General features: G+C 41.3%; 1 pseudogene; it reads left to right on the forward strand.

The window, feature by feature from the left end:
* Positions 1 to 19,558: 19,558 nt before the first annotated feature.
* Positions 19,559 to 22,867, forward strand: LOC110564007 (alpha-taxilin-like; annotated as a pseudogene).
* The last annotated feature ends 49,222 nt before the right edge of the window (positions 22,868 to 72,089 follow it).

The raw sequence follows: 72,089 nt of genomic DNA on the forward strand, positions 1-72,089 counted from the left end.
TAGCACAGACAGCAAAAACAAATAGGTCGGTCCAGCACACATTTATGGAATAGCAGTCTTTAGTGTTCAGTTAGTCAGTATATGGTTGCAATCAGGAGAAAGGAAGTAGATGATATTAGAGTTATTATCCTGAATCATAGCAGAGAGAGAGAGAGAGAGAGAGAGAGAGAGAGAGAGAGAGAGAGAGAGAAAGTAAAGAGGGCCTAGCTGTTTTGTTAATTTGGCAAACATTAGTTTCCAAATTTTAGATGAATAAGCATTCCTGGAATAATCCTCAATTGAACATCATGCTTTTACTTTCATTCTTTTTCAAATTGTGGATGTGTTGTACTTCATTACTTTCTTTTGTCCTTGATTTCATCTTTGTTGCTGTAAGAAAACAAAGAGAAAGCATTTATTTGACTTTTCCTTACACATCACAGTCCATCATTATAGAAGGTCAGGGCAGAAACCTGAGGCAGAACCTTGAGGCAGAAACTGAAGGGGAGACCAGGGAGGAATGCTGCCTACTGGCTTGCTCCCCTGCTTTGCTCAGCTGCCTTTCTTATGCAGCCCAGGTCCACCTGCCTAAAGATAATGCCACCCACAGTGGGCAGGTGGGTGAACTGCATCCATTAGCAATCAGGAAAATGGCCCACAGACATATCTATAGGCCAATCTGCTGGAAGCAGCCCTCCATTTCGATTATCTCTCCCCAGGTGACAGGAGTCTACACACCCTCAATCTACACTATTTATTTCCTTGTTGGTCTAATTCGTTGTTCTTTTTCTAGATTCTAATGGTTTGTAGTGTACACATGATTTATCAAGATGGACCTTCAGATAGTACTATATCACGCTTATAGCAGCAAAACATTACAGTAGTTATACTGAACAACAATGTGAGTGTTATAAACACATTGTTTGTTGTTGTTGTTTATTTCAAGAGACGTAAACAAAAGGAATGTACATTTATCCAAGTTGTTACTTAGAGTGGCCTTCATTTCTATACATTTATAGATCAGTGTGTCATTCTCCCCTTCTACCCATGAGTCTTCATTTTTTCATTTCTGGTTGTTTACGTTGGTCAGCAATGAGTGATTTTTCTGTTTTAAAATCTGAGTAGAGCCTCATTTCACAAAAAGTATTTTGTTGGTTATAGAATTCTTTGTATCTTCTCATTTACCAGTTTTTTTTTTCTTCTCAGCTCTGCAGAAATCTGACTTCACTGTCTTCTTGTTCATGTCATTTCAGAGAAGGATGTGTTATCATCCTAATCTTTGTTCTTTAGCACAAACAATTTTTTTTCTTGCTCTAGAGTTTTGGTGGTTTTTATTGCTATTACTTTTTATTTTTGCTTTTAGTTTTGATTGTGATGTCCTACTTTTAAGGGTTTTCAACATTTCTTACACTTGGAATTTACTAAGCATTTTTTATATCTGTGAATTTATAATTTTCTATGAAAAAGTTTGGAAAGTTACCCATGTATTAGGCTTCCCATGTCTTACACAAGGCCCATTAATTGATGTGATTTGAAATTTATTTTTTAAGTATTTTTAAAATGTGTGTCTCATTGTGTTAATATTATTCTGTTCTAACAAAAATCCAACAGCAAAATCGTTTGCTGTTGCCAAACACACAAGACAGCATTCTTTATATGAAAAAAAAAATCTGTTTTGCTTGCACATTGGAAGTCTGAAGACAGACTCAGGCAGCTCCTTCAGTTTAACATCATGCAAAAAGGCCCTTGGCTCTGTCATGTCATGAAGGTTAGTGTCGTGTATAAGCAAACATGTATGAGAAGGAGATTGTATGTCCAGTCAGCAAGCCAGACACCAAGGAAGGAACAGTCTTGGTCTTTGTAGCAAGCCTCTACTGAAGAACAACAGAGGTCCAGTGAGACTCAGTGAATGATTAATCATTAATTCTGAGATAGCATCCTTAACCACTCAGTCACCTCCGACCAGGTTCCATCTCAGCTTTTCTCTACCACCCAACATCAGCAAACTGAGAACCGAGCTTCCAGCACAAGGGCTTTGGAGGACAAGTCATACCCAAACCCATCAGGTAGTTTCCATCACTGGGTATGCAGGTCCTCTGACTTCTTTTCCTCCCTGTCTAAATTGTAATTAATCTTCTGCAATGAATTTTATGCTCCCTGTTCTAAAGTTTACAGCTATAAAAAGTTGATTGATTGGGCTTTAGAATAATCTTCCTTTTAATTACCTAAGTCATTAAACATGTGACACAGTTATTTCATGTTTCTATGTCTTTGTATGTTAATTTTGGCATGTCAGCACTGAGTCAATTTCTAGGTAACTGTTCTCCTCAGTGAAAGCCTTATTTATTTATTTTTCTTTTTGCTTCTTTTGCATTATGGAGACTTTTTATATAGAATGCCAAATACTGTAAATTTTTTTATCACTGAATGTTGAATAATTTTGTATTTTATAACTATTCTTTCTTTTGAGACCTATTAGTCAGGACCATGGCAGGACCCAAACCAGTGCTAACTCTTTTCAGTACTGAGGCACCATGCCCCAGGTGTCCCAAGGCTTCCCAGGGTCCATATGGTAATGGGCACTATCATATGGCTAGCTCTGTGTAAGCAATAGATGTAATTTTCTCTGTTTCTCTCAGGTGGTTCATTTCCTCTTTCATAGACAGGTTCTTCTGAAAACACCACAGATTTCTAGGATTTTCTTTGGGTAGCTACCCGATCTCCAGTATACTGTCTTACCAATTCTAACTATTTTAGTCTTCCAGAATCTCCAGCTTCCTCTTCAAGGAGCCTTCTGGATTTTCCTGGGTTTTCTTTACATGTTGCCACCTGGGAATTCTTTCAAGGCACTATTTATCAGAGACGATTATAGGTCTCCATTTGTTTCCCACATCTCAGGGATTATTATCCTTCATCATCAAATGCCCAGTTTCTGGCACTAGAAAAATAATGAAGAATAATGAACTCTGGGATATGGGAAACAAATTGAGACCTGAATTTGCAATCCTTCGTACCATATAAAAAAGCCCATGTGCCTACAATCCCAGAATTGAAGTGTAAAGACAGGCAGTCTCTCATGTCCACTGGCCAGACATCCTAGCTGAAACAGCAAGCCTCCCATTTAACAGGAGACCATAACTCACAGCAACAACACAAAGAGAAGCAGAAAAAGACAGAGCCTCCTGCTTTGGGCTCCACAGTTATACACACATACAGCTGTGTGCATGCCCCATTATACTCATATGAACCACACACATGGACCACACACACAGACACACACACACACACAACCACAAATATCCAGTATCTTGAAATAGTTATTCCATTTGTATTGTTAATGTTTGGGCTTATTTAGTAGGCTATGCATGCTTCCGCCATCTTGACTGGGAATGGAAAGCCTCCATTAGATTTTCTGCTCCCACAGTGCCAAATGCAATGCCTATTAAATGAAAGAATTTATGGTGAAAGTATTGTCTGTGGTTCTGGTGCTAACGCTGGAAGATGTGTTCTTAAGCGAGGACTGTGGGAGCCCCCATTAGTACTCATGAGACTTAAGGCCTGAGGTCTGCTTCCACTGGTGGGCACAATCTTCCAATCTCATTAGCCAAGAGAACACCGCAGAAACTTGCAAAGAACATTTTTGCATGCAGGAAGGAGAGAATGTCTTTGTCTCCTCGGAGAAAAGTTTTCACAAGAAAATGAGACACATTCGTCTTGCTTTTCCTCTCTGCTTCATGCTAATAGTAGTTATACATCGGGAACAAAAAAAAAAAAAAAGACACAGAGTTGAACGAATTTTCCCAGGATCTTGCATGAAAAATATCAGACACAGCAAAAGGGTAGGCTTTATTCAATTTGCGTACAACATCCTTCAGGGATGAAAAAGTCTGCCTGTTAACAGATACTAAATCTCTTTTAGTTTCTCATGTCTCTCAGGCTAGCAGCCCTCTCTAACTGTGTAAATACAATCACATCTAATGTGCTAAAACACAAAAGGCGTGCAAGCCAGATTCCCTGAATTCAAACTATGGCCTAATCCAATTTCTGGCCATCATAGTCTTAGATTAGCAAATGTATCAACTCTGACTAAACCCAACTTTACATTTCAATGGTAATAGGTACGCTGTTTATTTAGCTACACCCTGTGGGAGCTTGGGCCTCATGTTGCTAGAGTAATTACTAATGCGAATGTTGGCTATATATATATATATTTTTTTTTTTTCTGAATTGCTATGTCTGGCTTTATTCTTCCAGGAAGATATTTTATTGCCAGCCTTTGGCAGTGAGTATCTAATCAGTGAGAGCATCTCAGGGTGTGATGGGGGAAAGGGCCTGTCCACAGTGGGGAGGTACACTTACCACCTCTATTTTTAGGTTACAATTCTGTGTGCCACACAGAGCCAAAGGCTTTGGGGTTTTACCTCCCTGGGAGGCTTATGGGAGCACAGCGTGACTGTCCCAGGGGAGCAGCCAGTCCAACTGTAACTCCCTTAAATTGTCAGTTACTTTTCCAAGTTAGCTATTATAGACTCAGCTGGAAACTACTGGCTAGTCTGACTGAAACATATGACTCCAAGGGGTTCATTGGTTACATCCTCCACAGTCATTGGGGACACTTGTGTTCAGAGCAACTATCAGCAAATGAAATTCTCACGTTAACTCTGGGTCTAAAAGGAAAGCACACATGCTCACACACATGCACACATGCACACGCTCCCTGCTCACTTGAAGCGGTAATGAGGCTATTAAGGAATTAAAACAAATGGCCTCACTAGCCTCTGAGTTCATTCCTTTTCTGGGATTCCAGCTGCCACCGCAATGTCTTCCCCGTTCCCTGGAAACAGTCATTGAGTGTGTTATGCACGGCAGATCCTTGGAGGTGCTGATCATTGCAGCGGTTTTTGCCTGACCCTGACTTCATCGAGGTGGCTACCAAATAGAATTAAACAAACAAACAACAATAACAACAAAGAACTCATTCCCAGCTGTGACACGTGTTGTAAAGTTCAAATATAGGACGTTTGGACATAGGAAAAAGGAGAATTCATACAATCTGGAGAGAGTAGAGTGGATAGAGCCTTATTCTCCTTGAGACAGGGTCACCTTGGCTGAGATGGGGGAGGAGAGAGCTGGGAATCTCACTCTGCAGTCCAGACTAGCCTCTGAAGCAGTGGGATTACTGGCATGTGCCACCACAGTGAGCCTTGTTGGGATTTTATATAGTGAGCTATTAGCATGGTAAAAAAGTGAGGTCTTCCTTTCCCATCCAAGTGATACAAATATGTGCTGCTCTTAGAAAACGCCACACAGTGCCAGAGGAAGAGGACGTACAGCTATACACTGGGGAGCTGACAGCAACTGGCCCAGTCCATCAGCGGAGTACCAGTCAAGAACTGGGCTCCATGTAAATTGAGGGAAGATGGAAACAGGATACATGATTTTGTTGAATGCTTACTGTAAGGCAGAGTTTCTATGCTCTAGTTACATGCTTCCTAGTGATAACAAAACTGTAGGCAAGGTAAGGCTATATCTATTTGTTCTTTGAAGAAAGAGAAGAGAACAGAGTCCTTGTACCATGTTCATACACTAGACGAGGGCTGGTGGGAATCACATCTCATGCAGCCTCCCCAAACCACAAGGAAGCAGGGCATCACATCAGGTTCTGGATTGGCCGGTAAACTGAAACTACCTAATAGTGAATGATAGTCAAGCATTTACTTGATAATTTTGTTTCTCTCACTAGACTGAAGGTCCTATCAGGGCAGGGACTGCATCTGTAATTTTTTTTTCTTTATATTCCCTGCATAGTGTCGTGAATGCGGGAAGCAGACACTCCACCAATGCTTTCCTTGTGCCTGGATCACAGACACAACAGCTTGGAAGCAGAGAAGCACCTGTGAAAAACAAGCGGTAACATAAGGTAGACATTTATGATACCAAGGAGAGAAATCCACCTGCATCACTATAAGGTGAAATAAGGTGACATCTCTTTTGACAGAGGAATTAGTAACTTATTCTTGGGTAAGTCTCAGAAATGAGTAAATTTTGGGTGAGCACATACAGAAACGAGGGAATACACAATGCATCAGTAGCACTAGCAAGCATATAAAGACTGAAAGCATATGGCCGTACCTAAGAATGGCGAAGGACTTGTATTGACTAACATGCAGTATGATATGAAAAAAAAAAAAAACATTCTAGAAATTCAGCTTGGAAGAACTCCAAACTCTAAGGAATGTAGAGCCTAGTTAGAGAGAAAACAATGTGCCCATGAGCTAAGATAGAAGAGACAAACCAATCCTTTTTAGTCAGTTATATCTAGAAACGATCATCCATTTAGCTCACAAATGAACAATTTGGATGGAGCTCAGCAGGGGTCTCCCAGGCCATGACTGGATGGTACAAAAGTGTGAGAGAGGCTCAGTCATGCCCAGAGGCTGATGCAAGTCACAGTTAGGATCTCAGCTTCTCAACAGGGGCTCGTTTACATACTGCCTGTGGCTTCTCCAGGTTGATTAGGCTTCCTTACACCATAATAACCAGAGTTCCGTGGCAAGCATCCAAAATAGATCCGAGTAGAAGTGTTGCCATTTTATAACGTAGTCTCACAAATCATGTAACGTCATATAATGGTTACTAAAATTATTTTAGTTACAAATTCACTCAGATTGAAGGGAAGAAAACAAGAACAGGTCTCCAAATGTTAAGTGTCAGCAGTACGCTGAAAGCAGGTTATGTGGGACAGGATATGTATAGTCACATTTGGCAAATACAACCTGGATACTATCAGCTAAACAGAGTGATGAAAAGACCTTATCTCAGATGCTGCTGTAACCTGTTAGTGGTAAGGAGTGGAGCAGGTCCATCTGCTGGGAGTAAGTGAAATGTTTGGGATGTGAAATGGAGAAGGAACCCATTCTTGCTTCTATGCTGATTTGCACAAACAGGCTTGAAAACTTAAGCTGCTCAATGAAAGGCACAGAACATCTTAGATGTCTGTCAGTCACACTCTAAGAAATGTCTGGGTAAGTGTTACTTGTTATTTAGTTCTATTAATGCTACTTGACATTTAATTCTGTCGATTTGGGATAGGAAACCCAAGCTCCCAAACCCACAGAACTATGCAAAAGGGTAAAGAAAAGCCCTTCTACTAGCTACTCAGACATGGTACTCAAATAGCTGACCACAGTTGCTTTTTGTCATCTTTCCTGTAACTTCAGACCCTTTATGTTGACACAGGATTGTCTTCTGCAACAGGAAGTCTAGCACACAATTTCCCAAAAGTTCTTTCTCTCTTTGAAGTCCTTTCTCACTCATTCTAATGTAAGCTGGGCTGACAGCCAGGGTAATCAGAAGAATCCTCACCGGCCTGGTCAGAATCAAATCAGCAAAAGAAAGAAATGACTGAGTGAGCGTGCATGCCAGCTTTGGACAGAACTGGGGCAGAGGTGCTATGAAGGGGAGAGAGACTACAGGGAACGGTCTGTCAGGAGACGTCCATGGGGACCTGTGCTTGACACGAGTGGCCAGATCCCTGGCAGCCTGGCTCTCCGTGCACTGTGGCAGACTGAAAATGAGTGTATGAAAAAAAAATCTCAAGTTGAACGCCAAGGTGGGTCCCTTTCTACTCATTTCTCATTCCTAATATTCTCCCCAGATGTCACCCCACAGACACAGTCTAACACCAGCCCAGTCCCACGCTGTCCTTGCTGTGTGGCTGTATTCTTTGGGCTACACTAATTACACTTTCAGGAATGTATCTTGTGCCCTGCCTGTATTGAAGGAATCCCTGCTTCTCTTTCCTAAGCAAAGACTATCCAATAATCTCTTTCTTTGCATATGGTCCCTTCTTTATCATATACCTGGAATTCCAATTCTGTTTACAACAGTCTGTCTGAGTCACTTTTCTTTGTTATTTCTTTTTGTTACTACTACTGCTACTACTATTTAACAGTTTATTCACATTGTATCCCATTTGTAGCCCCCTCCCTCGTCTCCTCCTGGTCCTACCCATCCTCCCTTCCTTCCCCTTCCCCTCCCCTGGTGCACTGAAACGGGGAAGTTCTCCTTCCCTACTATCTGACCCTAGCCAATCAAGTCTCATCAGGACTACCTAGATCCTCTTCCTCTGTGTCCTTCCCACAAGTGGGAAGTGATCACAGAGCAGGCAACTGAGTTTATGTCACAGAGTGCCCCTGCTCCCCTTATTAGGGAATTCACTTGGAGACTGAGCTGCCTATGGGCTATATCCGTGCATGGTCCTTGGTTGGTGCATCACTCTCTCCAAAGCAGGCCCAGGTTTTTTGGCTCTGTTGGTCTCCTTGTGGAGTTTCCTGATCCTTCTGAGTTCTTCTATCTCCTTCCCCTTCTTCCATAAGACTACTTGTGTTCTGCCTAAAGTTTTCCTGTGGATCTCTGCATCTGCTTGATCCCATGCTAGGTGGAGTATTGAGATTGGTCTGATGTTTGTATATTGATGCTAGTTACTGGCCCTCAAGACCTGGTTACTGCCTGGGTAAAGCTATCCTTGTTGTGTAAACCTCCCTGATTAAATGGACTATGCCTGGGCAGGGCAGAATGGGGTAGGTGTGGCTAAGTTTCTTGGGCTTTATATGACAGGAGAATCATAGGAAACAGATAGATAGGAAGAGAGGAGGAAGGAGGATGCCATGATAGGTTAGCATGGAGAAGAAACCATGTGGGCTGGGAGGAAGGACTCCAATAATGGCATGAAAAGGCCCAGATGAAGAATATAAGTATCTTGGGATTGTGATGGTAGGTAGCCCAGATAAGAATGATTAAGGCACATGGAATTGAATGGGGTCTAGGAGATAGATGGTGATGTTATTGAGATGGTGTCGGTAGAAATATCTTCCCTGTGCAAGGTAATAAGGCAATTATAAAATCTAGCAGGTGTCTGTGTCTTATTATTTGTGATAGCAAGTTAATTAATACTGCCGTGATAATCTTAGGGCAAATAATAAATAATAAATAAATAAATAACACCCCTTTTTCTTTACTACTCCAGTGGAGTCTTTCAGAGGACATCTGTGGTAGGCTCCTGTCCTATTCCCTCTCTTCAGCCACTTCTGGTGTGTATTCCATTTGTCATTCTGAATGAGATTTAAACATCCATCCTAGGGTCCTTCCTGTAGCATCTTTAGGTCTGTAGATTTTAGTATATTTATTTTATATTATAAGGCTAATATCCGCTTATAAGTGAGTATATGCCATGTGGGTTTTTCTGTTTCTGGGTTGGTCCTGGCATAGAAACAGACTGGTGGATCAATGGAATTGAATTGAAGACCCAAAAATAAACCCACACACCTACAGACACTTGATTTTTGACAAAGGAGCCAAAACCAGACAATGGAAAACAAGATAGCATCTTCAACAAATGGTGCTGGTTTAACTGGACGTCTACATGTAGAAAAATGCAAATAGACTCATGTTTATTATCCCTCACTAAACTAAAGTCCAAGTGGATCAAAAACCTTAACATAAAACCAGACACACTAAATCTGTTAGGAGAAAAAGCGGGGAAGAGCCTTGATCTCATTAGTCACTTATCTATTTCTGTGATAAAATACCACGACCAAAGCAACTTAACAAAAGAAAGCATTTACCTTGTCGTACAGTTTCTGGGGGTTAGAGTTTGTAACGGTGGAGAGAAGAAACGGCTGAGACTTCACATGCTGATCCACAACCATGAGGCAGAAGTAGAGATGTAGAGGAATTTTAATTCAGAGCATGGAGGCTCTGGCAAGAGATCACATCCAAGGACCTTCCAGGCCTATGTGATAAGGCTGAAATATAGACATGCCTTTAATCTCAGGAGACAGAGGCAAGCAGATCTCTGAGTTCAAAGCCAGCCTGATATAGAACAGGTAAAGAAAAGAAGAGTGCAAAGAAAGTCTCTTCAGGAAAAAAAAAAAAAAGTTTAGGTCCTGGTGTGGTGGCACATACCTTTAATACCAACGCTCAAGAGACAGACTTGCAGATCTCTGGGTTCTAGTCAGTGCTGTTCAGGCAGCTCAGTTAAGTCAGGGAGTTAAGAGGCAGTGTAGTGGAATTGTGTTAGTGGCAGTTCAGTTTTGTGAAATTCAGAGGCAGTTTTACCTGGGAGAGTTTTACAGAGACAGGTTGAAGAGAGAACAAACTAGACACAGGTGAGGACAGAGGGAGCCAGAGAATGAGAAGGCGCCGGAAGATTAGAACAGGTGGCTCGAGTTTGCTTGACTCTCCCATTGCCATTTTATGGCCCTCGAAGCTAGGCACAGCATCTCCTGAGAACACAGCAGAAGGGAAAAGAAACTGCAGAGAAGAGGGGTTCCTGTCTCCAGCAGAGGCATAAATGAAGTGTTAGCAAAGGAGGTTGATGGTTTACCTCACTTCTCACTTCTGATTGTTCTTGTTCAGATCACAACCACAGGTCCTTTCGCAGTGGGGCCTTCTACATGCTCTTCCATTGGTGAGGGAGGGGATGGCATAAGAGTTTTCCCACACAGAAATGGCCTCTGGTCTCCTAGCAAGGTTCCTTATTTCTAGTCTTTCATTCTAATCCTTCTCTATACTGTTCCAGAATGCCCTTCATGGAATAAAAATTTTACTATGTTCAATGAATTCAGACATTTGAATGGATCTCTCCTGTTTTCAGAATCAATTCCCAGTCACTAACTGGGGCTACAGAGTCCTTCATAAGCTGATCTCAGGGCCCACTTCAGCCATAATGAAAGATGAACCATGCATGTGCTTGAAGATGGGAACTATAGGATGTTCTTGGTCTCCGGTGTACTCCGCATTCAGGGCAGCACTTGGCACATAGGACCTTCTCAACACTGAACTGTTGAATGGATGGCTGATTTAAACACTGTGCAGCCAAACATCTCACAGTTGTCTTGAGATGAAATAACTTTTCCACGAGGCCTTTCATTAAGGACGATCTCAGTATAAGACTAGCATGAAATAGCCTTGGAATGGTACTCCAACTAAAGCACCTGACACCTGTTCATTTTGATCACATGGAAATACATCATTCACACCAGAGATTTTCTCTGTCCAGTATCGTGGTCGCTTACAGTGGGAATGATGACTAACCATAGCTGTAATTTCAAAGAACTCCAGGCATCCAGCCATTTCAGATTTTGGTGTGCATTCTCAGGCCAGTTCTGTGACTTTTCTGAGCCCCGGAATTCTTCTCTAAACATAGAGTTGATGAGGGTGTTAGTCTCGTGTGGTTCTGGGGATTATTATGTAGCAGGTGCATGGCAATGACTCTATCACTAGTGGTATAATTTCCCTTCCTCTCTGTGTCTGTGTTTCATTTTTTGTTTATTTTTGAAAATTGATTTAATTAGATTTCTCACTTCTCTTTTCTACCTTCACACTCTCTCATTCACTCATCCCTTCTGTTTCAAGTTATGGCCTCTTCTTATACTAATTGTTATTGCATGCATAGATATAATTGCGTATGTGTTTATATTCCTAAGTATAACATCTTTAGTCACCATACTGTAACTTGTAAGTATGGTTTCAGAGCTGAGTACGAGGCACTGGACAACCACTTTGTGGGGAAGACAACTTCTCCTTCTCCCAGCTTCCCTCAGTTGCTTATAGTTCTCTGTGTAGGACTGGGCCTGTGTACAATGTTCCCATCCAACTTGGGGTCATCCTTGTTCAGCTCACATTTGAGCAGTAATGCTGTTGGGACTTTATGGCTATAGCTTCTGCTGTTACTGGGAGACATAATCTCATATCAAAATTTTTGAATCTCTGGCTCTTCCTTTTTTTTGCCCCCTCTTTTTCTACAGTCTTTCCTAAGCCTTCATTGTGGGAGTATTTGTAGATGTAACCATTGAATTGGGTTCCTCAACTGCGCGATTTGATTGGTGCGGTTTTCTGAAGTTTGTTTTAAGCAGGGTGAAGACTACACTTATCTGTGGGTATCACAGTTATTGGTCATTGAAGGGGTATCTACAACCATTTTCCTTCCTCTTTGGAGCAAAGCCCACATCCAGCCTCTGTATCACTCGATCCCAGTCACTCAGGCAGGCAGTAGCGCTGTGCAGAGAGGATGCCCTTTGAAGAGCTACACAGCATCTCAGACTCCTGTGTCTTCCTTTGCTGGAACCCCATTCTCAGTGCATGCAAGTCATCACAGTGGGGAAAGAGAACAGGGATGTCCACGTGAGCAGTTGACCATGACAGCCGTGGAAACCAGAAAAACTATACTATTTTCTCTTGTAAAATTATTTTAATGTGTGTTTATTCAGTAACAATGATACACTTAAGAATTATAAGAAGCAAGTTTGTTAGTATTTTCATAAATTTTGTATACCACTCTTCTGAGGTTCAGGAATAAAAATAAAATCAGGAATTCTCAGAAATTTCAAAATTATGGTTATAATTTAAATGTGTTTTAACTGAAATAGAATAACATCACTTTCCCTTCTCTCTTTCCTCTTTCCAGCCCCTCCTCGCTATTCTTCTTTGAGCTCTTCCCATGTCCTCTCATTCTCAAGCTAGCCTCTTTTTTTATTATTATTGTTACACATATGTTTTGCGCGCACACACACACACACACACATATGTAATACATAAATGTATGTAAATATAACCCCCGAGTCTGATTTTGTGGGTGGTCTGTATATAGTTTTAGGGCTAACCACCTTGCATTGGACAACCAATAAGGTGTCTCATCCTTGAGAAAAGCTATTTCTCTTTCTCCCAGCACTCATCAGTCACCTATTTTGTTGTCAATATATATACTCCTAAAAATGCTCACACGCTGTCAAATTCATATTTAAAGAATAAAGTCCACTAAGCTTAGTGGTACTTATAAAGAAGTCTAGTCTAAGGAATATTCAAACAATGAAAAACAAAATTCACATATCCTAGTTATTTTTCAAAAAGAAATATCGTACATAGAATGGAGAGAGAGCTCAATATGACAGGATCATATGCATTATAGACACACCAAAGGGCTCTGTGTGAGCTTCTCCTGACCTCATCACACATCATGTATTTCTTCAACAGTGCTCTGTGCCCAGGCTCAAGAGGATGAGAAGAAAGCCCACCTCATGGGGGAAAAGACAGTGGATTCTACAAACAGAAAGCACTCTCTGACCTCAGAGTTGCTTGGAAAGCTCCGGAAGCATTTATGACAGCAGAGAGTAAAGGGAGCAGGCCAGTAGCAGGATAAATCCCAATGATGAGCAGATTTAGAACAACTGTAAATCCTTCTAATAATATGAAGCAAAACTTCCTGAGGATGTTCTACTAAACCGAAAAAAAAGATAAAATATGTTGACAAGAATAGTTTAGTATGCTCATAGCCCTCAAAACTCCTTTGTGGCCCTACTAAATACTATAGGGACTGAATCATGATTAAGAACAGGAATAGAGGCTACAGTTTCAATATACCCTGACACCTGCTGCCCAGAGCCAGACGACCTACATCCTAGTTATTCTGATTTCCTGAAAATGCTAGAGGTCTAATTATAAACTAACCCCAAACACCTTGCCAACATAATTCAGTGAAATTAAACCAATCAGCTCCAGACGAATCAACTTAAATAACTCTATGTACCTGAAAGGGAATGTTAATGTACAGCAGCCAAACCAGAAGCGAGGTCACACTACTTCCTCCTTCAGCTCTTAGACCATGCAGGGCTCTTGGCACTCTGGGCTTGCCTTCTTCAATTCCTCTAATTATTTGGTATGTACACTAAGCTTTAAAATTTCCTAATTGGATCTAGTTTTACATTTGGCAAGCCTGATCTTGGTCAAATTTACATTAAGGAGCCGAAGCAATTACAGCGTCTGTTAAAAGGCAGAAGCCCCTGCCCTAAGAGCTATTAATTCATTAGGCTGTAGAAACATATTTAGATAAATTGACTCCTTGGAAGCTTTACTAGACCAGAGGCCAGAAGGAAACAGATAGGAACAGATGAGTGCTATGATAGCTACTGGTTGTCAATGCCAAGCTCTCTAGGGTCACCGAAGAACAAGTCCCTGGGAATGCCTGTGATGGCTGTTATCTAGGTTAGGTTACATGTGGCGAGGAGGCTAACTGCGAGCAGCAGTATTCCATGGGCTGGAGTCCTTGCCTAAACACAAAGGACACAAATATTCTCCATTCTCTGTTCCTAGACTGTGAATAAAACATGATAGCCTGTCTCAAGCTCTTGACTCCGTGACTCTCAGCTATGACTGTCCATCCCCCTTAACTGTATGACAAAAAAAGCCTCCCCACCACCACAAGTCGCCTTTATCAGAGTATTTTATCACTGCAACAACAACAATAACAAAATTAATTAGTATGAAATGAACGGTTGAAATTGGAGGAAAGCAAAGACCTGGAGGAAGGGTCTGTGAAGAGAAGACAGACAGAGCCACATGTAGAATCTAAATTCTGGCTCCTGCTTAAGGCACTAGAACTTTTCCCTTTAACAGGAGAGATTAGGAGAGTAGGAGTTAAACGAAGAGCTGGCCAGGTACATGGGCCATGGGAAAATCAGGCCTACCTCTAAACACACCATCCTTAGTCACTTCAGTTTGATATCCAAGGCACGTGGAGATAGACCAGGGAGTGTGAGAAGAGCAATGGACCAGGGATGACCAGTGTGAATTCTCATCTCTGCACCTCCAGTTACCAGCTGAGGGGACAATCCAACTGAGCCTCAGTTTCCTCATTATACTCTTGTATTCTTGGGAAGATTACAGGACATTAGTTACAGCAGGCATCGAAGCTTTTTGTAAACTTAAAAATGCTATTTAAAGAAAAAATATGTATTAATGCGAATGACGCTTTACACTAGTGCTACTGAAAAACAAAATAAAACAAACAACAAACAAACACTTCAAATGCAGCACTAAATATAAAAGCAAAACCCAATACTTAGTTTCGTACACATTTTCCTTTCCTTGATAAAATGTAAAGAGGGATAATATGGGGTTGGGGGTTCTCTTGAAGGATCTCCTTTCAGTCGTAACTAATTTTGAACCCAGCTTTGCAGGCGGTGGGTTGTTTTATTTAACCAGCGATAGGGCAGATCCTGTAAAAGGCAGTTCCCTGAAGGGAGAGCTGCTCAAACACTGTTTCCATGGCTGCCTGCTCTAACACTATTTTTTACTGAACTAAGCATTGCTAATTTTAGCCATGGATTATCTGAAAAGCCAAGGAGGAAATAGATGAAAGGCAATTTTTACCTGAGCCACACTGAGCCCCTGAGGACTTTGAATAAAAGCAAGTCACTGCTAGAAAAGGCAGATGTGTAAGTCCAGAGTGGTGGGGACATTCATCAACTACACTCCACCCGTCCTGGCAGGATATAGAAAGCAGGTACTGATTCTCTGATGCGGGGAGAAATTGAAACTCAGAAGTAAAATGATTTGATTCAAATCATTACAGCCTATGTATGGAATCTAGTTATCAGCCTAAATTCCCACTCTAGCCTGTTGTCAGAGGCTTTACCATTATTAGAACAACGTTTGCTTTGAGAGTTATGCTATTACAGTTAGTGGTTTCTGGAAGCTACCTCAGTTCAGGGAAAGGACTGGAAATAAAGATCTGCATGGAGACAGAAAGAATTGCTACAACAAGGTTACTTTGACTTTGAACGTGACATTAAGGTAAAAAATAGCAATGGACTATATTCCATTCATAGCAATAGAAAGGTTAAATAGACATGGTAGAGAGCATAAATAACTGAATTTAACTCTAAAAAAAGAGTCATGAATGAGACAGACATGTTCTTGAGGGTCTTAGACACAGACACGCTACTTTTCACAAGCAATGGTCTTCCATAAAGACTTGGATTAGTCACTTTGCAGAGGAAAGCCTTATTCTGAGGGAAGAGACAGAGGGGCCTTGTGAAAAAGTCCTGCCACTTAACCAAGCCAGTACTCTCTGGATATTGTTTATTTTCTCTGTTCAGCAGTAAAAGCAAAAGTATAGTGGTTTCCTCCCTATCCTAGAAATCCTGATGGTTGTTCAGGGTCAGAGACACCTAGGCTCCCCTTCAACTTGAAGGAGACGAGTTGTAAGGCCGAGATTGGCGTGTTGTGCTCTTGTGCCCTCTCAACCCTTCTCCTGGGTCTTCTTTCTTTACTAACATGTAGAAAACTAAAAAAGACTGTTGCCCTACAGGGAATTCTAAAGCAGAAACCAAAGAGAATTGTTGGTAATCACAGCAGTGGGGAAAGAAATCTTTTTAAAAAGTCTTCTGAGGTCCCTGGACTGGCTTCTGGACCAGGGAACTTCATGGAGCAAAGGGGAAGATGGATGAGGAAAGAAAAGCTCCCCTCAGGGATCATTCTTGACCCAGAGAAAATCTGGTCTGATTCCTCTGAGACTCCACAAGCTCACCCAAGAGTGGAGGTGGCCCCTAAAGGGAGAGCTGGGAAAGCTAGAATATTGAGGCCTGCTTTGCCCTGCATAGATTCATTCCAAACACCTGGTGGCTACTCAAGCTTCCTCCCTATTCCAAGGGTGCCATGGGACCAGAGTTCACAGTGTAGTGGGACTTACTTCCCAGTGACTCTCAGGCATAGTTCTGAGGTGAGAGAAATTAACATAGGTTAACCTGGAAGAGAAGAAAGAGGAGGATTCCAGTGCATGAGAACTCTAAAAGCTCCATCTGAAAAATAGGTTGGTGTGAAATAGCTTAGGTTTCCAGCTATCAATGGAGGTGGGTCACTTCAGGTCTTATGTGTCCCCGGGAAGAACTTGGATAACTGTAACAGTTAGTCCAGTCACTAAAGATAGAACTTTTCCATATTTGAGGCAACCCTGGTTGTGGTGCCCAGGGTGGGTATGGGAGCAAAATCAGAAACAAGTTATTATCATTTACAGTTTCTTCTCTCACTGGGTCCTTTTTTATCTCTACAGACTCACTACTGTCATAGTAACACGGAGGTTTTAAATGACATTGGAAATGATTACAGTGCATCACTAAGTGAAAAAAGAAACAGGGGAATAAAAAACTCTAAATACAGTTTGACAGCCACATCCAACTTTTTTTTTTTTCTGGAAGGAAACATCAAGTTTTAATCAGGGAGTAAAGCTTTCTTAAATCTCTTTAAGAAATTTGTAACTTTTCTTAAGAATGTTTTCATTTGTTTGTTTGGTTGGTTGTTTTTTTTCAAGACAGGGTGTTTCTGTGTAGCAACAGCCCTGGCTGTCTTAGAAGTTGCTTTGTAGAGCAGGTAGGCCTTGAACTCACAGAGATCCTCCAGCCTCTGCCTCCTGAGAGCTGGGATTAAAGGCGTATGCCACCATACCCAGCCAAGAATGTATCCTAAAATAGAGATGGAGTCAGAGGTGGAGAACACCTCCAAGGAAATGGTATTTTCCAGACACAACAGGACTGATGGACCTATGAACTCACAAAGATTATGGCAACATGCCCAAGAGCTGTAAAAGTTCAAACCAGACAAAAACCCCAGCATGGAAAGGGGATGTGGACAGGAGGTCCCACTCTCAAAAGTTACTTGCAATTGATAGCTTCTGGGAAAGGAAAATCAGTTTTATTCAAAGGAGTATATCAACCACCCAGGGCAGGCTGCATACTCAGGGTAGTTGAACAACACAAAATGGAGTCCATAGTGTTTTTTCTTTCTTCCTTTTTTCCTTCCTTTCATCCTTCTTTCCTTCCTTCCTTCCTTCCTTTTTCTTTCTTTCTTTCTTATTTTCTTTTGTGTGTGTACATGCACATGCAGGAATATGATGTTGGGTGGTTAGGAAAGGTACATCTGGGAGGAGCTGGGGGAGGGGAAGAGTGTAACCAAAACATATCTTATGATAAAAGTTAAAATTTTATTTAAAAAACTATAAACCAAAAATAAAAATAGTTGTATGGGTGGGATATATTGAAAACGTTTTCACTTTCATTTTCTTTCTAAATAAAAACAGAAGCTAAAATGTTCATTAATAATGGAAGGTGGAGGAAATTTTGGTAAATTTAAGATAACGTCTTTTGAGTATTAATAATATAGAAATAGAAGCGTTGAAAAGCTGTCCAAAGAATTGCGCAGAGTATTTATATGGAAATGTGTACATATGCATTTACATACCATTGTACGGATAAGACCATAAGCTCAGGGTTTGATAGACAACTCAGTAGTTAAGAACACTTGCTTCTCCCACAAAGCTGGGACTCAGGTTTGACTCCCAGCACCCACATGGTCTCTAGTAGTTCCAGGGGATCTTATGCTCTTTTCTGGCCTCTGCGTCCACTGAAACTTACATACCTGCAGACAAAATACACAAGTACATAAAATAAAAGGTAAATATAAAATAATTTGAGGCCATAAGCTCAAAATTTGTATGCTATAGTTATGTAACACCATGGTAAGTTTATTAACCTTGCTATGCATCAGTTTGTACATTAATGACATAACAATAATAATTATGTCAACAAGGACAAAGCACTTAGACCAGTGCTTGGCACATTGATCACACTGGCAATTATTATTACTACTGCTACAGCATCAACAATATTATAATTGCCCACTGAGCCATTTCCAAAATTCAGTGTCCAGTCTGTTGGTTTTGTGTGCTCTATATTGTATTATATACCATTTTAATCTTGTTTATAAACTATCAATGGCATCTGTTGATTTAATCATGGGGTGCTGTTCTTACTAAAAAATAAAATCAAGAAGTCTGAAGAGGCAAATGCTCCAGACCCTCAGGGTCAGACGATCTGATAAAAAGGCATTTGGACTTTTAACTGCTTTGTAGTGTATAGAGCTTTAGATGCTCTGAGAAGTAGTCCAGTTCTGCACAGCTATAAAGTCTATGAACCACAACAATGACCAGCATGGCAAGAAGAACCAAGCATGCAACAGTTGCACTTCTGTCTTGGAGTGGGGTGATAATAGCCACCAACTAGATGCACTCAAGAGGAGGGAATTCATTGCTGGTACTGTAAATCTAGGCAGTTACCTGTAGCTGCTGAGGTCATAGATTCTAGAGGGAAACCTACTACTACTTCCATTTTCCTAAACCAGGACAATTCCGAACTGCATTCTAGGTACCCCTCCTTCTACCTAGACAAGTGTGGCTCTCATCCTTCATCAGTGAGGATTCTTTCAAACAGACAGAGACCACCACAGAAATCCACAACTGGTCAAAATGCAACTAACTGTGCAGTCCTCAACCCCAACTGAAATGTCTACAGAACAATCTCTGCCCCTAAGGCTCATGGAACATCACAGAAGAGAGGGCAGAAAGATCCTAAGAGCTAGAGGACTGGGACACTTGCAATGCGATAGTGTTTTCTCTACATAACAAGAAGTTGCACCCATGAAATCATAACAACATGGCTACCTAAACATGACCTGTACAAAGACACCACTTGACTTGCCAATATAGATGGGAGAAATCTCACCCCGACCCCTAGATGAAGATCTACAGGCAATTAATGGTTGCTAAAAAGGAAGACCAGTCTTCTCCAGAATGAACCCATGACAGGTTATCTAATCTCAAGGGGTCAGCCTTAAGAACATAATAGACTGGGTTTCCAGTGCTCAGCCAAAACAGGGAACGCCGTCGGACATTCGTGGTGAGATTACAATGAAGAACCAAGACAAAAAGAATGGGCTTGCTAAACACGCCAACCCTAAGAGCAGCCAAAGGTAACCGGAAGCAGGACCAGAGAGAGTCCAGGGAAGGCCCAGACAGACAGCTCCTGCGGCGGAAGCTGAAGGTTCCACAAGCCAGGCTCCTGGGAAGACCGAGTAGGTCTAAAGCAGCTAAAGCAGGTCAGTCTGGGCTGTCTGTAACGTCTCTGAGGAGCTGAGCCGGCAGCTGGAAGACATTCTGAGTCCACACTGTGTGGATAACACCCAGGGAGGCCCAAGTGAAGAGGAGCACAGGGTGAGTCCACTGAGCCGGAAGATGCCAGGAAGTCCTGAACCTACGAAGCAAGGAATGGGGAGCCCAAGCCAGGCACTGCAGTAGGCAATGGCGAGAAGGAGCCCTACAATGGGGAGCCCGGCACAAAAGAGATCCGAGCAAGTGATGAGGTCGGAGACCGAGACCACCAAAAGCCACAAGAAAAGAAGGAAGCCAAGGGTCTGGGACAGGAGATCACTTTGCTGATGCAGACACTGAACACGCTGAGTACCCCAGAGGTAGGAAGTATGCTGAGCTGCTGGAAGAGCACCGAAACTCACAGAAGCAGATGAAGCTCCTGCAGAAGAAGCAGAGCCAGCTCACGCAGGCGAAGGACCATCTGCGTGGTGAGCATAGCAAGGCTGTGCTGGCCCGAAGCAAGCTCGAGAGCCTGTGCCAGGAGCTGCAGTGCCACAACCGGTCCCTGAAGGAGGAAGGTGTGCAGCGAGCCGGTGAGGAGGAGGAGAAGCACAATGAGGTGACGTCCCACTTCCAGGTGACACTGAATGACATTCAGCTGCAGATGGGACAGCATAAGGAGCGAAACTCGAAGCTGCGCCAAGAGAATATGGAACTGGCCGACAGACTCAAAGAAGCTGACTGAGCAACACGAGCTTCGTGAAGAGCATATCGACAGTCTTCCAACATAAGGACCTGCAGCAGCAGCTCGTGGATGCCAAGCTCCAGCAGGCCTAGGAGATGCTGAAGGAGGCTGGGTAGCGGCACCAGCAGGAGGAGGAGTTTCTCCTGTAAGAAGCAGTGGAGTCCCAGAGGATGTGCGAGCTGATGAAGCAGCAGGAAAGTCACTGGAAGCAGCAGCTTGCCCTGTACACAGAGAAGTTTGGGGAGCTCCAGAATACACTTTCCAAAAGCAGCAAAGTATTCACCACATTCTAACAGGAAATGGAAAAGATGACAAAGAAGATCAAGAAGCTGGAGAAGGAAACCATCGTGGGATCCCGGTGGGAGAGCGGCAATAAAGCTTTGCTGGAGACGGCTGCAGAGAAAACTCTTGGGATAAAGAGCTGGAAGGCCTGCAGGTGAAAATCCAGCAGCTGGAGAAGCTGTGCCGAGCACAGCAGACAGGGTGCCATGATCTGAACAAGAGGGAACAGGACCTGACTGCTGCTGGCCAGGCCTCCCTCACTGACGTTGGCACTGAGCAGAGGCCAGAGGTTGCCACTGCCTCCGGGGAACAGGGTGTTGAGAGTCTGGAGCTCAAGCATCCAGCTCTCCAAGGGCCGCAGAAGCTCCTGGCTGCCCTGGAGCACCAAGCACAGAAATTGCAGGCCAAACAGGGCCCCCGGAGCCTACCTCTGCCACAGCCTAGAGATCCTGGTGCTTGCGCATGCTTGGAAGGGAGCAGCAGCCCCCTCAGACCTGATCCTTTCAAGGCTCCCACGCTAAGCAGCCCAGCGCTGAGGCCAGGGTGCTCTGACCTGGAGGGCTTTGGACACTTTGCAATTTTGAATTTTGTGGGTTAGTCTTACATGGATGGGGCAGGTGTGCAAGACCCCATGTAGTTACATAGCTGACACCTGTAGGTGTTCTGTGGACTTTGGTCAAGGGTGAGGTGTACAGATGAGGTTGGTGACTTCTCTGCCAACTGAAGAGTCTTACGAGATGTCGTCTGTAGCTGCCATCACAGTAAGCCGGCAGGTCAGATGACTTGAACATTTTCCTGCCTGGTTGGAGGTTCAGACCCCTCATGGCCCTTTTCAGAGTTCCTGACAAGTGAAAACACCCAGGCCTGGACTTGTCTCTTATAAGCAGAACTCGGGCAGTTTGGGCTCTTGTCACTGCCCTGGAGGTTCCATTGCTTCTCTAAGCCTGGGAATCGTGTCCCTGGCGGAGCCTTTGTAGGAAACAGGTAGGAGTTGAACTTCCTCCCTGGCCAAGACAAGGAAGCTGGAGGGTGTGCCTGAGAGAAAAGGAGCCCCCTCGGGCACCGCCTCCCCCCTGCAGTGCCAGGCCCAGGCCACTGCTGCTTCTCAGTTCTCAGTGGCCTTATCATTCACAGGTGCCTCTAGTCTGCACAATGATTGACAAAAGATCACCCAAAGGACTTTTTGGAGGGTTTTGGTTTTGTTTTTGTTTTGCATAAGAGTTTGTATTAAAGATCTCTGAAGGAAGAAAAAAAAAAAACACGTAATATACAGATAAACAACACTAAATCGACTCAGTAGGGTGTGGTATGGTGGTGGTGGTGGTGGTGGTGGTGGTGGTGGTGGTGGTGTGTGTGTGTAAAACAATAACAATTAAAGAAGGGGTGACAGTCTTGAGGTGGAGTGGGGGAGACATGGGGAAACTTGGGGGAAAGCACGGGACTGAAATGATGTAAATACAGTATGCATGTATGAAATTATCAAAATGTGAATAATTGATTTTCTCTGTGTGTGCACACTGTGGTTTATGTGTTTTTAGGCATATGAACCTGTGTCTGTGTCCATGTGTGCACACAGAGAGAGCAGAGATCAAACAGCATCCTCTTTTGTTGCTCATCACCTTACTTTTGAAGTAGGACCTCTCTCACTGAACCGTGTACTCATGGGTTGTCTAGACTGGTTGGCCAGAAAACTAAGAGATACATTTGTCTCTGCCACCAATCTCCTATGTGCTGGGTCATAGCACATGTCACCATAGCATGCTTTTTATGTGGGTACCAGAAAATCAAACTTATGTGTTCATGCTTACCCAGCATGCACTTAACACCCTGCACAGTCTCTCCAGCCTCTAAAGAGACTTCTGAACTAGGAGTGTGGGTCCGGGTTTGAAGCCCCACTCTCAAGACTCGGGAATTTGATGTGTGAGTGTTGGCTACCTAGAGAACAACCATGGACTTGAGATTGCACATCCATTGATTGTGAGCCATCGCGCCTTTTCTAATTATCTAGCAGTGTTGCAAGCTGATGAGATAATAAATATGAGAATTCACTCTGAGCTATAAATTTCCATACCCAAGCAAAACTTTCTCAAATAAATTAATTCCCTCGCTGACTCTATATGTCTCATTTCTCTGCTTGAAAATTGCAAATCTGCTCAAGGGAGGGCATTGTGCTTATTGATCAGGTAATTACTGTGGCGTCTGCAGGATGCGGGGAGCAAGAGGCTCTCTAGGATGTGCTATGCTTTTACAAATCAGCAGTTCCTGGTTACTCAGAGAATGGCCATGTTGTTTGGGGTTATCTGTGCCATTTGCTTTCCTGCTTCTCCTTCTTGTCTGCTTTTTCTCATTTCATAATTTAGTAGCAACTGTGCTATAAAGCAGACTGAAACACAGGCAGAAAATACTGTAAAGTTTTAGAGAAAATGGCATAGGTAAGATAGATGCTGAAAGTTACTGTTAACCTACAACTTCTTTGATACAGTATGTAGCAAAATACATGCTTTCCACACTCTCAGACAGGAAGGCCTGAGACTTAGAACTAACAAAAGTCATTAGCGTTCGGAATGGAGCTTCCATTGCCAAATTTCATTGCTATGTTTTGAGTTGAGAACACCTACTCACAGAAAACTGAGCATATTTACAATATGTGTCTCTCTATGTGAAATCTTTCTATATGAAGTCACCTTCCAAGCTTAGTGAAAACCCTCAGTTAACTCTCCACTATAGAAAGCTCTTTTCCATATCTCCTTTCCTGCCTCTGAGAATAGATTGACATTTCCAGTATCAAGCTGGAACAAAGACTATTCCTTCTCTGTCACTATTCCTTAAAGGCATCATAGGGCATAAGAAATTGCTCAAGGCCATCTCAAGCTTGTGAAAACTTGGGAGTATTATATCTGAATCTAGTGAACGACCTTCAGAGAAACACACTTTGTGTTCAGGAACAAGCATTAGAGGTTATTTATTTGGTTGTTGTTTCTGTACCTTGATTGTCAGATTGAGTAATTATAAAAATTGAAGGTTTGTTTAGCTTATGATTAGGAGGCTGGAAGAATCAAGGTTAAATGTTACATCCGGAAATGATTTGTTGCTAGTGATGAGTCCCTGAAGACTGTCAGACACTACAAGGCATCAAATGTCAAAAGGATACATACAAGAGATAGATTCAAGTCAGATAAATAATAGCTTCACAAACCCACTAATTTTTCACAACACCATGAATGTGCTGATCGGTTGGTTCACAAAGGAAGAACCCTCAAGACCCAACCACCTCTAAAAGGTTCATTTGACCTCATTGCTTAATGCATTCCTACAGACATTGAATTTCAACAAGAATCTTATTAAGGTCATTCAAACAGGACCAATGAGAATGTGACAACACAGTGCCATGACATGGCAGTCAGTCAGACTTTGTTACTCAAGTCTCTGGTTTTGGATAAAGCGAAGCCGATGCTAAAGAAAATACGGTGTCACTAGAGGAATGATGAGAGATACGGGGAACTGTGCTGGCTAGTTTTATGTGAATTTGACACAGGCAAGAGTCATTTTGGAAGAGGGAACGTCAGCTGGAGAAAAGCCCTTACTAGACTGGCCTGTAGGTAAAACTGGGGGGCATTTTCTTAATGATTGATATGGGAAGGCCCATCTCACTGTTGGCAGTGCCCTGGGCTGGTGGTCCTGGGTGCTACAAGAAAGCAGGATGAGCAAGCCATGGGGAGAAAGCCAGTAAGCAGAACTCCTCCCTGGCTTCTGCTCCAGTTCCCACATCTAGATTCCTGCCCCGAGTTCCTCCCCCAGCTTCAGTGATGGTTATAAAAACAACCTTAGTTTCTCCCCAGATTCCTCATGGCCATGGTGTTTTATAACAGAAACAGAAACCCTAACTAAGAAAAAAAAATGGTACCAAGTCATGAAGTACTGTGTGGTAGACCTGACCACGATGTTTTGGGGAGGATTGTGGAAGGTCCTTGAACTTTGAATTGGAAAAGCCCTTGACTGTTTAGAACTTAGTGAGCAAAGGTAGGCATTTAAAAGATAATGCTGAGAGCAATGAAGATGATGGAGGCCTGGCCTATGAATTTTCAGAAGGAAAAAAAGAAAGATTCTCTCAGGGCCATTTATGTAATATTTTGAATTAAGAAGCACTAACATGAAACCTTTCTTTTGCTGAAACAACCATTGCTGCTAGAGATGAGAAATTAGTGGCTATTAAGAAGAGACCAGCATCACCAAAGTAAACTATGCCTGGACGTGTTTTCTCAGGGTCAATATATAGGTGGCCCAGAGATAGGTAAGGCTGCATTTCATACTGGCGATGCATGAGAGTCAGCCACATGCTTTTGAAGGCATGAAGGGATCATAGAAATTAGCCGAGGCTTGGCACTGTGGGAGGTCACATGAAGCTGTTGGTAAATGTGCAGCTTCAACTGAAGTAGAAACCCCAGAATTGAAGGGGTCTTGGAGAGAAATTAAGACTCAGCACTATGTGGCAAGGTTAGAGTCCCCAAAGAGAGTCTCAGAGATGTTGTTGGTGGCACAGCCCAGTTGTAGAGACCCCAACATTTTGGAGATGCCATACCATGGGGTTACAATCAATGACAGCAGTAGCCATGGAAACAGAGCCAGCCTGAGCCTAGAAAAGCTATGTTTACTGTGAACAGCAAAATCAGAAATTGCAACCGCCCAAGCCCTTGGGAATCCAGGAGATTGTGAATGGGTCCAAGACATTGGACACTGAGTTATTTACACTGTTGGGGTTTGGTTTTGCTTAGTTCAGATTTTGATTGCTATTATTCTTTCTTCCTGAGGTGAAAAATATTCAGCTTACTCTTTGCTTTACAGGAGACTTTGGATATTTTAGAGAGATTTTTTGATATTTTAAATAGACAGTTATTAGAATTTAATTTTTTAAAAGACCATGGGACTTTCATTGTTTGGAATGTGTTTTAAATTGTGATTTTGCTATTACTGACAGCTTTGGGACAAGAAAGATAAAGTTATGGTTTAATAATGATGTATTTGTGTGTCGAGTTGACAAGGGATCAATTGTGTTGGCTAATGTTATGTCAACTTGACACAACCAAAGTCATTTGGGAACCTCAATTAAAAAAATGCTAAGACTCACAGCCAAACTTTGGGCAGAGCACAGGGAGGCATAGAAATGTGTAGGGAAATCGAATGACCTGGAGGGGACAGGAACACCATAAGAAGTCCAACAGATCCAATAAATCTGGCCCCAGGGGGACCTGCAGAGGCTGATGCACCAAATAAGGACCAGGCATAGAGAGGACCTAGACCCCTACTCAGTAGCCATAGGCAGCTCAGTCTCCATGTGGATTTTCTAGTAAGGGGAACAGGAGCTGTATCTGACTTGGACTCTGTCCCTTGCTCTTTGATCAGGTCCCCCTAATGGAGGAGCCTTGCCATGTCATAGAGGAAGAAGATGCAGGCAGTCCTGATGAGACTTGATAGGCTGGGATCGGATGGTAGTGGAGGATGGCTCTCCCTTTCTGAATAGGGAAGGGGGATGGGAGGAAGAGAGAGGGAGGGTGGGACCAGGAAAATGAGGGAGGGGGCTACAATCAGGCTGTAAAGTGACTAAATTATTAAAAAAATAATTTTAAATTATTATAAAAAAAGAAAAAAAATGGTCCCCACTAGACTGACTTTTAAGCAAGCCTGTACAGTTCCTTGACTGATGGTTGATGTGGGAAGGCACAGTTCACTGTGGGCGGTGCCACCTCTGGGCTAGCGGTTCTGGGTGCTATAAGAAAGCAGGCTGAGCAAGCCTTGAGGAGCAAGCCAGTAAGCAGCGCGCCTCCATGGCCACTGCATCAGCTCCTGCCTTGAGCTCCTGCCCTGACTTTCCTGGATGACCGAATAAGGTGAAATAAACCTTTTCCTCCACTATGTGGTTTTAAGACACTATGTGTCTTATCACGGCAACAGAAGCCCTAACTTAGGCCTGAACTCAGGCTCAGAGAGATGATTCAGAAGTTAAGGGTGCTGGAGGCTCTTATAAAAGACCTGGGAGTAACCACATGCTGCCTCCGGCACCCACGTGGTGGCTCACAACTGCCTGTCGCTCCAGTGCCAGGACCTTCAATGCTCTCTTCTGGCCTCTGTAGGCACTGCACTCACATGGCACACGTACATGCTCCCAGTCATGCATGTATTCATATCAAATTTTTAAAAAAAGTAAATAAATAAATTTTTAAAAATATTAGATAGGAGGAATTCTATGGGCTTGTGTGCCAGAGATATCTTCTCTTGCACACCTCTGTGGATTCTATTCTCGTAGACCTGTTGTGCCCACAAGTTAGATCCATGGTGGCGAGCTTCATAATCACAGAACAGAAGCTCTGCCTCTCTGAAGCGGCAATTCATTTTTGGAGACACATCTGTAAGCCAGGGTAGCAGTTGTCTCCAAAGCACTATGACTTACTTTCACAGGAGTCCGCGGTGTATATGTCAGACAGCGGTGTGATACCTGTAAGTAGGTGAATATAAAGATTGGTTTACAAAAATATGAATAAGGTTCCCATCATGAGACAAGGCTTTGGCCTCAGTTGTCAGGGAAGACCTGTCAAGAAAGACACATAGAATCTCAGTCCTCTAGAGATGGAAGAATGGCCAGGAAACCCAGAGTCCTGAAGTCACACCTGCTGTGTTTTAAATGTATCCATTGAATTTTCAATTAACTGTTTAGGAAACAATTACTGCACAACATCAGACCAGTACTTCTTAAACCAGTTTCGAGTTTGAATTAGAAAAGCAAAACTGGGAAAATTTCTTAGGGAAAAGTGCTGATGACGTAAGATAATCTAATATTTACATTTTGTACTTACAATGCATAATTTGAATAATACCTAGAGCCATGTACCATGGAAGTCTTATGTGTGTTTGGGGGTATGGGAGCAAAATGTGTTAGAACTTCAAAGTGTAGACCCAATTTCTACTTCCTCTTCACAGAATTGGTTTGTCTGGTTATAACATGTGCAACTAAAAATACATTGCCTGGTGTCTGGAGCATACAAAATGTTTCCACATCTGGGAAAGCATTTTCTCCACTGCTTCCTTCCTCCCCAGTTTCTGTCATGGAGATGTAATGTCTAGAATGCCAGCAACTAACCTAGATCAATGAGTTAACAGTGAAGAATGGAAGAGGATTCTAAAGAGTGGGGTGCAATTACCATATTCATCCTGGACTACTACCTCCATGCTCCTCCCCATTTTTATTTAGATTTGAGTAAGGTACACTTTTTACATAAACATTTTAACACTTCAGACTTTCTCTTTAGACACCAATTAGACACCACACTTTGTGCAATTAGATATGCCTGGTGCATTTTAAAGGGCTGCATACAGATGAGGAAGGCCACACATGCAGAAAGCCTCATGTGCTACATTCTTTGAGATTCTATGATGCTCCTTTCGAACCTGAAGGATAACCTCTATCTCACAGGATGTAGAGGCACAGAAGGTCAGAAACCGCATGCAGCCATCCTTGGCCCCTGCTTCCTTGTACACCAAGATTTTCCACCAACTTCGTCTTTGAACTAGAGAACTGTTTGTGGTGCCTCCTAGCCATACTGCTGGCTCAGAAATCACAGAAGGAATAAAAACAGCACATGCTGTAGCCATGTTCACATCTATCCACACTTTCATTCTTCCATTCACAAGCTGTATTGCTTTGGGGCATTGTTCATATCTTAACAGGGAGATAATAAAGCCTTTTTGCGGGTAGGAGGTAGTTTGAAGGGACTAAACATCCTTGTGTAACAAGGTAAACCCTGTGTGTTAGATAAATTTTAGCATCATTGGGATCACATTGCAGCTTATTGGGAGGAGGATCGATATTGGCTCATGATCCAGAGGGTTTACCTATCCTGTTCAGGGGGTATGGGAAAGTAGAACAGTTAACAGCATAGCTGTGAGTAAGCAAAGATAGGGGTATTTTCACTATTTGGCCTTCCCTCCCCCTCCTCTTTCTCTGTCAGGGTTCCCAGACCATGGATGGTGTCAATCCATTTAGAGTGAATCCCCCTCACTTCACTTCATCCTCTGGAAATGGCCCTACAGACATATCCAGAATTGTATGTCACTAATCTTATAAGTGATTCTAATTCAATCAAGTCAAACAAGGGTTGTCCTTCGTACCATGTCTACCTACGGAACACACAAAAAAAGCAAAAGCAAAAGAGAGGTCAAGAGCCTAGAATTCTGAGGTCACTTTCTTGAATAACTGTAAGCAAACAAATCCACACAACTGAGTTTGGGGAAACTGAACCAGTGTGTAGATGTCAGGGTCTCATCACAGCACAACTAATAAAAAGTGTTTCCGCTCACTGGGCAATCACTAAGAGGCAGAAGGACAGACCTAGAATGTCTACAGTACTGAAAATTCTAAGAGGTCAAGCTTTTGTACCTGTGAGATGGGGAACAAAAAAAGAAAGCAAGATATAGAGAGACACGTCCCATCGGGCTTTTGAGGTTACAGTGAAGACCAGAGGATATGAACAAGCCCTATCCACATATACATGTAAGAAATACAGATGCACTAAAATCGATTTAACTGAAGCAAATAAAGACTGGAAGACCATTGCTGACTCTGCTTTCACTTGAACGGAGGCTACCCAAGCTCTGTACACTCTTCTCATCTCCTCATCTCACCTTGGCACTGAGTTGGAGTGAGGGAAATAAAAGAATGCAAAGGCTGAGTGCTGGCTGCTTGCCATTACAGAGCAGCCAGGGTGAAAGAGGGAGGGTTTTTTTTTTTTTTTTTACTAATTTTTTTTCTTAATCAGGACAGTTTTACAGAGACAGGCTGCAGAGAGAACAAGACAGGTGAAGACAGAATGAACCAGAGAATGAGAGGAAGCCAGAAGATTAAACTATATTGCCAGGGTAAGTTTAAGGCCAGGCAGAGCACTTCAGCCAGAAGCCTAGAGAAGTCATTTTGAATCAGTCAGCTTGGAGAGGAGTTTGAGCTGGAACAGCTGAGTTGAACCAGCCAGTGAGCATTCAGAAAGAGCTAGAAAGGCTTGGGAATGGTTCTCATCTCATCCCCCACCTAAGAAAATAAAAACAATATTTATAGCCCTGGCTTTCCTCAACAATGGCCTGTGACCTGGAAATGGAAAATGAAATAAAACCTTTCCTCCCCTGAGCTGCTACTGGGAAGATTATTTAATCATAGCAACAACAACAAAACTAGAATAGCGGTTATATGATATAACCTATAACTGTAGTGATGCCCTTGAACCCTGTGGATAGGATGGTCAGAAGCCTTCAGGATATTGTCTGACTGTAACTTTCTGAATTTCTTCTGTGCTGTAAGCTTGTCTCTGCAGGTCACCATTATTTTCTTCCTGCCAGGCTTTTTCTTTCCTCAAATGTTTTTCTGTCTACTACATTCTTACAACACATACATATACTTATTATTTATGTTTCTATAAGCGCAATCATTTCCCCTTCTCTTCAACTTTCTATTATATACAGTTGAAATGTTTTACACTTCTTGAACAGTCATGCTTTTTCAATATAGTATTTTGTGTTTCTTAAAGCCTAATTTTAAAAAACTGAAGATTCAAAGTGTCCAGATTTCTTTATAGCTAAAAAACAAGGAGTAGAAGCTGTCATTTGTGCAGCATCTAATTGTTTGCTTAGTTGTGTATATATTCATGTGTATGATGTGTCTGTATGTATGTGTGTGTGTGTCCCTGTGACATGCATGAACAAACAGGTATAACTCATCACAGAAACTTGATTGGGGTTGCAAGTAGACTATCCCAAACCAAGAGTCTAATTCTAGGGGACCACACCCTATGGAATACAACTTCTCCAAAGCATTCTGATAACTCCTTTTTTATTATTTGCCCTTTGAAAACTTTTTTTTACATTTATTTGTTTCTTGTGTATGTGTATCACAGGTGCATAAAACTGCCATAACACACAAATAAGGGAAGAGGACAACCTGTGATTTCACCTGTGCATAGCTAAAACCTCTCACCCGCAGCGCCTGGAACAGACCAACCAGCTTCTCCACCACCACTCAGTTTCTTTATCAACCAGCTTCTCCTGTCACCACTCAGTTTCTCTAGCATCTTCTCTTAAGTATTGAGTGTGTCATGCCTCTTTTCTTCACCTCCTGGTGTTCAGCTACGGCAGGGGTAAGCAGAGTCTTCTACCTTCCCCTCTCCTTATCCTTTTCTCACCTGTGAATAGCCCCAGCACCCCTACACTCCACCCTTCCAGGCATCTACACTCTCCAGCACCCTGTCCTTCAAGGCACACTTCCACGCACACGCCTGCACTTTCGCACATGCGCCTGTGACCTTCCTCCCTTAGCTCCAGCTGACACACCAACACCCTCTCAAACCAGTGGACCTCTCTCATCTTCCTGAAGAATGCTCCAGACACCAGAGGCAGATAGACCCAGTCTGAAGTACAGACTCCAGGAACAAACAGCAAAGATTACAGATGAGCAGATGGCTAGGGGTCAGTGTAAGAACACATCCAGCAAAAGTCAAGACATGATGGTTTCACCAGCAAACCCAAAAATCAATGGATATGCTAATTCATTGGAAACACAGGAAATTTTTCTCAAATCTGTGTTTATACAGTTATTAAAGGCACATAAAGTGGAAACAAACAAAATCTCAAAGAAATACTGGCAAATAGAACAAAAAAAAAATAGAGATGCATGTAGAGGCACAAGTAGAGGCATATAGAGAGGAAACAAAAAAATAGAGGCCATCATGGAAAGACAGGAATCCACATTCAAACAGATGAAGGAAATGGTGCAACAGAAAACAGAACTAGAACCAATAAAGAAAACGCAAACAGAGAAAACTTCAGAGTGGAGAACTTAGAGAAAAGATCAGGAACCATAAAGGTAAGTGTCACCAACAGAATATAAGAAATGGAAAAGAATCTCAGGTGCTGAAGATAGAATTGCAGAAATTGATACATTTCTCAAAGAAAAAGTAAAATTGGAAATGTTCCAAACACAAAACATCCAACAAATCAAGGACACCATGAAAAGGTGAAATCTAAGAATGAAAGTAATAGATGAAAAAAAAAAAAAAAGATTACAGGCTCCAAGGTCCAGAAAATAATTTCAAGGTCATAGAAGAAAATTTTCCCAACTTAAAGAAAGAGATGTCCATAAACATACAAGAGGCCTACAGAACAGCAAATAGACTAGACCAGAAAAGAAACTACTCATGTCACATAATAGTCAAAACACTTCTAAATCTACAGAACAAAGAAAAAAATATTAAAAGCAGCAAGGGAAAAAGGCCAGGTAACATGTAAAGGTAGACCTATCAGAATCACACCAGACTTCTCAATAGAAACTATGAAAGCCAGAAGGGCCTGGGCAGATGTCATGCAGACTCTTAGAGACCACAGATGCCAACCCAGACTACTATACCCAGCTATACCCAGCAAAGTTTTCAATTAACATAGAAGGAGAAAACAAAATATTCCATGACAAAAATTAAGCAATATCTGCACAGCAACCCAGCCCTACAGAAGGTACTAGAAGAAAACTCCAATAAAACGAAATCAACTACACCCAAGAAAACACAGGATATAGATAACTTCACAACAAAAAAATTAAAAGAAAATAAGCATAGAAATACAGTAACACCACCACCTCCACAATAAAAGGAACTAACATTCATTGGTTATTATTATCTATCAACATCAATGGACTCAACTCTCCAGTAAAAAGACACAGACTAACAGAAAGGTTGTGGAAACAGAATCCAACATTCTGCTGCATCCAAGAAACACACTTCTGCAACTAAGATAAACACTACCTCAGAGAAAAGGGCTGAAAAATGTTTTTCAAGCAAACAGACCCCCAAACAAGCTGGGCGTAGTTATGCTAATATCTAATAAAATAGACTTTCGACCAAAATTAGTCAAAAAAGATGAGGACGGGCACTTCCTTCCCATCAAAGGAAAAATCTACCAGGAGGACATCACAATCCTGAACATCTATGCCCCAAAAACAAGAGCATCTGCATTTGTAAATGAAACATTATTAAAACTTAAATCACACATTAATCCCAACACCTTAATAGTGGGAGACTTCAACACTCCAGTCTTACCAAGGGACAGATCATTTAGACAGACACTAAATAGGGAAATAATGACACTTACAGAGGTCCTAAATTAAATGGACCTAATAGATGTCTACAGAACTTTTCACCCAAACTCGAAAGAGTATACCTTCTTTTTAGCATCTCACAGAATCTTCTCAAAAAACTGACCATATAGTCAAGCACAAAACAAGCCTCAAGAGATACTAGAAGATCAAAATAATCCCTTGTAAAAAATAATAATAATCTCTTGTATCATATCAGACCACCATGGCCTAAAACTAGACCCCAACAACAGCAGAATAAAAAAAGCCTACATACACCTGGAAACTAAACTCTCTACTCCATTACAACTTGGTCAGAGAAGAAATTAGAGACTTCCTAAAATTCAATGAAAATGAAGGCACAGTTTAATCTAACATATGGGACACAATGAAAGCACTGCTAAGAGGAAAGTTCATACCATTAAGGGTCTTCAGAAAGAAGTTGGAGACATCTCATACAAGCAACTTAATGGCACACCTTAAAACCCTAGGGAAAAAAAGAAGAAGCAGATACACCCAAGAGGAGTAGACCATTGGAAATAATCAAACTCAGGGCTGAAATCAATGAATTAGAAACAAAGAAAACAACTCAAAGAATCAATGAGACTAAGAGCAGGTTCTTTGAGAAAATCAACAAGATAGACAAAGCTTTAGCCAAACTAACTAAAAGGCAGAGAGAAGCTATCCAAATCCGCAAAATCTGAAATGAAAAAGGTGGACATAACAACAGAGACTGAGGAAATCCAAACAATCATTAGTTCTTACTACAACAGCTTTTATGCCACAAAGTTTGAATATCAAAATGAAATGGACAATTTCTTGATAAATTCGATTTATAAAAATTAAATCAAGATCAAGTAAATAGATTAAATAGTCCCATATCCCCTAAGAAAATAGAAGCAGTCATCAAAAGTCTCCCCTCTAACCCTGGGCCAGATTGTTTCAGCACAGAAGTCTATCAGACCCTCAAAGAAGAGCTAACTCCAATTCTCTTCAAACTATTCCACAAAATAGAAACAGAAGGAACATTACCAAACTCATTCTACGAAGCCACATCACCTTGATACCTAAACCACACAAAGACTCAACAAAAAAGGGAACTCTCCTATGAACATTGATGCAAAAGTACTCAATTAAAAAAACTCACAAACCAAATCCAAGAACACATAAAAGATACCATCCACCATGACCAAGTAGGCTTCATCCCAGGCATGCAAGGATGGTTCAATATACAGAAATCCATCAATGTAATCCACCATATAAACAAACTGAAGGAGAAAAACCACATGATCATCTCCTTGGATGCTAAAAAAGCATTTGAAAAAATCCAACATCCATTCATGTTTAAAGGCTTGGAGAGATCAGGGATACAAGGCACATACTTAAACATGGTAAAGACAATATACAGCAAGCCTATAACCAACATCAAACTAAACAGAGAGAAACTTAAATCAATCCCACTGAAATCAGGGATAAGGCAAGGCTGCCCACTCTCTCCATATCTCTTTAACATGGTACTTGAAGTCCTGGCTAGAGCAATAAGACAACTAAAGGAGATCAAGGGGATACAAAGGAAAGGAACAAGTCCAAGTATCATTATTAGCAGATGATACGATAGTACACGTGAGCGACCCCAAAAACTCTATCAGGGAATGTCTACAGCTGACAAACACCTTCAGCAAAGTGGCTGGATACAAAATTAACTTAAAAAAATCAGTAGCTCTTCTATATACGAAAGACGAAAGGGCTGAGAAAGAAATTAGGGAAACTACACCCTTCACAATAGCCACTAATAACATAAAGTACCTTGGTGTGACTCTAACCAAACAAGTAAAAAACTACAAGTCTCTGAAGAAAGAAATTGAAGAAGATATCACAAGATGGAAAGATCTCCTGTGCTCATGGATTGTTAGGATTAACATAGTAAAAATGACCATCCTGCCAAAAGCAATCTACAGATTCAATGCAATTCTCATAAAAAAGCAATACAATTGTTTACAGACCTTGAAAGAACAATTCTCAATTTCATATGAAAAAAAAACCCAGAATTGCTAACATAGTACTGTACAACAACAGATTGTCTAGAGGCATCTCCATCCCTGATCTCAAGCTGTACTATAAAGCAATAGTGTAAAAAAAAAAAAAAAAAAAAAAAAAAAAGCATGATACTGCCATAGACCAGAAATAAACCCACACATCATGGATACTTGATTTTTGACAAAGAAGCCAAAACCATACAATGGAAAAAGATAGCGTCTCAACAAATGGGGCTGGTCTAACTGGATGTCTACATGTAGAAAAATGCAAATAGATCCATATTTATCTCCCTGCACAAAACTAAAGTCCAGGTGGATCAAAGACCTCAATATAAAACTAGACACACTAAAACGGTTAGAAAAAAAAAGTGGGGAAGAGCCTAGAACTCATAGGTACAGGAGACAACTTCCTGAACAGAACATCAACAGCACAGGTTCTAAGATCAACAATCAATAAATGGAACCTCATGACACTGGAAAGCTTCTGTAAAGCAAAGGACACCGTTGTCAGAATAAAATGACAGTGTATAGACTGGAGAAGGCTCTTCACTAACCCTGTATCTGACAGAATATATATATATATATATATATATATATATATATATATATTCAGAATATATAAAGAACTTAAGAAGTTAAAAAGCAATAAATTGAGTAATCCAATTAAAAATGAGGTACAGAGCTAAACAGAAAATTATCTGCAAAGGAATATTGAATGGCAGAGAAACACTTTAAGAAATGTTCAATGTTCTTAGTCATCAGGGAAATGCAAATCAAAATGACCCTGAGTGTTCACCTTACAACCCATCAGAATGGCTAAGTTCAAACACTCAAGTGACAATACATCCTAGAGAGGATGTGGAGAAAGGGGAACCCTCCTCCATTGCTGGTGGGAATATAAACTTGTACATCCACTTTGGAAATCAATCTGGCGCTTTCTCAGACAAATAAGAAGATCCACGATCCAGATATCACACTTCTAGCATATATCCAAAATATGTTCAAGCATACAATAAGGACATTTGCTCAACCATGTTCATAGCAGCTTTATTATTAATAGCCAGAATCTGGAAACAACCCAGATGTCCCTCAATGGAGAAATGGATACAGAAATTGTGGTATACTTACACAATGGAATACTACTCAGCAATTAAAAACAAAGAAATCATGAAATTTGCAGACCAATGGTAGGAACTAGAAAAGATCATCCTGAGTGAAGTATCCCAGAAGCAGAAAGATACACAGAGTATATACTCATTTATAAGTGGATATTAAACAAAGTATAGGACAATCATACTAAAATGTGTACACCTTAAGGAAGCTTAGCAAGAAGAAGGACCCTGGGTATGATGATGAATCCTCACTCAGAAAGGCAAATGGGACGGACATTGAAAGAGGGAGAAAATAGGGAACAAAACAAGAGCCTACCACAGAGGGCCTCTGAAAGACTACCCAGCAGAGTATGAAAGCAGAGAGTGAGACTCATGGCCAAACTTTGGATAGGGTGCAGGGAATCTTATGAATAAAGGAGGAGACAGAAAGACCTGGAGGGGACAGGAGCTACATAAGGAGAGCAACAGAACCAAAAAATCTTGGCACAGAGGTCTTTTCTGATATTGATACTCCAACCAAGGACCATTCATAGAGATAGAACCCCTAGAACCCCTGCACAGATGTAGCCCATGGCAACTCAGTATCCAAGTGGGTTTCCTAGTAATGGGAACAGAGACTGTCTCTGACATGAACTCAGTGGCTGGCTCTTTGATCACCTCCCCCTGAGGGTGGAGCAGTCTTACCAGTCCACAAAGGAAGTCAATGCAGTCAGTCCTGTTGAGACCTGATAGGCTAGGGTCAAAGGGAAGGGAAGGAGGGCCTCCCCTATTAGTGGACTTGGGAAGGGGCATGGGAGGAGATGATGGAGGGTAGGATTGGGAAGGAATGAGGGAGGGAGCTACAGCTGGGATACAATATAAATCAAATATAATTAATAAAAAAATAAAAATTGAAGAAAACAGATAGGTATACTGTTACAGGAGGGTGACAGGGATTCTGGCTCAAAAGTTACTATACATGAGATAGATGTGTTGTTAATGCCAGGTAGTGCAGATGGATGTCCCCAAGACAGGCAGAACCTATTTCAAAGCACTGGCACTGGACTTCCTGCAGCTACTATGTGATTTTTATCTGCCTTTGAGTCCTCATCTGTAGAAAGATAGTACAATACAGGGGCTAAGTTTAGTCCTCAAAGAACTTCTTGGATAAAAATTTAATGTAGAAAGCCAATTTCTGGAATCAGTGACTAAGTGTTTGAGCCTCAAAGACACAGTGAGAACTCTTTTGTTAGTTTAAGTTTGGGGATCCGACAAGAGTAGTATCAGAGTATCAGTGATACAGACCCAAGAAAGCCTCAGATTTCCTTCAGAGTTAGAAAAGTGTATCCATCATGGAATATCTCTGAGTGTGGGGAGGGAGATTAGAAGGTTCTGATGATGACCTTTGAAGTGGTATGAGAGCCAAGGAGGTCATTATCCCATCAGACAACTATGAAGAAGGCCAGGCTGATTTGACTATTCTGCATGTTTCCACAGGTTAATTTGTATCGTCTATACATATGGACAATTTACGTGAGGCCGGCATATTCCCAATCTAGTGTGTGCATTTACAGTTCCCTAGGAGATGCCCTGCTTCCCCTGAGTCAGAGTTACTTGTAAAATACCTAACTCCAGAGCTTGAGCATTGGTCCCCTTGATTTATAAGGTTGTCTAAGATAGGCTGCATAGGTGATTTAGCCTGTAGCCCCTACTCTATTGGAGTACGCAATGTAGCCTCAGAATCTCAGTGAGGTAATGCTTATTTATGGTTCTTTACTAGATACCATCATGGTGGCATCTATCATGTCTGCCAGAGGTACAGGTCATAGTTTCCACGAGAAACCCTCTTGGATAAGGTGAAAGGGAATCATTTTGCAAAATAATTATATAATTTCCCAGCCCAACTAGAAAAGATCTCTGCTTTCAATTCAATCAGACCACGCAAACAAAACAATAGTGAAAGCCATAATAAGATTAGGAAATTCATCATGGCAACCTGATGGGAAATTCATCAAGTGACCTCATAGAGATTTGTGTCCAGAAACCATTGATTTAAGTCCTGGCATCCATTCAGACATCACTCAATTTTCCCTTATACTGACCTATTTTTCTTTCAACAGAGAAATGGAGGAGGGGCCCAGTGACAGTTTGAGAGATTAGGAAAGCAGAATCTGTACTTAACAGATAAATTCCTAAAGGAATTTCTGCGAGATGTTCAATATTTTGAATCTAAGCCACAGTTTTGGCTTTGAACCAGCAGCTGTGAGGAGAGGCAGGTGTGTTTTAGAAAGGAGTCAGGAAAAGGCTATTTAGAGAAAGAGGTCAGTTGTTTTTTCTTCTCCTGCTAGTAGCTTTCATCACTCTGCAGCCATCTATTAAAATAGTTCCCTATCTTATTAAACCATAAGCTTTCTCTCAGTAGGATCTGCACCTCACTCACCTACCTATCTCAAGCTATTGTAGCACTATTTTTCAAAACTCTACTTTATTTGGAGTGTTTAGGCCTCAACCTCCCTTCCAAGAGGTTAGTGAGGAGAGAAGTCCCCTTTGCTTCTCCTGGCTTTTTAGGGACAACGGGCTCTTTTAGGGCTCTCTACCAATTTCCATCAACAGCCGATACAGCCAGCAGTCTCTTTCAAGGAGCTGTGCCCTGAAGCGTTTCTCTCCATCTCTCTGCTCCAAACTGCCACACTGTCTGTCTCTCTGCTCTCCCCAAACTGCTACTCACACATGCCAACAGCACATGCCATGCCACGCCATGCCATGCCACAGCTTCTCTTTCTCAGCTCAGATTCCTAGACCATCTTCTTCTCCCTGCTGCCTGTGGAAGACAGTTACCAGCGGGCAATAGCCATGACCCGCCTGAGACAATTACAGGTCTGAACAAGCTATAGCCCAACTAAAATCCCACACTTGAGATTAAAACAAAAACATATTTACACAACATAACAGTTTACAAAGAAAGCAAAACTTTCATTCCATGCTATATTAAAGAGCAGGCAGCCAATAAATATTTGTTAAAGAACTGAGTAAATGATGAATTGGTGTATACATGCCAATTCCCTTAAAAGTAATGTGTCAGAAAACCATTTACCCACTCCTCAATGCAGACAAAAATATAGAGCAGCCTAGATTTACCTCCAGCAGATGAAATGCAGGTGTACTGAGAAAGAGCGATCCCAAGAGGTTATTGGAGCAGAAGAATATTTCCCATGAAATGTACGCATATGTGTCGGATCTTCTTTTAACTGGACAAGACCCCACTGAGCTCTCACAGCCTTCCCAGATTTGACCAATTAGACATTTTGGGCTAATGAAAACCAGAACAGAAAGCTATAACAGCCTGTAGACAGAATATGTACCCAGTACTTAACATAGTACTTCATGAGCATCATCTCTGTTTGGGTTTGGGTCCTCTCAAGGCTTTTGAACAGGATATGATACTAAGACTCGGGGCCTTTAAGAAGTGACTCAACCCCGAGAACTTCTTCATGAATAGACGATGCTTTATAAAAGGGTTTGACTGAGAGCGTGTGCCTTTGTGTCCTTGTATTTTCCTCCAGGTGAGGACAGCTTCTCTCCTCTCTGAAAGATTCAGCATTCAAGGGACTACACTGAAAGCTGGGACTGAACATTGTCCAGACACTGAACTTGTTGGTACCTGGCTCTGGGACTTACAGAGCCCACCATTAAAATACAATTTGTCTGACCTATTTCATAGCAGCCAACAGGCTTCAGCAACTTCACTAGTCCTCAACCAGTCCAAGAAATGGGAACTAGTGTCATTAGACTGGACACCAAGAAGGAACGTTCTACTGCTATACACAGCTCATCAGTGGGGATTCGGACTCCAGAGTCCCATCTTTAGCCAAACTTAATTCTTTCGGTTTTTCCTTATCTCAACACAGACATTAACACAACACTTTGTTGCCAGACAAAAATCAAAAGTATCTTTGTGACCGAACGGCACTTTAAGCAAGCAAACTCCAATTGTCCCATCGACTCCTCTGGTTATCTTGAAAACATATAATGTCACATGTGTGGGGCAGAGGTTGGACAACGAGAGCTAAGTGGTGACTGCAAATCATTTTCAAATCAGGCAGAGATGAGTTGACAGGGCATGTGGAAGCATGGGAAATCCAATCACAAGGAAGTCGACGACACACCTGCTGGGGAAGAAGGCCTCCATTCCTCACCTTCCCCACTCTTCACCGTCAGAGGCCTCCTACAGACAGCCATTTTTAACTGGTGCCCTCCCACACGTCATCAGGCCTCTATCTGCCTGACCATAATGAGCCATTTGCTCTAATCCATGAATAGAAATTGGAATTTAATTCCAATTGTGGCATTTTGAGAAGGGTGATGTTTAAACAAGCTACTTGGTGTCCTCTGCTTCACTATTGAAGGTTAATCACTATCCAAAATGCGTACTTTAGCTCCAAACTAGGTTCTTGAGAAAATGGAATAATTAAACCACAAGTGGCAATTATTTGTATTTTAGTAGGCTTCTTGCTGGTGAAACATGATTAAGTAATATCTTTTCTAAGTTGCCATCCGGCTCTCCAATTTCTCTTTTCAAATGAGTGTGCCATCTATAAACTTCTGTTAATTCTGTTCAGTATTGATAGCCAGAAAGAAGTCATTACTACAGTGAAGGACTTGGGGTTGGTATTTCATAATGCACGATACAGGTTAGTCTAGCTATAATCCTCTTTGCTTCTGAAATTTGTCTCCACTTAGATATATTCTAAACATAGAAATATTGCTTTATTAGAAATAACTCTGACTTTTTATATATAAACATATCTCTGAACTATCCAAATAAAGTTAATTCCTCATATTCACTTAAAATTCTCTTTTCAAAAAATTTATTGATATGGGAAGATGTTTTTAATATAATGTGGATGGAAAAATGTGTTCAGCCTAACAGAGTAGGCATCTCAGTTGTACGTTTACCAATAGATACGTAAGAAAAGTAATTGCAAAGAAACATACCAAGTATCTGTGGGTAGTGACTTTAGAAAGATTTTAATTGGTATTTATCTTTTTTCTACCTTCTTAATTTTTGTAATAATTACATACTAATTTCAAACGTATATTGCTGTCTCATGAATAGCAATATTTTCTGTGAGAAAAGGCTCTTATTTAAAATGCAAGCACTATAAGTGGAAATGAATACCCCTTACATATCCTACTATTTTGCAACCCTCACCAGTATGGGCTCTAATTTTGGTGTGTAGCCAGTTTTCTCAGCAAGAACACTATGGGCAATTAAGGCAGGTTAGCTGTTTAGAGTGGTGGTGATGTTTTCACACATTGTGGGATGTTCTATAGTGTCCTGTGTATTCCTGATGCCAATAGCATCCATCTCTTTATTGTGACTTCCCAAAACATGTCCAGTTATCTTTAAATGTCCTTGTGCAAGACAATTCATCTCCTACTGAGAATCACTAGTGTTCAGTTTTCTGCTCCTTTTTCTCTGGTTCAGTACACAAGCAGAATTGTAAGACATATATGATAAAAATAAATGGTGTAATTATGGATACTTCTACAATGTGGTTTTTTTTCTTTGATGTCATGTCATATTATCTTCTATAAGTCAATGCATATAGATCCCATATGCTATACTAACAATCAAAAACAAAAGAAATTTAACAAAAGCTTACAAAGAAGAAATGTATTTGACTGTAACCCAAAGACCATGAGGAAACCATTCACATGGAACATATGAGGCTAATCTCGGCATGTCCTACCCTTTGATAAAAGACAAAACATCTTGAAAGACGCTGGAACTGAAAGCCAGATTAGAAGAAAAGAATAAAATAGTTAGGAGGTAACTCATGCAGGAAATGGGGGAGAAATAAAGAGAGAGATTCTCACATTCTACAGCACAAGGCACAAGGGCCAGCATGAAACTAGTCCATGATTCTTAAGTATTAATGTTTTCTCAGCAATGGCTGAGATTTGACACCAGTTTTTTTATTCACCTTTCTTCATTCGAACGCACCACTATAAACCTCTCTTTTTTATGCATATAGAGATTCTGAATTACGATAAAGCCTGTTTTTAACCTCTGAATTCAAAATCTACATCTAGAGCTAGGAATGTAGCAAGGGTGATAATTTTCCTAACATGTATGAAGCCTTGGGTTCCATTCCCAGACTCACAAATAACCAAAGGGGGCAAACCCAAGAATCATAGTTTAAGGACAGAACTAAGTTAATTCCTCTGTACCAAAATGTAACAGTCACCTTCACCCAACAGTACAGGTAATGCTCCAATAAGCTCCCCATTCTGACTTAACTAACCCTCTTACCCCACCTACACTCTCCTTTCAGAGGTCACAGATTCCCTGGGGGTTTGGTTAACCCTCTTGTTTGATTTCCTTTACTAGCTGTGATTTGTACATGCATCCCTAAGCAGTATGTCGCCTTGCCAATTGTGACTTGATGAAAACAGATGACATTTAGTGTTCCTGCTTATCTTGCTTCTTTCTTTCCCATATGATATGTGTGAGAAATGTCTACAGTATTGACTATAGTTATGATATGGTCATGTTCATTATTGTAGATAAAATATTTAGCTGTTCTTCCTTGCCAAGTCTTGGGTGTCTCAGTTTTTAAATGTGACAAGAAATTTTGCAATACATATTTGCATTGATAGATTTGAGGACAAAATGTGCATAAAATTCACTCAGACATCCGAATCAGCCATACAGACATGGCATGGATTAGCCATGTTTGCATAAGATCTGTATATGTTCAAGGCCACATGACCATGCTAATGCTATGTAATGTCACATTACATTTTAACACAATGTAATGATATGGAAACACCCTTAATTTATACAATGGCCTAAGAATCTGCAGGTGATGTCATCCAAATGAACATCTCCTCGCTTCTAGGAGGGAAATGCTAAACTTCATCCTTAACCATACAGAAACTAAAGAGAAAGAGGATTTGGGTAACTAAGCTATACTAGCACTGGGGTGCAGGCCAGAGGATACTTGAAATGCCTCATTATTATACCCATGTATCTGGGCCACTCTCTGAACAATTGCATAGAACAATTGTCAAATACAGCTGATTAAAACAAATAGAAAACAAGAGCCAGTGATGTTTCCACACTGAGTAAAATGGAACTCACTTAGCTTCCTGCCTGCTCTCTGACCCTTCACTGTAGACACCACATCCACAATGTTGTCACCACGCACCTGCAGTCTACGTTAGAAAGAATATTGTTTTCTCCTTCTTCCAATGCCCATCCCATTTGTCTTTCTAAGTGAGGGTTGGTCATCTTACCCCAGTCCTCTTTCTTGTTTAGCTTCGTTAGGTGTATAGATTTTAGTATGTTTATCCTATCTTATAGGTCTAGTACCCACTTATAAGTGAGTATATACCATGTGTGTCTTTCTGCTTCTGGGATACCTCACTCAGGATAATCTTTTCTAGATACTACCATTTGCCTGCAAATTTCATGATTTCCTTGTTTTTTAATTGCTGAGTAGTATTCCATTGTGTAAAAGTACCACAATTTCTGTATCCATTCCTCCACTGATGGACATCTGGGTTGTTTCCAGGGTCTGGCTATTATGAATAAAGTTGCTATAAACATGGTAGATAACAGGACAGGAGCCTACCACAGAGGGCCTCTGAAAAACTTTGTCTAGCAGTGTATCAAAGCAGATGCTGAGACTCATAACCAAACCTTTGGCAGAATACAGGGAATCATATGAAAGATGGCATGCCCCTCCCCAAGTCCACTGATAGGGGAGGTTCTCCTCTCCTTTCTGATCTTAGTCTATCAGTTCTCATCAAAAGGGGCTGCACCATCCTCCTCTGTGGCCTGGTAAGGCTGCTCCCCCTCAGGGGGAGGTGATCAAAGAGCAGGCCAATCAGATTATGTCAGAGGCAGTCCTTCTTCCCATTACTATGGAACCCACTTGGTCACTAAACTGCCATGGGCTACATCTGTGCAAGGGTTCTGGGTTATCTCTATGAATAGTCCTTGGTTGCAGTATGAATCTCTGGGAAGTTCCCAGTGTTCAGATTTTCTTGTTCTGTTGCTCTCCTTGTGGAGACCCTGTCCTCTCCAGCTCTTACTATTTCCCACTTCTTACATAAAATTCCATTCACTCTGCCCGACAGTTGGCCATCAGGCTCAGCATCTGCTTTGATAGTCTGCAGGGCAGAGGCTTTCAGAGGCCCTCTGTGGTAGGTTCCTAGTTTGTTTCCTGTTTTCTTCTTCTGGCTTTCAGAAGCACTCTGTAGCAGGATCCTAGGTTGATTCCTGTTTTCTTCTTCTTCTGATGTCCATCCTCTTTGCCTTTCTGGATGGGGATTGAGCGTTTTAGTTAGGGTCCTCTCTCATGCTTAGTTTCTTTAGATGCACAGATTTTAGTGGGTTTGTCCTATGTTGTATGTCTAGATGAGTGAGCATAAACCGTGTGTGTCTTTTTGCTTCTGGGACAACTCACTCAGGATGATCCTTTCCAGGTCCCACCATTTACCTGCAAATTTCATGATTTCCTTATTTTTCATTGCTGAGTAATATTCCATTGTATAGATGTACCAAAATGGCTGCATCCATTCTTCAGTTGAGGGGCATCTGGGTTGTTTCCAGCTTCTGGCTATTACAAATAAAGCTGCTACAAACATGGTTGAGCAAATGTCCTTTTTGTGTACTTGAGCCTCTTTTGGATATATGCCTAGGAGTGGTATGGCTGGATCTCGAGGAAGCGCTATTCGTAGTTGTCTGAGAAAGCGCCAGATTGATTTCCAGAGTGGTTGTATAAGTTTACATTTCCACCAGCAGTGGAGGAGGGTTCCCCTTTCTCCACAACCTCTCCAGCATGTGTTGTCACTTGAGTTTTTGATCTTGGCCATTCTCATGGGCATAAGGTGAAATCTCAGGGTTGTTTTGATTTGCATTTCCCTAATGGCTAATGAGGTTGAGCATTTCGTTAAGTGCTTCTCTGCCATTCGATATTCCACTCCAGAGAGTTCTCTGTTTAGCTCTGTTCCCCATTTTTTAAGTGGATTACTTGGTTTGATGCTTTTCAGCTTCTTTAGTTCTTTATATATACTGGATATGAGTCCTCTGTCAGATAAAGGGTTGGTGAAGATTCTTTCCCAATCTGTAGGCAGTCGCTTTGTTTTAATGATGGTGTCCTTTGCTTTACAGAAGCTTTTCAGTTTCATGAGGTCCCATTTATTGATTGTTGCTTTTAGAGCCTGTGCTGTTGGTGTTCTGTTCAGGAAGTTTTCTCCTGTAACAATGAGTTCTAGGGTATTCCCCACTTTTTTTTCTAGCCAATTTAGTATGTCTGGTTTTATGTTGAGGTCTTTGATCCACTTGGACTTCAATTTTGTGCAGGGTGATAAATATGGATCTATTTTCATTTTTCTACATGTACACATCCAGTTGGACCAGCACCATTTGTTGAAGATGCTATCTTTTTTCCATTGTATGGTTTTGGCGTCTTTGCCAAAGATCAGGTGTCCATAAGTGTGTGGGTTTATTTCTGGGTCCTCTGTTTGGTTCCATTGATCCACCATTCTGTTTCTATGCCAGTACCATGCAGTTTTTAAAACTGTTGCTCTATAGTACAGCTTGAGATCAGGGATGGAGATACCTCCAGAAGATTTTTTATTGTAGAGGATTGTTTTAGCAATTCTGGGTTTCTTGTTATTCCATATGAGGTTGAGAATTTTTCTTTCCAGGTCTGTAAAGAATTGTGTTGGTAATTTGATGGGAATTGCATTGAATCTGTAGATTGCTTTTGGTAAGATGGCCATTTTTACTATGTTAATCCTGCCATGCCGTGAACATGGGAGATCTTTCCATCTTCTGATATCTTCTTCTAATTCTTTCTTCAGAGACTTGAATTTTTTTTTTCATACAAGTCTTTGACTTCCTTGGTTAGGGTTACTCCAAAATACCTTATGTCATTTGTGGCTATTGTGAAGGGTGTTGTTTCCCTAATTTCTTTCTCAGCCCTATTGTCTTTTGTATACAGGAGGGCTACTGATTTTTTTGAGTTAATTTTGTATCCAGCCACTTTGCTGAAGGTGTTTATCAGCTGTAGGAGTTCCCTGGTAGAGTTTTTGGGGTCACTCACGTATACTATCATATCATCTGCAAATAGTGATACTGTGAATTCTTCCTTTCCAATTTGTATCCCCTTGATCTCCTTCAACTGTCTTATTGCTCTAGCAAGGACTTCCACAACTATGTTGAAGAGATATGGAGAGAGTGGGCAGCCTTGTCTTGTCCCTGATTTCAGTGGGATTGATTTAAGTTTCTCTCCGTTCAGTTTGATGTTGGCTATTGGCTTGCTGTATATCGCCTTTACTATGTTTAAATATGTACCTTGTATCCCTAATTTCTCCAATAGTTTAAACATGAATGGGTGTTCGATTTTGTCAAATGCTTTTTCAGCATCTATGGAGATTATCATGTGGTTTTTTTTCTTTCAGTTTATTAATATGGTGGATCACATTGATGGATTTCCGTATATTGAACCACCCCTTCATACCTGGGATGAAGCCTACTTGGTCATGGTGGATGATATCTTTGATGTGTTCTTGTATTCGGTTTGCAAGTATTTTGTTGAGTATTTTTGCATCAATATTCATAAGGGAGATTGGCCTGAAGTTCTCTTTTTTTGTTGGGTCTTTGTGAGGTTTAGGTACCAAGGTGACTGTGGCTTCATAGAATGAGTTTGGTAATGTTCCTTCTGTTTCTATTTTGTGGAATAGTTTGAAGAGAACTGGAGTTAGCTCTTTTTTGAATGTCTGGTAGAATTCTGCACCGAAACCATCAGGTCCTGGGCTTTTTTTGGATGGGAGACTTTCGATGACTGCTTAGAATCTCAGGTGTGGGACATACAATGGAAGAAATAGATGTATCTGTCAAAGAAAATGTTAAATCTAAAAAATTCCTGACACAGGCCGTCCAAGAAATTCAAGACAACATAAAAAGACAAAACCTAAGAATAATAGGAATAGAGGAAAAAGAAGATTCCCTTCTCCAAGGCCCAGAAAATATTTTCAACAAAATCATTGAAGAAAATTTCCCTAACTTAAAGGAGAGGCCAATAAGAATACAAGAGGCCTACAGAACACCCAATAAATTAGACCAGAAAAGAAAATCCTCCCACCACATAATAATCAAAACCGTAAGTATACAGAACAAAAAAAAAAAAAAAAAAACTAAAAGCTGCAAGAGAAAAAGGCCAAGTAACATATAATGGCAAACCCATTAGAATCACACCTGACTTTTCAACAGAGACTATGAAAGCCAGAAGTGCCTGAACGGATATCATGCAGACCCTAAGAGAACACAGATGTCAGCCCAGGCTACTATACCCTGCAAATCTCTCAGTCCTCATAGACGGAGAAAACAATTTTTATTTTTTTATTTTATCACAATTTGTTCACTTTGTATCCCAGCTGCAGTCTCCTCCTTCATCCCCTCCCAGTCCCGCCCTCCTTTTCGGTTCTCCTCCTGTACCCCTTCCCCAGTCCACTGATAGGGGAGGTCCTCCTCTCCTTCCCTCTGACCCTAGCCTATCCGGTCTCATTAGGATTGACTGCATTGTCTTCCTCTCTGTTCTGCTCCCCATCCTTAGGGGGAGGTGATCAAAGAGCCAGCCACTGAGTTCATGTCAGAGACAGTCCCTGTTCCCATTACTAGGGACCGACTTGGATACTGAGCTGCCAGGGGCTGCATCTGGGCAGACATTCTAGGTTATCTCCATGCATGGTCCTTGGCTGGAATATCAGTCTCAGAAAAGACCACTGGGCCCAGCATTTTTGGTTCCTTCTTTATCACACAACTTACTTTCAGAATGTACGTTTTGTAAGGCACATACCTTGTTTGCAAATTAAGAAACAAAACAACCAAAACAATTTTGGCTGTTAAAATTACTGTGGAAAACCTGAGCTTGTAGTTCACAAGAGATATGCCGGGCCTGTGATTGTGTGTCTGGTTTTCCTGGCAGCAGACTAAAGGCTTCTGGCTAGTTCTGAATTGGTTCAGGATAGTTCCATAACCATTATCACTGCAGGGTAGCCTTTTGGAGCATTGTTTAACGTGAGGGATAAAATAGCCACTGAAAACAGCTATCAGGAAAGACGAGAATGGATGCGGATCCAGTTAGCAGTTTTGCCACATTTCTTCCTTCTGTGTCTCTATCTCTGCCTCTGTCCCTCTCTCGCGCTCACAATCATCTTTCTTTCTTTGTGACATTCTCTTTTGATGAGTACTAAAAAGGCAAATTAGGAAGCATTTGCTTTGGTAGCACATAAGGCAGAGGCTCAGTAGCACCCTTTCTCCTCCCTACCTCTCCAGATCTTCCTATCCTTCCCTTCCCTTTTTCATCTTTTTAGGGGTTAGTTTTAATACTATGAAATGAAATGGTACATCTTGAAACCATTATAACCTTTTTACAAAAGAGAATCATTTGTGCTTCTATGTGTTCCGTCGGACCTGAAGCCATTGCTTTCTTCCTTGGGGTCACTGACCTTCTAAACAAACAGAGATGGACTAGCAACCAGAGACCATCCTAATGAACATACTCAGGACTCCTTTCCTTGGCCTCTGTTCCCATGAGCCTCCCTTCCCTGCTTTCCCTTCTATTTCCACTGCTTCCATCCCTTTACCTGCATTTCTCCTCTGGAACTCACAGTTATTGTCACCTACAGGGCTTTTGATGAAGATGAAAATTTCTAAGAGCTCTTTAAGATTAGTTTGTATAAAGAGAAAAGAAAATAAATGTCTTAGGGAACAGTTTAAACTACACAGTCAAAGTGCTATTCAGATATACCAGCTGGGAGCATTTAAAAGAACAGGGAATGCTTTCCATCATTAGGAGGAAGAAAAGACGCTTATACTGCTTTCTCACTTTACCCAGCCTGCTAGCTCAATACATACTACACATTAAATGAAAGTGCATTCCATAGAGTTGGCACCATTCAAGTACCACTTCCTTGTGGAGCTACAATACTGTAACATATCCCCTTTTGTACAAATATCAAAGGTTGCCTGTGTATTTTCAAGCATATTCAGCATAGGAACCAAAATGTGTATTGGCCTCAAGTCTGTGAGCAAAAGAATTTTAGTGTATGAATTTTGAACTCCGTCTCCACAACACTGTTTTCCTCTGAACCCCTCAGGCACAGTTTCTTAATGATCTAGACAAAACAGAGATTAGTCTAAAAAAAAAGAAAAAAAACAAGGAAGCAATTGTTACTGTCCACAATCTTCTTCTCTCCAGGTTTATGTCTAAATCCTCTTAAAGAGTTCATCCTAACAGCAGAAACTATCACATCCAAATATATGAACTTTTCAAAATATGGTGCATTTTTCCAAATGAAGAATTAATAATTAAATGAAACAGAGTCAAGTCACACCAGGCCAACCATGCCTGCATTGTAAAGAATGTCCAAAACTTAGTGAATTTAAACAAAGCAATGCTATAGCTTCTTATACATCCATAATGAATGAATAGCCACATTTACTGGGAGGTTATTCAGTGTCAAGTCCCATGCTGAAGGGCCTTGACATATCAGCTAATATTGAACTAGATTTCTATGCAAAGTTCTGTTGGCATCCCGCTTGACAAATAAAGATGGCGAAAAAAAAACAAACAAACAAGGAAATCATGAAATTTGCAGGTAAATGGTGGGATCTGGAAAAGATCATCCTGAGTGAGCTATCCCAGAAGCAGAAAAATGCACACAGTATATACTCACTCATATAGACATATAATATAGAATAAACCTACTAAAATCTGCACACCTAAAGAAACTAATCAAGAGGGAAGACTCTTGCTAAAATGCTCAATTTCTATCCAAAAAGGCAAAAAGGATGGACATCAGAAGAAGGAGAAAAGAGGGAACAAGTCAGGAGCCTGACACAGAGGACCTCTGAAAGGCTCTGCCCTGCAGACTATCAATGCAGATGCTGAGACTTATGGGCAACCTTTGGGCAGAGTGCAGGGAATCTCAGGAAAGAAGTGGGAAACAGTAAGATCTGGAGAGGACAGAAACTCCACAAGAAGAGCAACAGAACCAAAAAATCTGAGCACAGGGATCTTTCCTGAGACTGATACTTCAACCAAGGACTACACATGGAGATCACCTAAGACCTCTGCACAGATGTAGCCCATGGCAGTTCAGTATCCAAGTGGGTTCTATTGTAATAGGAACAGGGACTGTCTCTGACATGAACTGATTGGTCTACTCTTTAATTACCTCCCCCGAGGGGGAAGCAGCCTTACCAGGCCACAGAAGAAGACAGTGCAGCCACTCCTGATGAGACCTAATTGACTAGGATCAGAAGGAAGGAAAAGAAGACCTCCCCTATCAGTGGACTTGGGGAGGGGCATGCATACAGAGGGTGGAGGAAGGAAGGGATTGGGATAGGAGAAGGGAGGGAACCACAGGGGGGATACCAAGTGAATAAAGTGTAATTAATAAAGAATTTAAAAAAATACTACTGGTCCAAAAAAAAAAAAAAAGATGGTTCACAAAGCTTTAGCAGCATATGGAGGGACAATGCTTACTTAACTGAAGTTTAACTGATCTACGTCTACTCTCAAAAATGAGATAGAATATGTTACCTGAAGAAAATCTATACTTAGAAAACTCTGAATAAATGCTTCCTACTGTCTTATTTTATTGTCCTCGCTTTCATCACTGCCCACCAATGGAGAGGGGAACCTGATGTTATCAATTACTGCAGGAGGAAGGGAAGGAAGCTGATACAAACTTCTATTTCAGAATGAGCTTATTTGGGAGGGGGATACAATGGAGAAAGAGCCTTCAGAGAAATCTCTACAAAGGGCTAATTTTCTGGCTTTTGATGGGTTTGGGAATGAGGGCAAGAAGTTGATCACCATGTGATTTGCTCTAGCATAGACTATATGCCGAGAAGCCAGGTACTGGGTAGGGTCATATTTTATCTTGCAGATGTGACAGGAAGGGGCTGAATTTGCTTTCTCTCCGCACTCTCTATTCTAACCTTCACAGCAGGGCCTGTCAGCTGCGAGGGGCAACAGCCTGATGTCTAAGAGAGAATGGCAGTAAAGGGGTCTGTCATCTAATATCTAACAGGTTTTTTTTTTTATTTATGTTTAACTTCTCTTTCTCAGTAGATCAAAATAATGGCAATTTTAAACCCCAGCTGAAGGACAAGGATTAAGTAATAGACTCAGATAAATTACTTGCAGGTTTTCCTCAAAATGCTGTTTGAAATTCAACCTTCCCTACAATGAAGAGAACAACTGGCAAAGTTAACCTCACCTCAGCCGACCAGTTGGCAATCACTGCCTTCCTGCTGTTCTCTGAAGGGGTCACCTGGTCATGTCAGCAAGCCAGGAGATTGGTCCTTCTGGTGTGGAGGGCTTTAGGTGTTGTCAGGGCTTTGAAGAGGGATGCACAGGAGAGAGACTGAGAAGGGCTAGGGGAAGGGGAGTAGATGAAGAACTAAAGCTGGCTAGGAAACTGTCTCACTTGATTCTAATGATACCTACTTCTTTCCCTTCCTCCCACCCTCCCTCCTTCTGCCCCACTACTCCCTTTCCCTCTGCTGTTTCTTTCTCTTTCTCTCTTTCCCTCCTTCCCCCCTTTATATTACTTGAGTTTCTGCTTTTATTTAATCTCTATGCTGCTATGAGAAAATCAAGTTTGTTTTTTGTTTTTTTTTTTCAATGCAGTTTATTCAGGAACCTTGTACAATCCTCGGACCAAGGGGAAAGCCAGCCCACAGCTTAAATAGCCTCTGGGTAGCCAACCCAGGCGTGCCACGTGGGCAATGCAGATAGGTCCACATACATGGAAGCAAGCCAGATCCTCGGCCTTAGCCAAATGTGGAATTGTTCGTGACAGAGAGCACTCACCATCGGGAAGGTGGAAGGCAGAAACCAGCTCCATCTTTAAAGCATAGCATTCCACAGCTCTCTACAGTTCCCCCTTTTTGTTTTAGATGCATCAGGCAAGAGTAGAGGTCTGATCTCTGATATTAGAAATAAATTGGGACTTTGTACCGATGTTCATTTAGGTGTCATCCACCCAAAGAACATCAGACCCGTCCTATACCTTTTTCTCAGAGGCGGGACCTGGGGCATCAACCCGCATGCAACCAGACATGCTCTTCTCTGGGTCCAAAGCGGCTGACCCTGAGTGCAGTGCTTAGCCTCGCATCCTGAGCGTAACATTTTAGCTTTTTATGGTATCCAACCATGCTTGGGGAGAATGTCCTGCTTCAATGGCTGTAAAGGCCTGAATGATCATGGCTGCATCACGCTGTTGTGAGACTCTAATCTTGCATATATACCACAGGCAAACCAAGGAGACCAACACCAGAAGGCCTGCTAATGCTCCCATGCCCGCCCATTCCTTCAGATGATTCATGGCTGCAGCAATCCATGATGATAATCCTGTGGCTAGTCCTGTGTCCACTCTGGTAGAATTTACTGTGACAATGGCCACTCTCAGCTGCTCCATCGTAGTATCGAATTCTCCAGTCCAATTACCTAAAATATAGCTAGACAATTGTTTAGACAGATTTGCAGCACAGGAAAAATTCTCATGTTATATGCTAGTGACTCAACGTCCAGCATATTTTCATTGACAGCCAAGTTGAGCGATTTACCATAGGGTATCAATTTGCTCCCAGAACCCCTGCACAGATGTAGCCCAGGGCAGTTCAGAGTCCAATTGGGTTACATAGTAATGTGAAGAGGGACTGCCTCTGACATAATCTGATTGGCCTGCTCTTTGATCACCTCCCTCTGGGGGGGAGCAGCCTTACCAGGCCATAGTAGAGGACAATGCAGCCACTTTTGATGTGAACTGACAGACTAAGATCAGAAAGGAGAGGAGAACCTCCCCTATTAGTGGACTTGGGGAGTGGCATGCAAGCAGAGGGAGTAGGGAGGGTGGGATTGGGAGGGGAGGAGGGAGGGGCTTATGGGGAGATGCAGAATGAATAAAGTGTAATTGATGAAAAATTTTAAAAAAAGGGAAAAAATAATTTAAGAACCTTAAATGACTTTGAAAAGTGGAGGAAAACATGGAGTTAGTCAATTGGCATGGAGCACATCTCGCCCCTGGGGGCAATGGTCTCCTGAACCTACTCAGAGCTCGGACACCACCACTGCTAGTTCTAGAACTGATGCAGGAAAATCAAGTTTTTAAAGGTCAATAATTTTACCTAGGTCATATGGCATGCCTATGGTGGTATTTTATCATGATGATATGTATATGTGTGTGTTTAAGGAATAAAATGTGATACTTGGATGTTCATATACATGCTGAAATGCTTACTACAGAGAGCAAATGAACATTCATCTTTTCACATGATCTGTCCCCTAACCTCTTGTTTTGTGGCAAGAATACCCCAAAATCTTAAAAATCTTAAATGCAATATTGTTGTCTGTGGTCCTTATATTTGTATGAGAGGTTTACAAAGAATATTTTTTCATTCATAAACTGTTGCTTTGTCATCTATATTCTTCTCCTTCGAGGAGGATAAAGGTCTACAGCAGGACAGGAGGAGGTGTCTACCCGGGACACAGACTACAGCAGGACAGGAGGAGGTGTCTACCCGGAACACAGACTAGGAGAAGATATGCTTCATGAATCATCCAAGGTTGCCAGCCATAGTCCTCTGGGCCACACTTTCACTTGCCTGCTCTGAAGCTTATGACATTTTTTACTTCCACTGCAAGAGAAACACCCCATTGACTATCAAAAGGGCTGCTCTCCATTGCCCCTTCCAGCTACCTGTCCTGTGTTTCCCAAAGCTCTGACATTTGAGTTTTCCAACAGTAATACACCTCTATGCCTTGAGCACTGGGATTTTCCCCCTTGTTGCTAAACTCTACAGCCTGCTTCTCTTTGCTGGGTTTGCAAATTGTAAAGATAGGAATGACCTCCTTTGAGACTGATTATATTTCTCAAAAATCTGCATTTTCCTTAGTATTTAACTTTCAAGGAGTAATTTTTTTTTCCTCCAACTAAATACTGTTCTAAGCTTTGTAGGTCAAATTGCATAGAATAATAAAATTCTTCAGAAATTTTGGTCAAGAAGGAATATAAATATTAATTAAAACAAGTGTGTCTTCTGTGAGAGAGCTTTCCTAATGTCTTGTACTGACCCCAAGATAAATATGCATATCATTTTGCTTAAAAGCACCAAATTTACTTGTTAAATGCCAATGAGATACCATATCTCAATGCTTGTTTCTTAACCATTAATAGATGCAATCTTTATATATATATATATATATATATATATATATATATATATATGTAGTGCTTGTATAATTTGAGATGCAAAATAGTTTTATAATCTGATAAAAATGTTAGCAAATATCTTATGTATGTATCTATGAGGAGACTGAGTGGGGGTAATTTAATTAATGAGGATCAATACATGGTCTCTGCACAAAGTAAGACTTGAAACAGGTTTATCAGATGAAAACTTAGAGGCAGTGCTAGAACTGGAGACATGGAGTGCTAAATTCTCCTGTGCTGTCCAAAGGTTTTAGCAACCCTTCTGAACACCCAAAGAGGAAGCATATTTTAGTTATGGCCCCCCAGAAAAGGGACATTCAGGAATCAATTTCTCCTATCAATAATTCAAAGCAGAGAGGTATTTCTGATTTAAATTTAAAAAAATCTAATCAATTTGTCAGCACAATGCTGGAAAGAACAAAGTTTCTCATTTGATTTCATTGACTTAATACATCCTGGGAATAACAAGTACCCTGCTAGTCCCCAAACACAGAGAAGGGAGATGCATACAGAAGAGCTGCTTAATAGAGGAACTGTCATTTGTTAAAAGAAATGTCTGCTTACATTTCCTTGGGCTCTTTAGGAGTAGGACCAAGCCAAGCATAACACCATTTGTTTCTGTAAGCACAGTTATGGTGTTGTAAGCAACCAGGAAATAAATACATTTCTGCTTTTCAGCAAAGATGCATTTCTGTTCACTAATACAGTCTCCTCGGTTTTCTCTAGCTTAAGGTTGTCTTTACCCCAATCAGGAAGGAAAAGACCATGCATGGTTCCCGTGAGTCAAGCACTGACCTTGCCTGACAAATGGCTGACTGTTTGACTTAATTCATTCTGAGTGATCATGAATATTCATCTCATCTATTTTTTTTTCCTTAGGGTCTGAGTACGTGCTTCATTTACTGAGCTACTTATGATACCTTGTAGGACCCTGCAGAGACCAGTAAAAAAAGACAAGTTCAAGTGTAAAATGAGAGTGAAAGAGATGTAGAGAGGGAGGTTATTTTTTTTTTTTGGTGAGAATTAAGTCTCTTTATTCTTTTTTTTTTTTTTTTTCAATGCAGTTTATTCAGGAACATTGAACAATCCTCGGACCCCGGGGAAAGCCTGTGGTATATATGCAAGATTAGAGTCTCACAACAGTGTGATGCAGCCATGATCATTCAGGCCTTTACAGCCATTGAAGCAAGACATTCTCCCCAAGCATGGTTGGATACCATAAAAAGCTAAAATGATACGCTCAGGATGCGAGGCTAAGCACTGCACTCAGGGTCAGCCGCTTTGGACCCAGAGAAGAGCATGTCTGATTGCATGCGGGTTGATGCCCCAGGTCCCGCCTCTGAGAAAGAGGGAGGTTATTTTTAAAGGTTAACACTTCTCAGCCTTGGAAGCGACTTAGAAGATTCTTACCAGAGTTTGGGGCGTATGGGGTTATGGTATGTTCTTCTGCAACCCTCAAGTGAAATGAAGATATTGCTAAGTTGACTGGTCTACATGACTTTATGTGTGATATGCAATAAATGGTTTTGTAGGTAAAGGTGACTGAAGAACAAGTTCACTAGGGAAGAAGTATAGACCATCAATAACTCAAAATACGTTTAAACCTCAACAGTAGCCGATGGTGTGCAAAGGGGAACAGTAGCAATGTGATACCACCATTGTCTGCCGTGTTGCGAAGTGTTGAAAGTAGCAGGATTCAGCAGGTTAGGAAGGGTGAAGCCTGTGGTTGGTTTGCCAACAATGACTGTAAACCTTTGTTGGAAAAGACAGCTTGACTATGTGGGCTTGATGCTTTGTTTCTGGTTACTGAAGCTGCGGATTCCCACCAAGGCTAAGGTCTTCATCCCACTGTCTAGTGAGCCCAACCTGATGGGAAAACTAGTACAGGAAGAGGAAGAGACTGCCATCACAGGAGCAATCAACCTCTTTCTGGTTACACCAGCTTGAGTCATGGCTTCCTCATTATTACCATAACTGAAAGGATGATAACTACCTCATCTAGTAAATCTGTGACACCCATTTGTACTGACAAACTGTCTTTTGGCAATGAAAACCAGAAATAAGCTTTCCAGAAAGCAATTAGTAGCATAGTTCAGAAACATATTTTTTTTTTAAGTCATACATTTCTTTTACCTTGTAATCCCACTTTGAGAAGTTTATTCTGAGGGCTAGGGTATCAAAGATGTTTGTAAATGAATATCCATAGCAGTTATTCTTAATAGCTATAAATTAGAAATAACCAAAATGATCAACTTACTGGTCTTATATAACTGAGACTGGCTTGTCTGAAGCAGTCATTAAAATTGTGCCTTTAATAATATTTAGCAATTGCCATAAGCGAGACAAAGGAATAAAACCCAATATAAAATAATTATTATGGCTAGTGGAATTATAGGCAGCTTTTATTTCCCTCCATGGACTTGTGTCTTCCAAATTCTCTATAATGAGCATGCATTAGTTTCGCAATGAAGTCATTCTTAGCATTCCTAGTCGTTCCTTGCGTTATCTGTACTGTACCTTCATTGTCCCAGTCCTATTGTTATCTTTCCAGGGGGCAACCTTCATCAAGAAGCACTCCTCCAAGGCTCAGGGAAGCAATGAAAGGAACTAGTAATGTCACAAAGCATTGCCCTTGCCAAGATTTCCACCCTTCTCCATTTAAGCCATATGGACCCTGTTCTCAGCAGCCCACTTTTATTCAATGTGGAAATCAAGATGGAAGGAGAAAGGATAAGTGGAGCTTGGGGAGGCCTCTGCTCTACTGACCACTGATGGCATCTCCAAATCACAGATGTTTATAGAGTGGAGGGAAATAAGAGAAGCCTTAGGTTCAGTAAGTGAAATGAAGCATTCTTTGGTTTGGAGACAAAGGATTTGCTAATCTGAGGCCTGAACTTCCAGTTGGGGTTAGGCAAGCAACTCTCCTTAAGGCTGAAATCTTCCTTGGTGACCTGAGTGTCAGAGAAATTGCTGTTGAATACAGCTGTGAAGGGAAGGCAAATGAGTAGCTCAAGGTAGAATAGGGACCAAACAGTGGCTCTTGTGGAAACAATATCAACACAGAGTAGATGAGCTAGCATGCATGTGCTGTGCTTCCTTTCATTGGTGCTCTATAACTCCAGTGTGAATGGAAATGACCTGGGAGAGAAGAGGTGGGGAGATGGCTCAGGAGTTAAGAGTACTTTCAGTTCAGACTATCAAAGCAGATGCTGAGCCTGATGGGCAACTGTTGGGCAGAGTGAATGGAATTTTAGGTAAGAACTGGGAAATAGTAAGAGCTGGAGAGGACAGGGTCTCCACAAGGAGAGCAACAGAACAAGAAAATTTGAACACAGGGAACTTCCCAGAGACTCATACTCCAACCAAGGACTATTCATAGAGATAACCCAGAACCCCTGCACAGATGTAGCCCAGGGCAGTTCAGAGTCCAATTGGGTTACATAGTAATGTGAAGAGGGACTGCCTCTGACATAATCTGATTGGCCTGCTCTTTGATCACCTCCCTCTGGGGGGGAGCAGCCTTACCAAGCCATAGTAGAGGACAATGCAGCCACTTTTGATGTGAACTGATAGACTAAGATCAGAAAGGAGAGGAGAACCTCCCCTATCAGTGGACTTGGGGAGTGGCATGCAAGCAGAGGGAGGAGGGTGGGTGGAATTGGGAGAGGAGGAGGGAGGGGCTTAAGGGGGGATGCAGAATGAATAAAGTGTAATTGATGAAAAATTTTAAAAAAAGGGAAAAAAATAATTTAAGAACCTTAAATGACTTTCAAAAGTGGAGGAAAACATGGAGTTAGTCAATTTACATGGAGCATGTCTCGCCCCTGGGGGCAATGGTCTCCTGAACCTACTCAGACCTCGGACACCACCACTGCTAGTTCTAGAACTGATGCAGGATGTTCCAACGAGGGGGTTAAGGCTTCCCATAATATTTCCTATAAGCCCACACCTGTTTGTTAATATCCCCCATTTTTATTCATTATTAGCCAGATAGAGCCAAGTAATTGTGGTAATGATACTTGCTTTTTTGCCCAATGCTGGAATGCTAGTAAATTTAGGTATGCCCTAGTTACTCTCATGCCTCGCTGGGTGCCTGTGCCCATTGATGCCCCTCACGCTATGACTCTCTTCAGACAGAAAAGGGATCTTGGAACTACAGCCACCATTGTTACTGCCATCTCATTGGCGGCTGTTGGAGCTACCACCGGGGCATTAGCCATGAGTCATACTGGGCAGACTGCTCAGACCCTGAATAATCATTTAGCCAATGTAGCTCATGCCTTAGTTGTACAAAAAGGAATTAATGCTCAACCAAAAGGAAGCTTGATGGTGTTCAATCAGAGGATTGACCTCGTGCAGGAGCAAATTGATACCCTATGGCAAATCGCTCAACTTGGCTGTCAATGAAAATATGCTGGACTTTGAGTCACTAGCATATAACATGAGAATTTTTCCTGTGCTGCAAATCTATCTAAACAATTGTCTAGCTATATTTTAGGTAATTGGACTGGAGAATTCGATACTACGATGGAGCAGCTGAGAGTGGCCATTGTCACAGTAAATTCTACCAGAGTGGACACAGGACTAGCCACAGGATTATCATCATGGATTGCTGCAGCCATGAATCATCTGAAAGAATGGGTGGGCAGGGGAGCGTTAGCAGGCCTTCTGGTGTTGGTCTCCTTGGTTTGCCTGTGGTATATATGCAAGATTAGAGTCTCACAGCGTAATGCAGCCATGACCATTCAGGCCTTTACAGCCATTGAAGCAGGACATTCTCCCCAAGCATGGTTGGATACCATAAAAAGCTAAAATGTTACGCTCAGGATGCGAGGCTAAGCACTGCACTCAGGGTCAGCCGCTTTGGACCCAGAGAAGAGCATGTCTGATTGCATGCGGGTTGATGCCCCAGGTCCCGCCTCTGAGAAAAAGGTATCGGACGGGTCTGATGCTCTTTGGGTGGATGACACCTAAATGAACATCGGTACAAAGTCCCAATTTATTTCTAATATCAGAGATCAGACCTCTACTCTTGCCTGATGCGTCTAAAACAAAAAGGGGGAACTGTAGAGAGTTGTGGAATGCTATGCCTTAAAGATGGAGCTGGTTTCCGCCTTCCACCTTCCCGATGGTGAGTGCTCTCTGTCACGAACAATTCCACATTTGGCTAAGGCTGAGGATCTGGCTTGCTTCCATGTATGTGGACCTATCTGCATTGCCCACGTGGCACGCTGGAGTTGGCTACCCAGAGGCTATTTAAGCTGTGGGCTGGCTTTCCCCAGGGTCAGATGATTGTTCAAGGTTCCTGAATAAACTGCATTGAAAAAAAAAAAAAAAGGTACTTTCAGAGGACCTGGGTTTCATTCCCATCATCAACATGGTGGTTCACACTGACTGTAACTCCAGTTCTGGGGGGGGAGCTTATGCCCCTTCTAGCCTTCATGGGTTTCTGAATATATGCAGTGTATATAAATACATGCAGATATACACATAAATCAAATAAAGATTTTATTTGTAAATCACCTGAAGAGGTTTTTAAAGAGCTAGTTAAGAAAGAACATTTATCCTCCAGAAGCAAAGCACCTAGCAGCCACATATTTTGCTTCTCTGTTCCAAGACTTCCTGAAAAAGTAGTTTTTGTTGGCTCTGCATTTACTAGATCATATCATTGACAAGAGAGCTGAATGAAGGATCTCAGCTACTGAGACACAAATGAGAAAGAAGCAGTTAAAGGTAACAGGGAGAGATGATGGGCATCTGTATCAGTTACATTTCCTATCAACATGACTAAACACCTGATAAAAGGCAGATTGATGAGGAAGGATTTACTTTGTATTGAAGTTCAGAGGACCGGAATCTCGTCACAGCAGAAAAGGTTTGGCTGCAGGACCAGCTTGGACCCTGGAACTGACCAAGAAGTAATAGAATGCCTAATGCTCAGTTTTTTCTCCTTTTCATACAGTCCAGGACCCCAGCCCATGAGATGGTACCCCTCACATTTTGCTTGGGCCTCCCCTGTTTTCTCTCTGGAAACCCCCTCACAGATATACCCAAAGGCATGCCCCATTAAAGCCCTATGTTTTTCTTATTCCAAGCAAATTGACATAAACAGTCACAGGATAGAGGAAGAAGCTGCACTAGCCTCATATCACAGAACCCCTCAATGGGAAAGTGGTAGCTACCCTGTCACTAAGGAGGAAAATAGGAATATCTATAGTCCTAATTTTCTCAGGACTTCTCTTAAACAAGCTATTCTGATACTTTGGGACCCATCCCTAGAGTGACTCTGGCCTTGGAATTCTAGAACTTATTCACAGTTCTAGTCATCCCGAGTCTGGAATAATATCATTAACTCAAAGGAAGTCAAGTAGGACCCGACATGTGGAAACTGGTAATATTAATGAGAGTCTAAGACAATCTCCATCATCTTTAATTGGGGTGGCTATGTTGAACCCACATAGAAACAGCAAAAAAAAAAAAAAATAGCAGAGAGAGAGACAGAGAGAAAGAGATAGGCAGACAGACACAGACAGAAACAATGATTGAGAAATGCAAAAATTAGAGAATTTATGAATAATCCAGGCAGTAGTATATTCCTGTAACCCCAGCAGGAAGTGAGAAGACTAAAAATTTGAAGCCAACTTCAGCTATATAGTAGGTTGAAGGCCAAGATGTGCTATGTGAAACTTTTTTTTTAAGTGAGCTTGGAGGTGAGGTTGGGGAACACATAAACCCAAAGATTGGATGTAGTGACAAGCTGACAGTCAAATGGGCTGCCTTTGCCCCCACCTACCTCTACTGTCCACTTGCTAATGCCACACCCATTTAAGACTAACAGGTTATATCCCCTGCTTTGAACACCATCCTTTGTATTAGCGTTTTGTACCCGTTGATGTTTAAGTAATTATAAGTGGCTTTAAATAAGCAGTTCCACAACAGTCCCCCTCAGCCAACTTTAGACCATGTACCTGTCTTTCTGCTTCCTGATTTTGTAGTTTCACAGGGGAGAAAAATCTTCTTGTTCAAAACCACCCACAGGATTCTAGCCAGCCATTGTTCACCTGAAGAAGTTTCCAGCATATGTGTGTTTCATCAGAACGTCCCATTGTTCCAAAAGGCAGTCACACTTAGCTGGCCAATTTTAATCAACTCCTTCGCCCAGAAAGTAGCGAAGGTGCAGACCCATCATTGTCCTGTAACGTTGCTCTCAGCTAATGAAAGGCATTTTATTTCAACTTTTCACCTGTCTACTTAATGCAAATCTATGTCAATTACAAGAAGAATTTGTAAGGAGACACTGTAAGGAGAAAGCCAACCATCGAAGCCCTCTGTAGTAACTTCAACCCATTAAATCGGAACAATTTACTTGTCCTTCATGGTAAGTGGGAAACAGTAAGGGACAATAGTTTAAGAGAGAAAATCAAGGTAGAATTCTAATTAAATCTTCTCGGATACCTAGTATAATAATTTACTTTTGGCATTATGCAGGGGATATTTTAAATGACATTCTGTGCAAGATAATCAAATGATTTAAGACTCTGCAACGTCTCAGTAGATTAAGGACAGCCATTCTGATCACTTCCTTCTTCTTGCTTCCACAGAGCAGCTGTTGCTCAGCTGGCACACTAGCCATTCTAGGGGACCATTGCTATCATCAAGTATAATTATCAACACATGGACAGTGATCAGAAGCATATCTTCATTAAGAATGTGCCCATCGGTTCCATGTCACTGCAGATTTGATGCTCAGTTGTAACAACTTTGGAAAGTGTACATAATCCAGCACTCATTAAGTCTCTTGGTAACAGTACCTACAAACTAGGTGTTTACCTACGGATTTCCAAGATCGACAGTTTCTCCAAGGCAGAGAGCTAGCAGTTCATGTAGCCTAAGGAGTATAACTGAGTCTTACCGCTTCTAGATCACCAGTAATAAATCTAGACTCTCAAAGACAAGGAAAATGACTAAACACTCCTGCTTAATCCAAGTCAGTACCTTCCCATGCACTCAGAAATGTAAGGGTGCACAAAAGAGTGATGATCACTAAGGTTTGTATGGTACTCAAGACCTTTCCCATGTATGAGAATCCCGCACTTGACATTATAGGGAGAGGGCTAGGCCCTGGTTTCTTACTGGGTGTTCATGCAAAGAACGTAGTCTTACATTCAGCAAGCTCTAACTTCTAACATTCAGCAAGCTCTATCTTCTAACATTCAGCAAGCTCTATCTTCTAACATTCAGCAAGCTCTAACTTCTAACATTCAGCAAGCTCTAACTTCTAACATTCAGCAAGCTCTAACTTCTAACATTCAGCAAGCTCTAACTTCTAACATTCAGCAAGCTCTAACTTCTAACATTCAGCAAGCTCTAACTTCTAACATTCAGCAAGCTCTAACTTCTAACATTCAGCAAGCTCTAACTTCTAACATTCAGCAAGCTCTATCTTCTAACAGACAAAGCTTGATCTGACCTCAGAATTTGTATTTGCTGCAGTATCTTAGTGTCCTGCAAGGAGCTCAAGTTAAAGCAAAACTCTCTCTGTGTGTGTCCGTTTTTCTCTTTCTCTCCTTTTTCCTCTGCCTCCCCCCTCTCTTCCTCCATATTTCATCTATCAGCAAATCTGGCTTACTTCATCTTCCCATTATAACCAGATTCTGATCTTATTGCTACCTACTATTGCTATATTCTAGGCGAGAGCACTTCTTTTCCCTCCGGATTAGTGGAAAACATGCCAGCACTGCCATTCCTGAGTCCATGCTTGCTTCTCCAGAGACCACACTTCACATAGCTGTCTCACTGACACATGAGACAGATCATGCTTTCAAGTGTTAGTGTTTCCCCATCTGAATGAGTCTAATATAACATGCTTACAAACCTGTGCGTGCTCAGCCCAGTCTGTTCTCTAGCTTCTCTACAGACCTCACATTTTATCACTAGCTTATTCCATTCTAGTCATATTGGCCTCCATGTTGTCCCTTACCAGGAAGGTAACTTCCAGCTCAGGACATTTGCACGTGCTTTCTCCTCAGCCTGGAATTCTCTCCCCCTAGATGGTTTTATTGCCTAAGCATCTTTCTCTCTCACATGTTGAACTGACTTAATTTTTCTAAAGGATGCCTTCTGTAACCAGCCTACTTGAAAATGCAAGCTGCTTACATATTAACCTGTATCCCCTGCTTACTCTGTATTTGTTTATTTTTTCATAGCACCCCACTTACTAATGTACTATGGGATTCCTGGCTGTTAATATCTTCCTCCTGGAAGGTAAACTTGAGGAGGCTTTTGTATAAATGTCCATTGTTCGAGCTTTCAGAACCTGCAGCAGGACTTGCTCAGAGTAGGTGCTCAGCAAATATATGTTGAACAAAATATCGATTCCAGAGATTGTGTGTAGAAACGCACCAGGTGCCTTCTCCATCCACCATGACTCCAAATGTCTCTATTTCCAGCATGGGCTCCTTTGAACCTGGCACACTGGCAGAGATGACGCTCCAGTTTTGAGAAAACAGGCCACAGTGATATGAAGAAAATTCCAGGTCATTTCACTGCAACTTCTCCAAATAGTAGGTCATTTGTTTCTTTAAATTAGATCATGCCATTACCTCCTCCTCTGATCACTGAAGGTCAAAGTCTCCAGATTTGTTTTAGCCCAGGGCATTTCAACTAGTGGTTCTGTCAGACCTTGGGACATTTCACTTTCAACAGTAACAAAGGCAGAATAAGCTTGTTCCACTAATCTTCCTCTTTGAAACTTTGCTTGAAGCCATCTCTTATTCCATAGATATATGAAAGTCTTTCCCTCATTTTTTATATTCCTAACTTGAAACATCTGAAATATTTTATTGAACATACTTGTTTTTTAAGTCCATTTTCTTCCACTAGAATTTAAGTGCTGGAGTGTAGGTCATCTTTTCCTTCATAATCCTACTGTCTATAGAGGTCATCGAGTGTTAGAAAATACCAAAGGCCTGCAAGTGAATAGATGGAAGGCAGTGACTAGCTGATCAAGTCTTGCTTTCTTGCATCACAGCCACGAAGAAAGCAGCAGTCACATCATAGTGCAATTACTATTGCCAGCATCAAATAACTATGCACCTCTTTGAAGCAGGTATTTGAGGCAATTGGAAAACAGTGAAACTGAAGAGAGAGGCATAACTATATGACAACAGCAATAAAAATATCACAACATAAATTTATATTAGTAAAAGAGAAAACTATAGCCAGAAAACTGAATTAGCACAGTCCATGCCTCTAGGGAATGTATGAGCATGGAATTAGGTTTGAAAGGATGAAATAACTGAGTTGTAATACAAAGAAGGGAGTGAGTCATAGGCACATTTAACCAGAGCAAATTCTGAGAAACCACACATGTCCACTCTACAGAAAGGCATAAAATAAAGTCACTAAAAAGGAGAAAACTATTGTTAGACTCCAATTGTAGAAGGACATAAATTCTTGATTTAGACAAACAAGTGGGATGAGATAAAAAGATGCAGAATAAAAACTAGGCTTATCTTCTTAGATGTAGATAATGCATTATAACAAGACAGATGTTACAGCATTTAAAACAGCACATGCCAAACTTGGTCCTCTGTGAAAATGTGTGTGTGTGTATGAAACAAGGACACAGTGTGTTACAAGTCATTTTAACAAGTGTAGGGAGGAAAGAACCATTAGTAGTAAAAGGAAGGGTCAGATTTTAGCAACATAAGTACTCAATTAGCTGTCAGTCTAAGGAAAAGACAGAAGTGAATATGACTCAGATGTGTGATTTGAATAACAAATAATACTATTTTAGAAAATAAGAGGATATTGGAATAAGAGATAGGGGTTTGGATAAAGACTTTAATTTGTTGTATGTTAAGAAGAATAAAGGGTATTGTTAATAAATTAAATCATGGCACATTAAGCTGTGCCATATATGGACATTAAATTCAAAAGCAGTTAAAACTAAAAAGTCTCTTAATAATATCAGCCAGATTCCTTGTCTTCAGTAGCCACATGTGGCAAGTGGCTACTTTATTACACAATGCAGAAAAAATATTTCCAACTTAGCAAAAGGTTCTTTTCAACATCATTGAGCAAGAGTTCCCATATTCTCAAATTCCCACATTTGAGCATTGCTTGGGCATTTAGAAAATGATGAATTTATAAACGAGTATGAGGAGTTTTAGGAAGAACTTGTGAATGAGAGAACAAAGGAAAGTGCAGAATAGAAATGGAGAACTAGGAAGCCACAAGGGAGAAGTCAGCAATCAGAGTACGAAGGACTGAGGTCACCTGGTCCTGAGGAACATGCCAGGAAAGGAACCAAGGGCTTATGAGTTCAAGAAGGAGAGAGCTAAGAAGGGGCAGGCGAACTTGATGAGGTGGAGATTATCTCCACTTTCTCAGAGTGTTTTCCACACCAAAGTGAGGCATGAGTCACACTTCAGTGACTAAAAAACATTCAAGTGTTGCATTTTCTTTAGAACATTTTGTAATACAGAAGATTGGGGCTGGGGTTGGACACTTCGTATGGGCACTTGGGAGGCTGAGACTGTAAAAGCTCCACACATCCCAGAACAGCCAAGGCAATATAGTGATCTTCAGGCTACCTGGGGCTACATACCAAAACATAAAAACAAACAAAAAAAGGCAGCAAAAATTGCAAAATCAAGTGAAAAAAAGTTCTTATGAGGAAAGAGACCTCAATGCATTTGTAAGTTGGAGAGAAGAAGTTGCTGTAGAGGCAATAAAGTTTTTAAAATCAGATACAGAAAGATGTAGAGATGAAAGGAGCTGGGTCATAGGCAAGGCTGGAGAGGCCACCTTGAGAAGGAAATTGAGCAGTATGATTGAGGCTGAATGTCAGATGGGAGGAAGCTCATGATTGAGACTGTTTTAATGGCTGCTCTGTTTACTGAACATCCATGCCTGAAGAAAAAAAAATTTATTCAGGGCAGAAAAAAAAAAAACAAACACCTCTCACTATCCATTTTAGCAAAGTCTGACAGGACAGTAGGGAGCCATCAGTGACCTAATGTTGGAGCCATCAGTGGTCTAACGAATTTTGAGGCTGTCTCATTAACACCCAAATCCCATTGATTTCTAAACCATTTAGCAAGGTTTGGCCACATTAATATTCCAAGGATCTGTTTTCAAGGGTTCCTGAAACACTGATCAGGGCAAAAGTTTTGTTTCCATTTCCCCAAAAAAGAATGGGGAAAAATGTGTAGCAGAAAACACTCAATAAAAGAAGCTGTGAGCATGTGGGTTGTGGCCTTGACGAGAGCCGCCAGATGCAGCAGCTGCTTGATTACAAATGATGAGCAGAACTAGGTCTCCTTAATTCATAGAGAAGTTAAATCAGGAAGCCGAATCACAAAATTGCCCATGAAAAATTAGTTAGGCAGGAAGTGCTAACCTCCTTAGCCCAAAATGCTAAGCCCGTTCTGCAAATCCACATCATTATCTTCTTCGCTGTCTGAAGTTTAGTTTCCACTCTTGTCATTCAACTGACACTGCAGTTCCAAAGGTCACCAGTGACTTCCTAATGGTCACATTCAGCACGCTTCTCTTCTTTCTTTCTTTTTTTTTTTTTTCTGTCTCAATTCCTTTGAAACTCTAAACACCACTAAGTGATCACAGTTTCTGGAGATGTATATACTGGTTTGTGTTAGGCTATTATTATATTCTAGTTTTTGACAATGCTGCCTTTCAACCTTTTGTGTAATGAGGCTGTTCTCCAAAGAAAGGGCTAACCCCCATCTCCAAGTGGATCCAAGGCAAGGGGTGGGGTGGAGGCAGGCAGCACAAGGCTGCTTGATATGCCCAGCACTGGGAAGAGACAGCCACACAGACCCTGGACACACAGTGTTACAGTGCATCTAAAGATCAGTTGGTGTGCTAATGCAAAAGGATGCCTATGAAGTTCATTAGGCCTTGCAGACTAGCATGTGCTGTAACTATTGAGGCCTGTCATTATAGTATAAAAGCAGTTCCATGCACATATAAACGAATTATTATGGCCCTAGCTTATAAGACTTTTAGTAGTAAAAAGGACAGCAATCCATGTACTTAACATTGTTTTCTCCTGAACCTAAAGGGGCTAAATGGGAAAGAATGATGAAACTTAGAGCATAAATCCCACAAGCAGGTCCCACAAAGGGACCTTGACCAAACACTGAATAGTGGAAAAAACTGAAAAGACTGTCTGATTCTGCCAAATAACCAGGTACAAAACTCCTTTTAAAGGTGGAAAAGGAACAAAAGGAGGTCCCTAATTGGGTAAAGACGTCTCCTATAGAATCACAGCTATCTCAATGTCTTTAGCTTTAGATAATAAAGAGCCTGTGTCCCATAGTGCAATGACCAAGTTTTGCCTATGAAGTCATTGTAGAAGGCGCTATGTGACCTTCCCATCCTATAACCCTGTGACTGTGTGGAAGTTAATTCACTTTCCTAAGTGAATTAAACATTTACTTGCAAATTCTGTAGTCACCATTCTAAGCCTCAAGAATTACCAGCTTGTTTTAAGTGAAACTAACATTCTTAAGTTTGGGGCTGGTTTTATTAGGCGACCTGTCTGTCATCTTAACTCAGAGATTTCTTTCCTCTACTGTGAGATCATCTAATAGAATCCCTAACTGTTTTCAACAGAAATGTATTTCTAAAGAGAATGCAATCATGCGTGCCAGTAGAAATATTCCTTCCTATGCCCTGGGAGTTCCTGGAGTCCTGGCTCAAGCTTTGCAGTAAGTTAGCTCATGTGAAACCCAAGCTCAGCCACTTCCCTCCTGGGTTACTCAAGCATTTTCCTTAGCCTTTCCACACCTCCAGATACTCATCTGGTAAGTGAATATAAATAACAGCAAGCTTATTAGGAAAATGAAATGAGATCATTTGTGAGAACTGCATATAAACATATCTCATGCATAGTAAACATTTATGTGTCAGCTATTGCATTGAGTCAAATTAGCTTCTGGGTTCTGATTTCTTCCATTGTTGCAGAAGGGATGGAAAAAAATTAAGAGGAAATCCTGGGGGGATTGAGAGTGTGTTAAAAATTCAAAGTTATACATAATACTGTGAACCAGAAACCTTAAAAATCACACCTTTTGATGTTTTCTTCCAAAATTTCTCTGAATATGCATATGGATATGGATACCTTTTGGCTCAGAAATTGTTAGATAATTCTTTTTTAACTTGTTCTTGTCTTATTATTTCTCAGTTAGAACCAGTATCCCACAGAATTGATCATAAAGCTATCTCTGTCCTCCCAAGGTTCAGGGATCATTGCACAAGAGGGGGAGGGAAGAGTGTAAGCGCCCAAGGTGGTAGGTGGATGACTCCAGGGAAATACTGTCTTATAGAAACAGCCTGGAAGCAGTGTATCTGGCCTCACAGTTGCTGGGACAAGCACGTAAAAAACTGTAAAATCCCAGGCCAGACCACACCCAAACAAGGAGAGGGGAGTTCGGCACACAATCCCATGCCTAGCTGTGGAGCTTTTGGCAACTGCTGACTTCTGTGTGGAAGTGACACAGTTTTCCCTTAAGAGTGTAGAACCTGGTAAGCTGATCACTCTTCAGTGGAAAGCTTCATATCCAAGAATACTGGGCAACATAAATTGGTCTTAAAGGATTTAACAAATAAAATAGGACACAAAGTTGAGTGGGTAGGGAATGGGGACAGACCTTGGAAGAGTTAGGGCTGAATATTACCAAAACACGTTGTATGAAACTCTTAAATAATTTTTAAAAGTATTTAAGTTGTAAATAATTGTGTTTCCTGTAATAAAAGAAGTGTTGGTCTATATAGTGCTTATTAGTATTTGTCCTACAATTATCATGGCAGTATTATCTAACCCACTATTACAAAGGATAAGACACAGGCACCTGGTAGATTTTATAATTGCCTAATATACCTTGGACCAGGCAGATATTCCTACCTATGCTGTCTGAATCACTTAACCACCCATCTCCCAGCCCCCATCCAATGCCATCCTCCTTAACCATCCTATCTTCCATCCATACTCTTATAAGTACTTGTTTTTATTCTTCATCTGGGCCCTTTCACACAATTATTAGAGTCCTTCCTCCTGGCCCATGTGGTTTCTTCTTCAGGATAACCCATCGTAACACCCTCCTTCTTCCTTTCTTCCTTTCCATCTGTCTCTCCTGATTCTCCCATCCTCAAAATTCTGGGAACCTTAGCCTCACCTACCCCATTCTATCCTGCCAAGGTATAGGCTATTTAATGAACCAATCAAGGATAATGTTTTAGACAGGTTTACACAAACAAGGATGGGTGTATCCAATGGGCAGTAACCGGTAATTAGCATTAGGCCAAGTTCCAACAATGATCAAAATGTATTTCTACTATTCCATTAAAGTCTAATTTTGAAAGATTCTAATTGTAATTCTATAAATATACTAATCATAAATCATGATTTATTTGAAAGGAACAGTAAGCAATTTAAAAACCCACTACTTTTGTTTTTCTCTTAAGTCATGATGTCTTTGCCAACACAATTATTTTTGGGCTTTTTGGTCAATACTGAGAGAGTAAAGAAACACTGCTTTTGTGTGTCTTATTCTCTCCCTCAGTGTTTCCCCATACTTTGAAGTTACAGCCTTCTCTGTTCCTCTGACAGTCGTTATACAAGCAGCATTAAGCTACAAGTTCAAAGCCATGCATGGGATGAGCTCTAGAAAGAAAAATGTCACATCTCTGAGGCATGTCTTTATTATTCATAGAGTAATAGAAAAATCCATGTAGAGTGACTTCCTTACAAATGTTTGGTTGATGTCAAATACTGCTTGTCACAGTTTGAAGACAATAGGGACCTTTAGTTTTTACTGTGCTAATAATTTAAAGAATATACACTGGGCCTGTGATGGTTAATTTTTGTTTTTAACTGACTGGAATTTAGAATTACCTAGCAACTAGAAACACATCTGGGTATATCTGTGAGGATTCTTCCAGAGAAGGCTAGTTAAGGAAAGAAGACTCTAGGATGCATAGACTGATTAGAAAGTGAAAACACAGGCCCTTCTTTCCTGACTAGATGCAAAGACACCAGCCACATGTCTTCCTACCATGACAGACTGTATTGCTCTTGAGCAATACATGAGCAATTCCATGAGCCAAAGAAATACCTTTTCCTTCCATTGCTTCTGTTAGGTGTTTTGTCATGGCAGTGAGACATGGCTGCCTTAGTTGTGCCCTTCACTTGTCCCCCTTTCCAAATACTTGTTTGAGATTCTTGAAATAGGAAAGTCAATTTAATTTGCAAAGTCTGTTTTGTTCACGTCTTTCTATTTTATAAAAAAATTCTTGAGGACCTCCTACCTGCAAGGCATTCACTAAGTGCTCTGAGGAGAACGGAAAAAAAATCAAAGGTAAACAGAAAGGTTTCTCTGCCCTTGAAGAGTTTAAAATCTCGTACAAAGCAATAGATACATGAGCAAATAACTTCAATGTGGGGCAAAATGAAATGAAGATGAACAATGAATATGCATAGTACTAAATGTCCAAAGGGATGAAAAGAATAATATTACACCAAAGAGAGGCCGGATTGGAGCTAAGGCTGGAATGATTTTAATAAGGGAAATGAAAGAAAAAGGCAGAGAGACCATTACTAAGTTCCTGCTAGGCATTTCAACTCTGAGTGTGGGAAGACATCAAAGACAATTGTGTGTGGTTTTGTGTGTAATCCTGAAATAACACACTTTGTCTCCATATCTTTACTGTCTGACTGGTGGAGGACAGCAGTCATCCAGGTAAGGCCTGGGATTCACCAGGATTGGTAATTTACCTATTGGGATTTATTGGTAGGATTGGGATTTACCTAAGACTGTGGTTGCATGTTGGCCTTAAGACTTTCTAGACCAAGAAAACAACACAAGAAGGAACATAAAAGGACAAGATGCATGAAGGGCTCAGAAAATTGCTGTTTGGTAATTGCTCGACAGATCATATCTTTAAACAAAAGCAACAACAAAGGGAATTTTGGTAGCAGCAGCATTTCTTGCCCTAAAAGGGAACAAAGATGTGTTTCTTTCAAGTAAGTAATAAACGAACCTCCACATCCAATGTGCATGGGATACAAAGATTTACTTCATCATCCTTTGTGTAATTGAATGTTGGTCATAGCCATAATCTGCCTCAAAGTTCTTGGTTGTTTCTCATCTTTGTGTAACTCCCCTCAGCCAAGCTGAGCCTGATGAGACCTGGGGTCTCCTCTACAGTAGTGTTCATTTGTGGCCGATTCACAACATCTGCCATGTGTCCAAGGTTTGCCTTCTTCTCACAAATACTCCCCGCAGATCTCCTGACTCTGCAGGAGAGTCCTTTGCTAAGCAAGGACCAGATACCGCTGTCAGTTTTGTGTGTCTGCATCATCTGCACAACATTTAAGCCAGATATACAAGTCAGTATAGCCACAAGGAAGAGAATACAGAAAACTCAGCCTCTCCTGGCCCTTCTGGGCTTTGGTCCTTCAGCTGCATCCTCATGTGTGACCCCTTGGTCCAGCCAAATCTAAGACTACGTATTGCTCCCCTTACTCTAAACACTGCCTTCCTGCATGCCCAGGAGGAGGAATCTAGGAATGATTTCCAGTATACGAGACAACAGCAATTCATAATAGATACAGTTTATGAATTATATTTTATATATGTCTCTGTAACACAATGGATAGTGCATTGGATTTATAACATGTTATATAATTTTATAATTACATTTAACA

The sequence above is a fragment of the Meriones unguiculatus genome, chromosome 1 (genome assembly GCF_030254825.1).
Source record: "Meriones unguiculatus strain TT.TT164.6M chromosome 1, Bangor_MerUng_6.1, whole genome shotgun sequence".
Taxonomy (NCBI): Eukaryota; Metazoa; Chordata; class Mammalia; order Rodentia; family Muridae; genus Meriones; species Meriones unguiculatus.